Source organism: Felis catus, chromosome A2 (genome assembly GCF_018350175.1).
Source record: "Felis catus isolate Fca126 chromosome A2, F.catus_Fca126_mat1.0, whole genome shotgun sequence".
Lineage (NCBI taxonomy): Eukaryota > Metazoa > Chordata > Mammalia > Carnivora > Felidae > Felis > Felis catus.
The window spans coordinates 11,065,900-11,137,988 of NC_058369.1; the positions used below are offsets into that span (position 1 = coordinate 11,065,900).

Sequence of the window (72,089 nt, forward strand, 5' to 3'; positions counted from 1 at the left end):
CCTTATGTTTTCACTCTTATGTGGATCCTGAGAAACTTAACAGAAGACTATGGGGGAGGGAAAGAAAAAAAAAGGTTAGAGAGGGAGGGAGGCAAACCATCAGAGGGTCTTAAAAAGTGAGAATAAACTGAGGGTTGACGGAGGGGTGGGAGGGAGTGGAGGGTGGGTGATGGGTATTGAGGAGGGCACCTGTTGGGATGAGCACTGGGTGTTGTATGGAAACCAATCTGACAATAAATTTCATATTAAAAAAAAGAATGACTTACTATGGCCTTCAAGTCAAAGATGACCTCGATTATGATAAAGCAAATTTTAAATTGTCCTTTGTATTAGTATGCACTACATTTCTTTTCAAGTTGTACATCTCCCAGTCAAGTATGGAATACCAGTGGCAATGTTTAAGGGCATTTATTTGCTGGGGTGAATGATGGGTTAACCTGTTACAAGCAAAACACTTATAAATGAAAACTATAAAATATTGCTGAAAGAAATTAAAGAAGACATAAATAAATGGGATGGCATCCTGTGTTCCTGCTTTGAAATTTTAAGTTTTAAATTTAATTTTAGGATGGGCTTAAAAATTTTTCCCCAGCCCCCCCATTTGTTATTTCCATAATGACATTCAATCTGTAGATTTTTTCGGTAGTGTTGACATCTTAACAACTTTAATTCTAATTTAAATTTCTTCTAACACAGAAGCACAACTTTGCTCTCAGACTGTGCCCCACAGACCAAGACCTGTAGCATCAACACCATGAGGGAGCTTGTTAGAGAAGCAGAGTTGCTGGGGCCCCTGGAGCCCTGATAAATCAGAATTTGCATTTTAACTACAGTCCCTGGTGAATTGTGTGCACAGTGAGGTTGGAGAAGCCTCAGTGGGGAACAGGTTTTCTCACCTTTTCACCATTGACCCTTGAAACTAGAAAATTCTTTTTGTTGGGTGCTGTCCTGTGGATGAAGGTATTCAGCAGAATCCCTTCAGACATGGACAAATATCCGCAGAGCAACGACTCTGGTCGAGAACCACTTCCCAGAGTTTCAGAACAGGAAGCATCCTGACATAATTCCAATTAAGACTACATCCCTACTTGGTTTATGCCTTTGAACAGAGCAAGAAAATCCTGTGAGCCCCATTTTTACAATATGGAGCTCATGAAAGTACTACTTCATAGATTGTACTTTTGTAAAAATTAAATCATAGAATTCCTTTAGTGTGCTCAGCTAGTCTATGCTGCATAAAATATAAATATGTCTCTTATCATTAATAAACACTCATCATGAAGGAATACATGACAGTTCTTATGATCTAAATAACTTGTGATCTAAATATGAAATTCCTAATTGTTTTGGCTAAACTATCACAAAGCCAAAGAGTACAGTATTTTTCCTTTTAAAAAATGTACTTATTTAAGTTCAGTTCGTTAACACACAGTGCAGTATTAGTTTCAAGAAGAGAACCCATTGATTCATCACTTACATACAACTCTCATTGCTCCCCACAAGTGCCCTCCTTAATGCCCATCACCCATTTAGCCCATCCCGCCCCAAACACCTCTCTAGCAACCCTCAGTTTGTTCTCTTTATTTATCTCTTACAGTTTGCCTCTCTGTCCTTTTTTATCTTATTTTTCCTTCCCCTGCCCTATGTTCATGTTTTGTTCATCTTAAATTCCACATATAAGTGAAATCATATGATATCTGTCTTTTCTGACTTATTTCACTTAGCATAATACACTCTAGTCCATCCATATTGTGCAACTGGCAAGATTTCATTCCTTTTGATTGCTGAGTAATATTCCACTGTGTGTGTGTGTGTGTGTGTGTGTGTGCACTGTATGTATACATAAATCTTTATCCGTTCATCAGTTGATGGATATTTGGGTTCTTTCTAAAATTTGGCTATTGTTGATAGTGCTGCTATAAACATTGGGGTACATGTGCCCTCTGAATCAGCATTTTTGTATCCTTTGGATAAATACCTAGTTGCACAATTTCTGGATCAGAGGGTATCTCTATTTTTAATGTTTTGAGCGATCTCCATGCCGTTTTCCAGAGTGGCTGCACCAGGTTGCATTTGCATCAGCAGTGCAACGTGTTGTGATTTTGATTTCTGTTTTCCTGATGATGAGTGATGCTGAGCATCTTTTCATGTGCCTGTTAGTCATTGGGATGTCTTCTTTGGAAAAGTATCTGCTCATGTCTTTTGTCCACTCCTTCACTGCATTATTTGTTTATTGGGTGTTGAGTTTGTTAAGTTTTCTGTAGATTTTGGATACTAACCCTTTATCCAATATGTCATTTGCAAATAAATATCTTCTCTATTCTGTCAGTTGCCATTTAGTTTTCCTGATTGTTTCCCTCACTGTGCAAAAGCTTTTTATCTTGATGAGGTCCCAATAGTTCATTTTTGCTTTTGTTACCCTTCCCTCTCCAGAAAAGGGTCTAGTAAGAAGTTGCTGCGGCCAAGGTCAAAGAGGTTGCTATCTGTTTTCTCCTCTGGGATTTTGATGGTTTCCTGTCTTACATTTAGGTCTGACATCCATTTTGAGGGTGTGTGTGTGTGTGTGTGTGTGTGTGGTTAAGAACATGGTCCAGGTTCATTCTTCTGTATGCCACTGTCCAGTTTTCCCAACACCATTTGCTGAAGAGACTTTCTTTTTTCCATTGGATATTCTTTCCTGCTTTGTCAAAGATTAGCTGGCCATACATTTGTGGGTCCATTTCTGGGTTCTCTATTCTGTTCCACTGATCTATGTGTCTGTGTTTGTGCCAGGACCATACTGTCTTCATTATTACAGCTTTGTCATACAGCTTGAAGTCCAGAATTGTGATGCCTCCTGCTTCGTTTTTCTTTTTCAAGATTGCTTTGTCTATTTGGGTCTTTTCTGGTTTCATACATATTTTTAAAGTGTTTGTTCTAGCTCTGTGAAGAATTCTGGTGTTATTTTGAATTTTTTTTGAAATTTTTTTAGTGTTTATTTTTAGAGAGAGAGAGAGACAGAGTGTGAGTGGGGGAAGGTCACAGAGAGAGGGAGACACAGAATCTGAAACAGGCTCCAGGCTCTGAGCTGTCAGCACAGAGACCAACGTGGGGCTCAAACCTACAAGCTGTGAAATCATGACCTGAGCCGAAGTCAGACGCTTAACTGACTGAGCCATCCAGGTGCCCCAAATGCTGGTGTTATTTTGATAGGGATTGCATTGAATGTGTAGATTGCTTTGGGTAGTATCGGCATTTTAACAATATTTCTTTTCCAATCCATGAACATGGAATGGTTTTTCTATTTCTTTGTGTCTTCTTTGATTTCTTTCATAAACTTTCTAAAGTTTCAGCATACAGATTTTTTACCTCTTTGGTTAGTTTATTCCTATATATTTTATTTATTTATATTTTTTGGTGCAATTGTAATGGGATTGATTCCTTGATTTGTCTTTCTGCTGCTTCAATATTAGCATAAAGAACTGAAACCAATTTCTGCACATTGATTTTGTATCTTGCAACTTTGCTGAATTCATGCATCAGTTCTAGCAGTTTTCTGGGTTAGGGGAGGCTTTCAGGTTTTCCATGTCATCTGCGAAGAGTAAAAGTTTGACTTCATCCTTGCCAGTTTTGATGCCTTTTATTTCTTTGTGTTATCTGATTGCTGAGGCCGGGACTTCCAACACTATGTTGAATAACAGTGGTGAGTGGACATCCCTGTCACGTTCCTGACCTTAGGGGGGAATTCTCAGTTTTTCCCCACTGAGGATGATATTCTGTGGGTCTTTTGTGTATGGCCTTTATAATCTTGAAATATGTTCCTTCTATCCCTGCTTTCTTGTGGGTTTTTATCAAGAAGGGATGCTGTATTTTGTCAAATGTTTTTTCTGCATCTACTGAGAGGATCATGTGGTTCTTATCCTTTCTTTCATTAATGTGATGTATTACATTGGTTTGTTTGTGGGTATTGAACCACGCTTGCGGCCCAGAAATAAATCCCAAGTAATCGTGGTGAATAATTCTTTTAATGAATTGTTGGATTTGGTTTGTTAGTATCTTGTTGAACATTTTTGCCATGTTCATAAGGGAGACTGGTCTGTAATTCTCATTTTTAGTGGGGTTCCTGTTTGGTTTGGGGATCAAGGTAATGCTGGCTTCATAGAATAACTTTGGAAGTTTTCCTTCCATTTCTATTTTTGGAACTGCTTCAAAAGAATAGGTATTAACTCTTCTTTAAATGTTGGGTAGAATTCCCCTGGGAAGATATTAGGCCCTGGGAAATGTCTTTTTCACCCAGAAGCCTAGGGGGAAACATTTACAGAGCTGTTACGTTGTGTTTGGTTAAAACTGTTAAGCTGGTAGCCAAAGGGTTTCTCTGAATTTGCTGGCAGGAAAGCAAGTATTACAAGACTAAAGAAGAACCCGAAGGGAGCTGTGTTATAATAATTGATATTCTTTAACTCAGGGTTTCCCAGTCTCTGCACTATGGGCATCCTGCCCAGAGCCTGCCCTGTGGTGGGGAGCATCCTGTGCACTGTAAGGTGTTCAGAGCATCCCTGACCTCCGTGCACCCCTCTCCAGTGTGACAGGCAAAGCTGTCTGCAGACCTTGATGAGTGTACCCCAGGGAACATAATCACACCTGATTAGAATTTGACAACCTTAACATATTTTTCTAGCATTGCTATAATAGCAATTTAATCATAAAGAATATAAAAGACCATTAAAGTGTCAGTAGCATTCACTCTGTGAGAGTGACATAAATACTACTGAATACCATTGAATAAATACCCTAATTAGGTAAGCAAATAAACACAGTGATCACTTGCTCTGGGATAAGTTGAATTGGTTCTCAGGTGATGACGGGTTAATGTTCTCGGCTTCCGTTCTCTCTGACCCTCTCATCCATGGGGCACTGGGGTGTTCAACTCACCAGGCTGGGGTATTTGATAGGAAGGTCTCCTTGTGGAAGTCTGAATTCCTCCCTGGATGAAGATGATAGGGTCTAAAGTACTGTCCTCAGCCGAGGCAGCGGGGAGGCAGTGACGCATCAGTCCCCAGCCAGAATTAGGACTCAGAGCAAACAGACAAAAATCATGCCCCTTCCTGTCGAAGGTCGCACAGGCTGACAGACAGGAACCAGAAGGTATTTACAGCTCCCTATATTTACTCATTAGGCACATTTCCCTCTTGTGACTCCAACCGCTAAGCACATGATTCCCAAGTGGAAAACTGCTCTGGACATAAAGGATTTTTTTTCCTGGTAATCCCAGTTAAAGATCAAGTGAATACATAAAGAATATTTCACTCATTTTCCCATAACCTGCCCCCTCCTGCTGTGTAAATCTTCCACTATGTTATCTCAACTCTGAGTTACACTTTTCTCCAAGTCTAAGACAGAGGAACCTCCTGGACTGGGTGTGTTATCAAATCATTAACTTATCTTGGGACCCAACTCTGTTGTTTCCAGTGTCTAACAACTTTTTTTGAGAGAGAGAGAGAGAGAGAGAGAGAGAGAGCGCATGCTGGAGAGGGGAAATGAGAGGGGGAGAGAGAGAATACCAAGCAAGCTCCATTCTGAATGCAGAGCCCAACAAGGAGCTCGATCTCATGAACCATGAGATCATGACCTAAGCCAAAGTCAGGAGTCAGATGCTCAACCGACTAAACCACCCAGGTGACACAATGTCTATTCTTTTTAATAAGGGAGAGAACTGGGTTCTTCTGATAATAAACCTTGGGCATTGTACACATTGGCTTCAAGACATTTTGGCCGTCACGATTACAAATTTTTTACTTTATCAAAAGTTAAAAGCTGGCATTTGGTCCCTTCTTATAAAATGATGTTAATGATAACAGATATATTTACATCTTTTTAATGTACTACAGTGTGGGCTTAACTTTTCATAGGGATTGTTTCATTTAATTTTTGCAAACATTTTATCCCCAAGGAAGCACATTTAAGAACTCCATTCTACATTATAGAAATTGTGCATGGCGGTGTCTAGTCATCTGTCTAAATTAATATCTGAGTATGTGGTTGCTTTGAGTTCGATTCTGTCCGTATGTTTCTAGTTCTCCAACTGGGGCAGTGGTTCCCAGCCAGAAATGAATTTTCCCTGAGGATGTCTGGCAATGTCTGAAGGGATGTTGCTAAACACACACAACCCCAGGAAAGCGCCCAAAAATATTATCCTGCCACAAATGTCAACCACAAAAGGTGAGAAACCCATCCAGACCAGCATTTCTCCAGCTTCAATGTGCCTGTGAATCCACACAGATCCCCCTCCAAATGCAGAATCTGATCACACATCCTGGGTGGCCCAGAGATTCTGCATTTCTAGCAAGCTCCTGGGTGATGCTAATGTGTGGGTCAAGGTCTGCGGACCACCCTTTGATTAGCAAGGAGGTGATCTTGTGTTAGGGATAGGCGTAGGTAGTTTTAAGTCTTCTGCACCGGATATTGTCATTGCAGGTAATTTTGAAGGAGCAGTGTTTTTGCTCATTCTTCGGGTTGTGCAAATTCTACGTTAACTGCTTTCACAAGTGACCAAAATAATATCGTTATGAAAAATACTGTGTAGTTGGCAGATGAAGGCCCTCCCAAATATCTCCACATCATAATCCCCAGTACTTTAACATGTTATTTTTATAGCAAAGAAGGATTAAGATGGCAGATTGAACAGGGCTGCTAATCAGCTGCCATTCAGATAAAAGGATTGGCTGTGATTGTCCAGGTGGGGCTAAGGTTATCACGATGGTCTCCCAAATGTTGAGGAAGGAGACAAAAGAGTTGGTGTCACAGAGACTTTGAAAATGCTACCGTGTTGGCTCTGAAAGTGGAGGAAGAGCCATGAACCAAGAACTGCAGGTGACCAGCGACAGAGACTGCAAATGGAAAGGAAACAAGATTCTCCCCAGAGCCTCTAGAAGGAACTCAACCCTGCGGACATCTTGCCATTACCCCGACGAGACTCCTTCCAACCTTCTGACTCCAGAACTGTAAGTAAGAGTGTGTATGTGTTTGTTTTAAGCAGCTAGCGTAGCGATGTTTTACAGCGGCAGGAGGAATCTCATACAAACATTGTCAGTAGAATTATATGAGGAAACCAAGTTTAAGCCTCTCAATTCTCTCATCAGCTTCCCTTGCATAAGGGCAGATGACATTAAAAATCCACAGTAAGTAGGAAGGAATTTTTAAATTGATTTGGAGACTGGAAGGGATCAAAATGGCAGAGCAGCATGGAGATCCTGAGCTTGTCTTGTCCCTGAAACGCAGCTAGATCAGCACCAAACCGTTTCGAACACAGGAAATCGATCTGAAGATTAACATAATGTTCTGCATAACTTGTGCCACAGAATTTGGCAGGTACCTGGTGCAGAAAGGTGAACTGGGGGAGAGAAAAGCCACAGGAGGGAGAGAGCTGTTTTTGCAGAGAGGGGACAGAGAGAGAAAGGAGGAGAATGCAGGAAAAGCACTCCCCTGAAAGTAGCTGGAGAGCAAGAATGAAAACACTCGCAGGGGACTGAACAAGAAATCTGTTCCCCAAAACCACTGGCAGGGAGAAAGGAAAGGGTTTCAATACCACCAGATTCTATAAACAATGGAGCACAGAGTCTGAAGTTTGGGAGCTCAGTTCCTGGCAGTGCTCTGGTAAGGAAATAGGTTGAATCCCCAGGAGCAAGGAGCAGGGTCTGAAGGGTCTGTGTGACACATGGGGAGAAGTTCCCCTGCTGGGGGGCCATTCAGTAGAGGCCATATGGCCTCCCCACAGGCAAAAGTCCCAGCGGACCATGGGGAGCAGCCGCGTTTGCCGGTATTAGGACAAAGATGCCAGAGTGCAGTGAAACCTGGCACTGGCTGTGTGTTGTGATTTACCATCATCTCTGAACCTCTGCTGCTGTGCAATCAAATGAACATTTTCTGGGGCAAGCTAACACCCACCCATTTGTCAGCAAGATCCTCCCTCAGAGATTTCACCCGGGTCCAAGCTTCAGGGGTTTCTGAGGTGTGGGGATGTGAAACACAACCACCTCTGAGATAAAACTCTAGAGGAAGGTGTTGCCCAGCAGGCGGACAGGTTGGACACAGACAGCGCAGAGGTGGGGAGTGGATGGAGACCTGAGACAAAGGAGGGGTGCTCGATCCCAGGTTAATGAGAGCATAAAGTTGGTAGGGAGCTGGGTGAACCCATTTCCACCTCCCCTGTGCAGGCACATGGATCCACTCCAGTAAGCTAAGCAACACTGCCTACTGGAGATAGAAGCCATTACACCAAGCCCCACCAAATGGTGCCCTCCAAGCACATCCCATAGAAGACCAGAACAAGTCACTCCACTGCTTAGAGTATAGACTGTAGAGGGCTCCTTAGTTTCACTTCTAGGGGAAATTGGACATAACTTCACGTGAGTTTCATTCTGTTTGCTGGTTCATTTTTTGGTTCATTTCCTTTGCTTCTGTTGTTTAAATTATTTTCTCTTTCTTTCATGGATACAGAAAGAGAAAAATTTATCTTTCTTACTTATTTTTTTAACTTTTTACTCTATTTCATTTTCTTTATTTAACTATTTTTATATAAATTTCTTTAGTTTCCATTCTTTTCTTACTTTTTTCCTTCCCTTTTTTCTCTATTCAATCAAGCTAGTTTCAACAAACAGACCAAAACACACTTAACTACCTTCCTTTATGATTTTTTGTTCTGTTTTTAACTTTTTTAATTTTATTAATATTTTTCTCCCTCCAAAACAACAAAATGAAGGAATTCACCCCAAAAAAAGAACAGGAAGAAATGACAGCAAGGTGCTTGATCAATACAGATATAAGCAAGAGGTTAAAACTAGAATTTAGAACCATGATAATAAGAATGCTAGCTGCAGTTGAAATAACCATAGAATCAGTTTCTGTGGAGATACAAGAATAAAATCCAGACAGGATGAAATTAAAATGCTATAATCAAGATGCAATTTCAAACGGATGCCATGATGAAAAGGATGGATGAAGCAGAACACTGAATGAGTGATATAGAAGATAAAATTATGGAGAATAATGAATCAGAAAAAAAGGAGGGAAACAAAGGCAAAAGTTCATGATTCAAGACTTAGAGAACTCAGTGACTTATTGCAAAGGAATACCATCTGAATCATAGGAGTCCCAAAAGATGAAGAGAGAGAAAAGGGAGCAGAAGATTTATGTGAGTAAATTATAATGGAAAACTTCCCTAATCTGGGGGAGAACACAGACATTAAAATCCAAGAAGCACAGTGAACTCCCATTAGATTCCACAAAAACTGAACATCAACAAGGCATATCATAGTCAAATTCAAAAAATACATAGACATGGAAAGAATCATGAAAGCATCAAGGTAAAAAAAAAAATCCTTAACCTATAAGGGAAGACAGATCAGGTTCACAGTAGACCTATCCACATAGACATAGCAGTTCAGAAAGGAGGCAGTAAATATGCAATATGCTGAATCAGAAAATTATGCAGCCAAAAAATTATTTATCCAGTCAGGCAACCATTCAAAATAGGAGAGATAAAAACTTTCCCAGAAAAACAAAAACTAACGGAGTTCATGGCCACTAAAACAGCACTGCAGGAAATTTTAAAGGGAACTCTTGAGTGAATAAAAGACAAAAGAAAACAAAAGGATTAAAAGCAACAAAGTCTAGAAAAGACCAGAAAACCTCACTAGAAAAACACCAACTCTACAGGCAAGAGAATGGCACTAAAATCACATCTTTCAGTACTCACTCTAAATGTCAATGGACTAAATGCTCCAATCAAAAGACACTGGGTACCAGAATGAATAAGAAACCAAGACCCATATATGCTGCTTACAAAAGACTTGTTTTAGACCCAAATACACCTGCAGATTGAAAGTAAGGAGATGGAGAACCATCTATCATGCTAATGGTCATCAAAAGAAAGCTGGAGTAGTCATACTCGTGTCATACAAACTAGATTTTAAAGTAAAGGCTGTAACAAGAGATGATGAATATCATAATTCAGGACTGTATCCACCAAGAAGATACAACAATTGTAAATATTTATGCCCCCAAAGTGGAAGAAACCACATATATAAATCAATTAATCACAAACAGAAAGAAACTCATTGATAAGAATACCATAATAGTAGGGGATTTCAACAACTCATTTAGATCAATGGATATATTATATAAGCAGAAAAATCAACAAGGAAACAATGGCTTTGAATGACACCGAATCAGATGGACTTAACATATCTATTCAGAACATTTCATCCTAAAGCAGCAGAATACACAGACAGTCTTCTCAAGTGCACATGGAACATTCTCAAGAATAGATCACATCCTTGGTCACAGAACAGCCCTCAACAAGTACAGAAAGATCAAGATCATACCTTGCATGTTTTCAGACCACAACACTATGAAGCTTGAAATCAAACACAAGAAAAAAATTGTAAAGACCATGAAAACGCTGAGATGAAAGAACATCCTAAAAAGAATGAATGGGTCAACCAAGAAATTAAAGAGGAAATAAAAAAGTACATGGAACTCAATGAAAATGAAACACAACAGGTCAAAACCTCTGAGATGGAACAAAGGCAAACATAAGAGGAAACTATATAGCAATCCATGACTTCCTAAAGAAGGAAGAAAAGTTTCAAGCACACAACCTAAACTTATACCTAAAAGAGCTGGAAAAGGAACAGCAAAAAAAGCCCAAAACCAGCAGGAAAAAAGGAAATAATATACAGTAGAAATCAATGATATCAAAATCAAAACAAAAAAAAAACACAATAGAACAGATCAATGAAACCAGGAGATGGTTCTTTGAACAAATTAACAAAATTGATACACCACTAACCAGATGGATCAAAAAGAAAAAGAAAAGGACCCAAATAAATAAAATAAAAAATGAAAGAGGGGAGATCAAAACCAACACTGCAGAAATACAAACAATAATAAGAGAATATGATAAGCAAATATATGGCAACAAATTGGACAATCTGGAAGAAATAGACAAGTTCCTAGAAACATATAAACTACCAATACTGAAACAGGAAGAAATATAAAACGTCAATAAACCCATAATCAGTATGAAGAAATTGAATCACTAATGAAAAATCTCCCAACAAACCAAACTCCAGAGCTGGATGGCTTTCCAGTGGAATGCTACCAAATATTTAAAGAAAAGTTAATGCCTATTCTTGTGAAGCTATTCCAAAAAAAACAGAAATGGGAGGAAAACTTCCAACCTCATTCTGCAAGCCCAGTATTACCTTGATTCCAAAACCAGACAAAGACCCCACTAAAAAAGAACTACAGACCAATTTCTCTGATGAATATGGATGCAAATTCTCAACAAGATACTAGCCAGCCATGTCCAAAAATACATTAAAAGAATTGTTCACCATGATCAAGTGGGATTTATTCCTCAGATGCAGGGCTGGTTCAATATCCACAAATCAACCAATGTGATACATCACATCAATAAAAGAAAGGATAAGAACCACATGATCTTCTTAATAGGTGCTGAAAATGAATTTGACAAAATACAGGATCCTTTCTTGATAAAAACCCTCAAGAAAGTGGGGATAGAAGGATCATACCTCAAGATCATAAGGGCCATATATGAAAGACCCACCGTTAATATCCTCAAAAACAGAAACCTTTCCCCCTAAAGTCAGGAATACGACAAGGATGTCCACTCTCACTACTGTTATTCAACATAGTGTTGGAAGTCTTAGCCTCAGCAGTCAGACAAAACAAAGAAATAAAAGGCATCCATATCAACAAGGAGAAGTCAAATTGTCACTCTTTGTAGACAACATGATACTCTAAGTGGAAAGCCCAAAAGACTCCACCAAAAAGCTGCTCAAACTAACACACGAATTCAGCAAAATTGCAGGATACTAAATCAATGTACAGCAGTCGGTTGCATTTCTTTTTTTAATTTTTTTTTCTGAGAGAGAGAAAGAGCATGAGCAGGGGAAGGGTAGAGAGAAAGGGAGACAGAGAATCCAAAGCAGGATCCAGGCTCTGAGCTGTCAGCACAGAGCCCAATGTGGGGCTCAAACTCGTGAACTGCAAGATCATGACCTGAGCTGAAGTTGGATGCTTAACTGACAGAGCCAGCCAGGCACCCATCTGTTACATCTCTATACACCAATAATGAAACAACAGAAAGAGAAATCAAGGAATAGATCCCATTTGCAATTACACCAAAGCCATATAATACCTAGGAATAAACCTAACCAAAAGAGGTAAAAAATATAAGGAATTAAGAAGACACCAAAAAAAAGGAAAAATATTTCATGCTTATACACTAGGAGAACAAATATTGTTAAAGTGTTAATACTACCCAAAGCAATCTACATATTCTATGCAGTTCCTATCAAAATAATACCAGCATTCTTCACAGAGCTAGAATAGACAATCCTAAATTTGTATGGAACCAGAAAAGATTCCGAACAGCCAAAGCAATCCTGAAAAAGAAAACCAAAGCTGGAGGCATCACAATCCCAGACGTCAAGCTGTATTACAAAGCTGTAACCATCAAGACACTATGGTACTGGCACAAATACAGACACATAGATCAACGGAACAGAACAGGGAACTCAGAAATGGACCTGGAAACATATGAACAACGAATACTTGACAAATAAGGAAAGAATATCCAATGGAAAAAAGATAGTCTCTTCAGCAAATGGAGTTGGGAAAACTCGACAGCAACATGCAGAAGGATCAGCCTGGACCACTTTCTTACACCATACACGACAATAAATTCAAAATGGATAAAATACTTAAACATAAGACAGGAACCTATCAAAATCCTACAGGAGAAAACAAGCAACAACCTCTTTGATCTCAGCTGCAGCAGCTTCTTACTTGACATGTCTCTGAAGGCAAAGGAAACAAAAGCAAACACAAACTATTGGGACCCCATCAAGATAAAATGCTTCTGCACAGTGAAGGAAACAATCGGCAAAACTAAAAGGCAACCAACAGAATGAGAGAAGATATTTGCAAATGACGAAGCAGATAAAGGGTTAGTACCCAAAATCTGTAAAGAACTTATAAAACTCAGCATCATAAGAACAAATATTCCAGGGAAGAAATGGGCCAAAGACATCAATAGACACTTTTCCAAAGAAGACATCCAGATGGCTAACAGACACATGAAAAGATGCTCAACATCAACCATCATCAGGGAAATACAAATCAAAACCACAATGAGATACCACCTCACACTTGTCTGAAGGACTAAAATGAACAACTTAGGCAACAACAGTTGTTACCAATGGTGCAGAGAAAGAGGAACCCTTATGCTCTGCTGATGGGAATACAAACTGATGCAGCCACTCTAGAAAATGTATAGAGGTTCCTCAAAAAATAAAAAAAGAACTACCCTACAACCCAGCAATTGCACTACTAGGAATTTACCCAAAGGATTCAAAAATACTGTTTCAAGGAGCACATACACCCAAGTTTTTATAGCAGCACTATCGACAATAGTCAAAGTATGGAAAGAGTCCAAATGTCCATCAACTCATGAATGGATAAAGAAGTGGTACATATATATGTGCGATTATTAGTTGGAATCAAAAAGAATGAGATCTTGCCATTTGTAACAACATGCATGGAACTAAAATGTATCATGCTAAGTGAAATAAGTCAGATAAATATCATTTGATTTCACTCATATGTGGAATTTAAGAAACAAAATAGATGAACATAGGGCAAGGGAAGTAAAAATAAGATAAAAACAGAGAGGGAGACAAACCATAAGAGAGTCTTAAATACAGAGAACAAACTGAGGGTTGCTGGAGGAGAGGTGGGTGGGGGTGGGCTAAATGAGTGATGGGCATTAATGAGGACAATTGTTGGGATGAGCACCGGGTGTTATATGTAAGTGATAAATCACTAAATTCTATTCCTGAAACCATTGATTTGGAATCAATGAAATGATTCCATGAAACTCACTAATATTAACTAATTTGGATTTATAGTTTAAAAATATAACAATAAATTAAAAGTAAATAAATAAATAATAAATTAAAAGTAAATAAATAAATTCAATAAAGTAGCAGAACTTTAGAAAAAAATTGAAATTCCAGCGTATAAATAGAGTTATTAAGTTCCTTCATGATCTGATTAAAGAATCACAATTTCTGATTGTAAAGAATTAAGCCTGCAATCACAGGTACTTCTTGAAAAATAGCCCTTTTATGGCTTCCTCTGAAAAATACATTTAGAGTTTCCTTTATGTATTTTTTTAATATGAAATTTATTGTCAAATTGGTTTCCATACAACACCCAGTGTTCATCCCAAAAGGTGCCCTCCTCAATACCCATCACCCACGCTCCCCTCCCTCCCACCCCCCATCAACCCTCAGTTTGTTCTCACTTTTTAAGAGTCTCTGATGGTTTGCCTCCCTCCCTTTCTTTTTCTTTTTTTTCCCTTCCCCTCCCCCATGATCTTCTGTTAAGTTTCTGAGGATCCACATAAGAGTGAAAACATATGGTATCTGTCTTTCTCTGTATGACTTATTTCACTTAGTATCACACTCTCCAGTTCCATCCACGTTGCTACAAAGGGCCAGATTTCATTCTTTCTCATTGCCAAGTAGGATTCCATTGTGTATATAAACCACAATTTCTTTATCCATTTGTCAGTTGATGGACATTTAGGCTCTTTCCATCATTTGGCTATTGTTGAGAGTGCTGCTATAAACATTGGGGTACAAGTGCCCCTATGCATCAGCACTCCTGTATCCCTTGGGTAAATTCCTAGCAGTGCTATTGCTGGGTCATAGGGTAGATCTATTTTTCATGTTTTGAGGAACCTCCACACTGTTTTCCAGAGTGATGGCACCAGTTTGCATTCCCACCGGCAGTGTAAGTGGGTTCCCATTTCTCCACATCCTCGCCAGCATCTATAGTCTCCTGGTTTGTTCATTTTAACCACTCTGACTAGCATGAGGTGATATCTCAGTGTGGTCTTGATTTGTATTTCCCTGATGAGGAGTGGCATTGAGCATCTTTTCATGTGCCTGTTGGCCATCTGGATGTCTTCTTTAGAGAAGTGCCTATTCATGTCTTCTGCCCATTTCTTCACTGGATTATTTGTTTTTCGGGTGTGGAGTTTGGTGAGTTCTTTATAGATTTTGGATACTAGCCTTTTGTCTGATATGTCATTTGCAAATATCTTTTCCCATTCCATCAGTTGCCTTTCAGTTTTGTTGATTGTTTCCTTTGTAGTGCAGAAGTTTTTATCTTGATGAGGTCCCAATATTTCATTTTTGCTTTTAATTCCCTTGCCTTTGGAGATGTGTCAAGTAATAAATTGCTGTGGCTGAGGTCAGAGAGGTTTTATCCTGCTTTCTCCTCTAGGGTTTTGATGGTTTCCTTTATGTCTTTGTTCCTCAGGCTGTAGACGAAGGGTTCGACATGGGCATGACCACAGCGTACATCACCAAGGCTGTTGCACTTGAGTGGGAGCTCTGGGTAGCAGCAAACCTAAGGTACACTCCTAGGTTCATACAGAAGAATAAGGAGACAACTGAGAAGTGAGACGCACGGGTGGAAAATGCTTTATTATTGGCCTGAGCTTATGGGATCCCATGTATGCAGGAAATTTTCTTAGAATAAGAGGAAAGGACCCCAGCCAGGGGAGCACCACCCAGCAGCACAGCTACAAAATGGAATAATATTTCCCATCTTCTCATTGCTGACATTTGGGGCTGGATAAATATATGTGTTTGGTGCTGTCCTATGGGTTACAGGTGTTTGGCAACATCCCTTCACCCATGGCCAAATATCCCCAGGGACAAAATCATGCCTGGTTGAGAACCACTGTGCCAAGACTTGACAACTGGAAGCATCGTGACAGAACTCCCATCGAGGCTTCATCCAGGACTACATTTATAAGTGTGACATGATATGTAATAAAAATATATCTATGTGGCCATCATCCCCATTTTGACACAGAGATAATAAAATTCTTCCAACTTCCTAAGTGATGAGGATCATAAAGATGTTTTCTGTCAGGTGGGCACCTGGGTGACTAAGTTGGTTAAGCATCCGACTCTTGATCTCAGTTCAGGTCATGATCTCACAGTTTGTGAGTTTGAGCTTCGCATTGGGTTCTGAACTGACAGTTGGATTTCTGTTGCTCTCTCTCTCTGTCTGCCCCTCTCCCTCTCATATGTGCATGTGCCATCTCTCTCTCTCTCTCTCTCTCTCTCTCTCTCTCTCTCTCTCTCTCTCTCAAAATAAATAAATAAACTCAAAAATATATATATCTTCTGTTAGGTTAGTGTAGTGACTTTGGCAAAGCATCTAAGGAGAGGGGCTGCTGTGGAGGACTCAACATGTGATTAGAAGACTGAAACTTTACATCCCAAACCCTGACTTCCAGGGGTGGAGGAGGCTCTGGAGACTGAGTCTAATCACCAATAGCCAATGATACAATCAGTTGTGCCTACATCATGAAGCTCTCATAAAACCCAAAAGGAGGGTTCAGAGAGTTTTCAGGTTGGTGAACACATGGAGACAGGTAGAGTGGCATGCCTGGAGAAGGAATGGAAGCTCCACACCCTCTCCCCATACCTTGCCCTGTGCATCTCTTCTATCTGTCATCATCTCTCCCCAAAGGCAGCACAGCTCATGAGGGAAATACTCAAGAGACACGTATAAACTTGAGCATGCACAAGCTTGCCTACTGAGTCCATCATTGGACCACCTAACCTCGGACCTGAGGTAGATCTCCAGTTCTTGGTAAAAAAGGGTCTAAAAATACCTACCCCTGACTCAAACACTGAACCACAGCCTTACTACTCAAAGATGGGTCCACAGGCCAGATGGGTGGCATCAGTACCTACTGAGAAATGGTTACAATTACAGGATCTCTGTACCCATCAGGACCACCCATGTCCTGCCAAATCAGAGTCCGAATTTCAACAGGATAACCAAGTGATTCATAAATACATTAATGTTGGAGAAGTTCTGGTCTAGAGTGGTGTTTCTCAACTTCTCCACTGTTGACACTGTGCTAGATAATGCTCTGTGGTGGGGGCCGTCCTGTGCATTATATGATATGGGGCACCATCCCTGTCCTCAACCCACTAGGTCCCAGTGGCACCTCCCTAGTTACGACAACCAAAACTTTCTCCCTTATCTTGTCAAGTGTTCTCTGAAGGCAAAATCACCCTTGGTTGAGAGCCACTGACCTAGCGCATGAGAACTGGAAATATCTTGGTCGATTTACAGTCAAAGCTCCTTCCTCCCTCAGTTCACAATTCTGAGTAGTTCATGCCACACTTCTGAGCCCCACTGTTACAACTGTACTTTAATAAGTGTGGACTTTTCAGGGTGCCTGGCTGGCTCAGTCAGTTACGTGTCCAACTTCAGCTCAGGTCATGATCTCACGGTTCATGGTTTCCAGCCCCACATCTGGCTCTGTACTGACAGCTCAGAGCCTGGAGTCTGCTTCGGATTCTGTGTCTCCCTCTCTGTCTGCCCTTCCCCCATTAGTGCTCTGTATCTCTTTGTCTCTCAAAAATGAATAAAAACATTAAAAATTTTTAAAAAATAAGTGTGAACTTTTCTTTAATTCTACATATGAATGAAATGATATGATATTTGTCTTTCTCTGCCTGACTTATTTTTCTCAACATATTACAGTCTAGCTCAACCCACATGGGTGGGGAGAGAAGAGAGGGAAACAAACCACAAGAAAATCTTAACTATAAAGAACAAATGAGGATTGATTGAGGCAGGTGGGTGGGGATGGGCTAGATGGGTGATGAGGATGAAGGAGAACACTTTAGGATGAGCACTGGGTGTTGTATGTAAGTGATGAATCACCGAATTCTACTCCTGAAACAAATATTACACTGTATATGAACTAACAAAAATTTAGATTAAAAAAAAAAAAGAGTGGGCTTTTGTAAAAATGAAATAAGGCAATCCACACAGAAGTCTAAGATCAGTGTATGGTACATAACATGATCTAAATATATCTTATAAGTAACGAACTTTTTCATCTGGGACACTAAATGGAAGTTCTCAATTTGTGTTACCAGCATGACTCACCTTACTGATTAGTCAAAAACATCATGAACACAAGAGTACGGTACCCATAGGCTTATAGCAAATTAACATACCTCTCTCTCTTGTTGAGAGGAGAATAGCAATTTTCTAGAGAAACCGGGAAGTCATCTCTGCCATAAGACAATACTTTGGAGGTCCATGAGACCTGATTAGGCAGGTCCCTCAGTCTTAGATTTGGAGAAAACGTTAACTCAAAATTGGGGTAAGATGTAAGGAGGTTAGACCTCTGGAAGGCCAGAAAGAGCATGGAGAAGAAATAACAAAAGTCAGATTCACCTGACTTCTAATCTGGTCTCCTGGGAACAGAGAATTAGCAGGAAAAAAAATTCTTTTCTGTCCAGACCAGTGGCCCAGAGGGAAACAAGGTGCTCCAGCGTGGGACTAACAATGGAAACAGCACCTAATGAGCAGACACAGGGAGCTGTAAATATCTCCTCTGCCGTCCTAACCATGGTGATCCTTGTGCAGGACAGGACATGGTTGTTGCTCTCGGATTCCTAAGTCTGGCTGGGGGACCAATGCTTCGCTCCTTCCTGCTGTCCTGTCTGGGAACAGAGCCTTGGTTTCCATCATCGACCATCAAGGGGGAATTTCAGTCCTCCTCTCCTCTTGTAGACCCCATCCAGGTGAGTCTGAGAGCTCAGCAGGTATTTCAGGAAAGGATCAGAAAGAATGGAACTTGAGAACCTTTTCTTGAGGTCACCTGAGAGCCTAAGCAGCCTGGCCCAGAGTCAAGAGATACCATGTTTGTTTGTTAGGTTGACTTTTAAAAATTTGAACACAATTTACTTAACACATTTTTTAAAAGAAGTGTTTGTTGGACTCAGCAATACAAGGATCACTGGTGATGCTGAGCGGTGGGAATGGAAGTCCAATTGGGTGAGACTGAAGAAGGAAAAGGGGGCAGGTGCGTAAAGAGGTTCCAGTGAAATTAGCACGTATCCACGGAGTTTTGCAGCTAACGGGAGTAGGGAAACAGAGTAGGCGGCTTGGAGGTATGAGCAGCGGGATGGGAGCATCTTACACTTTTTTTCATTTGGGGTACATTTAACTTGTTCTTTATCTCTTAGAAGGATCCAGCCTCCTGAAGGTAAATACTCCCTTGCGACAGTGGTTTTTGAGACACACATTTCAAGTATCGTCTCTCTCTTTGGTATTTACCAGAAAGAAATAATAGACTTAGTATGACTGAAGGGATATGCCAAGGAGCATTTTGGCCACAATTTTATTACCAAGGAGGCTGAATAGGTTTTAGACTTTGTTAGCCACTTACTTCCTATATGCAAATTTTTTGGCAAGTATGTTGCTTTTCTGTACTGGGAACTGAGTGTTTTTATTGTTGTTTTATTGCATTCTTTCAAAAAACAATCGCAATCTTTCACCAAGTTTGCTGTTTGCCACTTAATATTTCTGTTGTGTGTACATGTGTTTATGGGATTGAGAGAGAGTCTAGATATAGTGTGTGCTCAAATCTCTCAGTTGGTCATATTGTGTTCCCCTCATTGCTTTTAAAAATTTTTTTTCAACGTTTATTTATTTTTGGGACAGAGAGAGACAGAGCATGGACGGGGGAGGGGCAGAGAGAGAGGGAGACACAGAATCGGAAACAGGCTCCAGGCTCTGAGCCATCAGCCCAGAGCCTGACGCGGGGCTCGAACTCACGGACCGCAAGATCGTGACCTGGCTGAAGTCGGACGCTTAACTGACTGCGCCACCCAGGCGCCCCCTTTTTTTTTTTTAATTTTTTTTCAACGTTTATTCATTGCTTTTAAACATCGAAATTCTTCCACATCCTTACTAGTAAGAAGTGCTTTTCCATATATTGCTGTGTTATGTCACATCTGACTTTCCTTATTTCTGCCATTTTATATTTTGAAGTTAGATCTGTTTTTTAAAATAGAAATCACCTCCTGTCCTTATGTGCAACATGTTCTTTTGTATTTAACTAAAGATTCCCTACATCTTTTCCATCAGCATGATTGAGTCCATTTATGGTTACATACAATAAAATTATAGCTTTAGCTACTGCTTCCTCCACTGTATGTTAAAAACTATATTTTCCCATCATTTATTTCCAAGCTTTTACCCATTTCGTCCTGAATCAGAGACCCATGTGGATATGATTATTGCTCTTTTACATCTTTTCTGTAAGACATTAGTGTTGGATCATTGTTCAATTTTGTTTAATACAGTTACTAGAATCCATCATGTTTAACACGATTTTCGTTTCCCTAATGTACTTTTTTTAATACATTCTCATGTTCTTAGAACTTGTTTCTGTATGAATGCACACCTTTGTGACCAAAAGATGCAAACAAAGCAGGTGAGGCCCCTGCTCCTTTGGGTCCTAAATTATACTGGAGAAGAGAGCAAAGAAATAAGTGCTTATATGACATAGGGTCTTCAAGGATAACTCATAGAAAGAAAGGAGATAGATGGTCACGGAACGTGCATTATTTTGCACAGTACAGTCTGGGAAGGTTTCTGCATGTCAGACAAGGAACAGAGTAACGGGACTGGAGTGTTCCCACTGGATGTGGCAAAACAAAGATCAAACCCCAGAGCCCGAGATAACAAAGGAAAGAATACCACCAAGGAAAGTGAGGAAAGGGTCAGCCACATCCACTGTTGGGCCACATAAAAACAGGCATGGTCAAGTAGACAGGGAATAGGTACATTAACAACAATCAGGTCAGGGGCCCGAGGTGGACACCATGATGAGGCAAGTGGAGCCATCAGCCCGGGCTCCCTGGAGTCTGACTTAACATCAGCACCCACACTCACTACATTTTCTCTCGGCAACCAGGCTCCTATAATGGACTCGCCATTCACACTGCTTTTTTCCCACATGAGCAGGCAACGGTCTTCTGTTAAAACTACTTTTCCCGTTATACTAGTGGATTCCATTTTTTGTACTGTCCACAGGAAACATGCCTTTGACATTATGATCCAGAATGTGTGCACATGCAAATACACAAATCCACATGGATGCTCACACGTGTGTGCGCACGCGCACACACACAAACACACACACACATGCGGCTGAACAAACAGAATGACCACTCATAAATTAACGGGAAGGATCTATGCTGAACTTTTTATATATATTCACCTAATCTGTCGAGCACCTTGGAGGGTGGATACCACTGCCCCCACTATACTAGTGAGAATATTAACATTTTAGAACGATTTGCTTGTCTTCCCAAATTCAAACAGTTAACATTTTTTGGTGGATCTAAAATTCAAAGCTCATTAACTGATCCCAAAGTTGTCCAAAGTTGTGTGTGTTTACCATATAGAAAAACCTGTTACCGTTTGATCTTGATAAATCCCCGCTATTTTTGTATGCTGTGTATTTGCTTTTGTCAGTTGGGGATTTATTCCTTTTACTCATATTTCCAGTGGATGTTTATACTTTATGTGTCTTGACACGATAAATACAGCACTCTTTTCTCTTTTGGAGAAATTGGATTTTGTTGCTTTATTAGTCACACTGGGCATATGGGGGTAAACCTAGGATTGGAATGCAGCCAAAACCAGGGAAGCTTTCTTATCATCACGATCTCTCAGGGACCACCTGGGCTTATGAGATCTTTCTCCCTGCTCTTCCTTTGCTCCGTCTCCTTCTGAGTTTTTTATACTTCTCTAAATGCAGAAGAGAAGAATGGTCATATTAAAATGGAGCAGCGTGTTTTCATGTTCATGGGAACCTTACCAACTGGAAATTGGGTACTTTTCTGTATTCTTTAGGATAAGACAATTTGATATTGAGAACTTCACCTGTATCATTTCTTTCCTAAATATTGTAACTAGGGGTGAGAAGAACCCGTAGTCACCTGGCCCCAGAAGGCTGTGGTGGGCCAGTGTGGACCCTCAAAATACAGATGCCAGAATGTTAACCATCATTGGAAGTAAGAAGGAGATCTACTTTTATTTGCAGGATTCCTTAGGGAAAAAATTAATGAAGTGCAAGGAACACTAGGCAAAGGAAGGGCTCCCTGTGTCATGAAGTTTCAGCTATAGCAGGAGGCCACCTCGTTCCTCAACAGTCCCTGCCATCACCTCTCTCTTACTTGTTTCCTGACCACACTGCCTCCATTTTTATACCTAGGTACCCGAAACAAATGCCTTCCTCAGGGCCTTTGAACTGGCTTTTCTTCCCGCAGAGCCCACACTTCCCCAGATAACCTCATGTCTTCCGTGCACATATCCCAGAAGTTTCTCTTCAAATGTCACCTTGCTTTTAGGTCTTCCTGAACTCCCTGTAAAGATAATAACCCAACCATTTTCTTTTATGCCTGCTTTTCCCCCCCACACATCATTGTAATTATAGCATTTCTGCCATGTTACTAGTGCCCATTTGTGCTAATATTAATCTTTTTTTTTTCTAATTTCTAGTCACCACCACCACCACATGGCACCAGGCAATGATACCCAACTTTCAGAATTTCTTCTTCTGGGATTATCAGATGAACCAGAATTACAGCCCCTCATATTTGGGCTTTTCCTCTCCATGTACCTGATCATTGTGTTTGGAAACCTGCTCATTGTCCTAGCTGTCAGCTCTGACTCCCACCTCCACACACCCATGTACTTCTTCCTGGCCAACCTGTCCTTTGTGGACATCTGCTTCACCTCTACCGTCATCCCAAAGATGCTCTGGAACATCCAGACTCAGAGCAAAGTCATAACCTATGCAGGCTGCATCACACAGATGTACTTTTTCCTACTCTTTGTAGAATTAGACATCTTTCTCCTGACTGTGATGGCTTACGACCGCTTTGTGGCCATCTGTCACCCCCTGAACTACATGGTCATCATGAACCCCCGGCTCTGTGGAGTGCTTGTTCTGGTGTCCTGGATCATGTGTGCCCTGAATTCCTTGTTAGAAAGCTTAATGGTATTGCGGCTGTCCTTCTGTACAGTCTTGGAAATCCCCCACTTTTTCTGTGAACTCAATCAGATGATCCAACTTGCCTGTTCTGACACTTTTCTCAACAACATGGTGATGTATTCTGGAATTATGCTGCTGGCTGGTGGTCCCTTTGTTGGGATACTTTACTCGTACTCTAAGATAGTTTCCTCCATACGTGGGATCTCATCATCTCAGGGCAAGTATAAAGCATTTTCCACCTGTGCGTCTCACCTCTCGGTTGTCTCTCTATTTTATTGTACTGGCCTGGGAGTGTACCTCAGCTCTGCTGCTACCCAGAGCTCCCACTCAAGTGCCACAGCCTCAGTGGTGTATACAGTGGTCATACCCATGCTGAACCGCTTCATCTACAGCCTGAGGAACAAAGACATGAAGGGGGCTCTGATGCGGAGAAAGGGGAACACTTTTGCAGTGTTGGTGGGAATGCAAACTGGTGTAGCCACTCTGGAAAACAGGATGGAGGTTCCTCAAGAAATTAAAAACAGAACTACCCAACGATCCAGCAATTGCACTACTAGGGATTTATCCAAAGGACACAAAAATGCTGACTCGAGGGGGCACACACACCCCCATGTTTTTAGCAGCACTATCAAAAATAGCCAAATTAGGGAAGGAGACTAAATTTCCCTTGACTGATGAATGGATAAAGAAGATGTGGTGTATATATATAATGGAATATTTCTCGGTGATCAAATAAATGAAATCTTGCCATTTGCCATTTGTGGATGGAAGTAGAGTGTATTACGCTAAATAAGTCAGCCAGAGAAAGACAAGTATGTGATTTTGCTCATGTGGAATTTAAGAAACACAACAGATGCACATAGGTCAAGAGATATAAAATAAAACAAGATAAAAACAGAGAGGGAGGCAAACCAAAAAAGACTCTTAAATACAGAGAACAAACAAAGGGTTGCTTGGGGTGGGGGGGAGATGGCTTAAATGGGTGATGGGCATTAAGCAGGGCACCTGCTGTGCCCTGCTGTGATGAGCACTGGGTATTACATGTAAGTGGTGAATCATTGGGTTCTACTCCTGAACCAATACTACACCAAACGTTAACTAACATGGATTTCAATAAAAAAACAAAAAGCAAACTGGGTTCAAAATCCCTTATTACTCTTTTCAGATATTGAGGTGACTTTTTATAAGAACAGAATTTTCTGGAATAAGAACCATAAGTTGCAAGTTCATGAGAGATCTGGCTGTATTAAATTATTTATCACACACCTGCCTTAATAAAAGGTGAAATGTTAAAAAAAAAAAAAGATTGTAGACTATGTGGCTCCATTTGTGTATAATTCAAGAAGATGCACACTAAGCTTTAATTTCTCTGTTATATTATTGTGAAGATGTAATCCAACTGAGCCTCCATATCCTTATTTCTGAAGGTAATGTGGGGTAATGAGCCCTAACTCCAGACAGATGGTGTGAGGAATAAATGAAAGGCGTAGAGCACTTTGCTGGATCTGAAGAAAATATTCAAGGTTAAGCGTGTGATATGTATATGTGTGTGTTCGTTTATGTCCATCTTTCTCTCAAATAAACACATTAATATGCATACATGTAGATGCACAGAGGACTTACTAAAATCCCATCTATTATGTTGAAAGAAAATGTTAAATATGGCGGAGGGGGGTGGGGAGGATCGTAATGAAAAGAATAAACATTCAAGTCAACGTAAACTAGAAAGAATAGAATTTTGACACAAAGACTTAAAATGGAACAGGTGACCTCAATTTTAAAAAGAAATTGTCTTTTATATATACAATGGAATACTACTTGGCAATGAGAAAGAATGAAATATGGCCATTTGTAGCAACATGGATGGAACTGGAGAGTGTTATGCTAAGTGAAATAAGTCATACAGAGAAAGACAGATACCTTATGTTTTCACTCTTATGTGGATCCTGAGAAACTTAACAGAAGACCATGGGGGAGGGGAAGGGAAAAAAAAAGGTTAGAGAGGGAGGGAGGCAAACCATAAGAGACTCTTAAAAACTGAGAACAATCTGAGGGTTGATGGGGGGTGGGAGGGAGGAGAGGGTGGGTAATTGGGTATTGAGGAGGGCACCTGTTGGGATGAGCACTGGGTGTTGTATGGAAACCAATTTGACAATAAATTTCATATTAAGAATAAATAAATAATAAAAAGGAATTGTCTTTTATCTCAAATCTTCAAAGGCCTCAGAGTCAAAACCACATTTACATGTATGTAAGTGAGAAATCACTGTCCAGCAAGTAGGGCAGAATATCTCCAAACTGAAACTAAATTCTTTCCATTTAAGGTGGGATTTCAATACCAAATGCCTGTACCCAAGGGAAAGTTCACTGAATGAATTGAAAGGCTCAAATCCTGTTCCTATAAACAATATATTTCTGAACAAACTTCTGCATTCGATTCCTGATGCTGCTACAATAAATGACTACACTTGTGGCTTAAAACAAAGATTTATCCAAAGTTTCTAGGTCAGAAGCCTGAAATGGGTCTCGCTGGGCTAAAATTTAGAGATCGTCAAGGCTGGGATCTTTCTGGACACTCCAGAAGAGAATTCACTCCCTTTCCTATTTCTATTTTTTAGTGGCTTTCCTATTTTTTAGTGGCTACCTGCATTTTTTTGTCTAGTGGCCCTTCCTCCAGCCCGCAGCATTGTGTCTGAAAATGTCTCTCTGATTCCAATTCTTTTCTTCCATTTTCTGCATTTAAAATGTTTGTTTGTTTGTTTTGAGAGAGAGAGAGACAGGGAGAAAGAGACCAAGCATGAGCAGGGGAGGGCCAGAGAGAGAGGGGGAGAGAGCGAATCCCACGCATGCTCTGCTCTGTCAGCACAAAGCCAGAAATGGGGCTCAGTCCCACAAACTGTGAGATCATGACCTGAACCAAAATCAAGAGCTGCACTATTAACCTAGTGAGCCACCCAGGCACCCCCTTCCTCTTTCACATTTAAAGGACTGCTGTGATTGCTCTAATCCCATCCCGATAATCTAGGCTAATCTTTTTTTTTTTTTTTTTTTTTATCAAATTCAGTGATTAGCAGACTTATTCCACCTCCTGGCTACATTCCTCTTAGTCTGTAAACAAATGTTTTCAAAAGTTCTTTGGATTAGGATGTGGACATCTTTTGGAAGCCCTTATTCTGCCTACTCCATAGTTTTTGCTCAAATATAAATTATTTGCTGTCACTCAAGAGCCCTTAGGTAAAAGAAGTGAACACAGAATTTATCAACACCTATAGAGTTATGTGAAAAACTTTTCCTTCAAAATCACATATACAGAAGATTCCTGGTGGAGAAGACCTAAAACTGCCTACACGTGTCTCTAACACAGGAGCACAGCCTTGCTCTCAAGCTGTGCTCCACAGACCAGGACCCACAGCATCAACACCACCGGGGAGTTTATTAGAAACACAGAGTCCCTGGAGACCTGGAGACCTAATGCATCATAATTGGCATTTTAACTACAAACTCTGGCGATTTGTACACACAATACAGGTAGAGCAGTGCTGGTCTCGAGTAATATTTCTCACCTTCTCACCGTTGACATTTGGGGCTGGGTGAATATTTGTATTGGGTGCTGTCCTATGGGTTATAGGTGTTTGGCAACATCCTCTTACACATGGCCAAATATCCCCACGGGCAAACTCCTGCCTGGTTGAGAACCGCTGTGCCAGGGTTTGAGAACTGGAAGCATCGTGACCGAATTCCAGTCAAGGCTTCATCCAGCACGACAATTTATAACTGTGATATTATGATTTGTAATAAAAAAAATCATTTGGTCTACATCCCCATTTCTGGTACAGAGCTCCTAAAACTCTTCCAATTTCCTAAGTGATGGGAGTCATAAAGACGTCTTGTGTTGCGGGGGAGGGGCATCCGGGTGGCAGTCAGGAAAGGGTCCAACTCTTGATATCATCTCACGATTTGTGAGATCTTCACTGTTAGCACAGAGGCTGCTTGGGATTCTCTCTCTCTTTCTCTCTCTCTCTCCACCCCCCTCAAAATAAATCAATGTAGTTAAGGGGGAAAAGATGTCTTCTGTCAGGTTAATGAAGTGACGTTGAGAGGGGCTACTGGCCAGGAGGACCAACCGTGTTATTAGAAGACTGAAACTTCACATCCCAGCCCCTGACCTCCTGGGAAGAAGGAGGGTCTGAAGCTTGAGTCTAATCACCAATGGCCAATGATTTAATCAACTGTGTCTACATAGTGAATCTTCCATAAAACCCAAAAGGATGGTTCAGAGAGCTTTCAGGTTGGTGATTGTGAGACGTGTGGGAGATGGTTTATTTTCAGAAATACCAAGTAGGGAGGAGCCATTTTGGCAGAACAGCCTGGAAGCTGTTTGTGTGTCTCGCATCCATGAAGTACAGCCAGACCCACACTAAACCATCCTACACACCTAGAAAACCGACTGGAAGATTAACACAACAATCTGCACAATCTGAACCACAGAATTCAGCGACGCGGCACAGAGAGCTGAACTTGGGGAGCAAGAAGCCCCGAAGGTAGGGAACCCCCTTTTGCAGGCGGAAAGAGGACGGAGACTGGGGGGGGGGGGAGCATACAGGAAAAGCACCCCTCCCCAAAAGCAGCTGGAAAGAAAGTGGAAAATTGGAAACAGCCGCAGGGACGAAATTACAAAGGGAGAAAGGAGAAAGGAGAGGGTTTAAGTTCCATTCAGACTGTAAACAAGGGGAGCGCAAAGGCTGCAACTCCGCAGCTCCCTACCTGGCGGTGCGCTGGTGGGAAAGGTGAATCCCCAGGAACAGGGTCCGGGAGGTTCTCGGGCCACACGGGGAAAAGCGGTTCCACTGCCGGAATGAAAGGACATTCGGTAGAGACTGTTGAGGCCACCTGGTCCCAGCAGACCCCGGAAGGCGGCCACACTCGCTGGTGCCGGGACGAGGTCGTTGAGGGTGAAGCCTGGTGCCAGATGTGTGTTGTGATTTTTCACGGTCCCTGAAACGCTGAGGCTACACCGTCGCGCGATCTTTTTTGGGGGGGGCGGGCTGACACCTGGCCGCAGTCTCAGGGCAGCGGCACCAGCAGGGTCCGGCAAGCGTTCCCGGGTGCAGCCGACATTCGGCCATTGCTCATTCGGCCACTGCTCAGCGAGACCTTCCCGCAGAGGGGCGGAGCGGGTCAAAGCCACAGTCCTTCGGAAGTAAGGGGCCGGGGAAAACAGCCGCATCTGAGACAAAACTTGGGAGAGAGGTACTGCCTGGGGCCTGCTCACGGAGAATGGAAAAGCAGGGAGTGGACGAGAGCTGAAAACGGAGGACCGGTGCGCAATTGCTGATCCGAGGAGAACAGACTGGGTAGCTGGGTGGCGCCATTTTTCACCTCTCCTGCGCATGCGCCTGTGCACCGACAAGCCCTGAAACAATCCAACCCAGTAGGCTAGCAGCGCCATCTAGTGGAGAGCGGAGTTTTTACACCGAGCCCTGCCCGACTGGGCCAACTTTGCTCTTCAAGAACACAAACCTCACCGCCGACTTCATTTACGGATTAGAAAGAGCTACATGGACTGATTCTAGGGGAAAACGAAGCAATTTCAGTCCTACTTCAATCTGTTAGCAGGTTCATCTATCCAATTTTTTCTCTTTTTTTTCCTTTTTCTCTTTTACAATTCTTTTCTTTTTCTTGAATACAGAAAGAGAAACAACTCATTTTTATTTTCAATTTTTCTTAAAAATATCTGTCTTTAATTTTTATTACTATATTTTTTACTTTGGTGTAAATTTTTTCAACTTCTACTTTACTTCCATCTTTTTATTTTAGTCTACTTCAGTATACCCACCTTTTCAAATGTTCAAACAATTTCTTTTTTTTTCTTTTTTTCTTTTTCCTTTTTTTCTTGAATGCAGAAAGAGAAAAACTTCAGTTTTACTTTCAATTTCTTTTAAAAATATTTTTATCTAATTTTTATTACTATATTTTTTGGTTTTACGTAAATTTTTTCAAATTCTATCTCACTCCCATCATTTTATTTTAGTCTATACAATGTATTCACTTTTTCAAATTTTCAAACGATTTCTTTTTTTTTCTTTTCTTTTTTATCTTTTTTCTCTTTTTCATTTCTTTTCTTTTTTCTTAAATACAGAAAATGAAAAAATTCATATTTCTTTTTAATTTTTATTAAAAATAGTTTTCTTTAATTTTTTCTACTATATTCTCTACTTCTGTGTATATTTTTTCAAATTCTATTTTACCCACATCATCTCATTTTAATCTACTTTAGTGTATTCATGTTTTCAAATTCTCAAACGATTTCCTTTTTTTTTCTCTATTCCGTCAAACCACTTCCAACACCCAGGCCAAAACAAACCTAGGATCTAGCATCATCTATTTGTGTGTGTGTGTGTGTGTGTGTGTTTATTTTTAATTTTAATATTTTTTTAATTTTAATTTTTTTAATTTCAATTTTTCGACGTCATTAATTCCTTTTCTCCCTTCAAAATGACGAAATGAAGGAATTCACCCCAAAAGAAAGAACACAAACAAATGACAGCCAGGGATTTAACCAACACAGATGCAAGCAAGATGTCTGAACCAGAATTTAGAATCATGATAATAAGAATACTAGCTGGAGTCAAAAATAGATTAGAACCCTTTCTGCAGAGATAAAAGAAGTAAAAAATAGCCAGAATGAAATTAAAAATGCTATAACTGAGCTGCAATCATGGATGGATGCAGTGGTGGCAAGGATGGACGAGGCAGAACAGAGAATCAGAGATATACAGGGCAAACTTATAGAGAATAACGAAACAGAAAAAAAGAGGGAGATTAAGGCAAAAGAGCACGATTTAAGAATTAGAGGAATCAGTGATTCATTAAAAAGGAACAACATCAGAATCATAGGGGTTCCAGAGGAGGAAGAGAGAAATAGGGGTAGAAGGGATATGTGAGCAAATCATAGTGGAAAACTTTCCTAACCTGGGGAAAGACACAGACATCAAAATCCAGGAAGCACAGAGGACTCCCATTAGATTCAACAAAAACCGGCCATCAACAAGGCATATCATAGTCAAATTCACAAAATACTCAGGCAAGGAGAGAATCATAAAAGCAGCAAGGAAAAAAAGTCCTTAACCTACAAGGGAAGACAGATCAGGTTTGCAGCAGATCTATCCACAGAAACTTGGCAGGCCAGAAAGGAGTGGCAGGATATATTCAGTGTGCTGAGTCAGGAAAAGATGCAGCCAAGAATTCTTTATCCAGCAAGGCTGTCATTCAAAATAGAAGGAGAGATAAAAAGTATCCCAAACAAAAATTAAAGGAGTTTGTGACCACTAAACCAGTCCTGCAAGAAATTTTAAGGAGGACTTCTGAGGAGAGAAAAGATGAATATATATATAAATAAATAAATACCAAAACCAACAAAAGATTAGAAAGGACAAGAGAACACCACCAGAAACTCCAACTCTACAAGCATCAAAATGGCAATAAATTCATATCTTTCAGTACTCACTCTAAAAGTCAATAGACCCAATGCTCCAATCAAAAGACATAGTGTAACAGAATGGATAAGAAAATAAGACCCATCTATATGCTGTTTACAAGAGACCCATTTTAAACCTAAAGACACCTTCATTCAGATTGAAAATAAGGGGATGGAGCCATCTATCATGCTAATGGTTGCCAAAAGAAAGCTGGAGTAGCCGTACTTATATCAGACAATTTAAACTTTAAAATAAAGATTGTATCAAGAGATGACAGAAGGGCATTATATCATAATCAAGGGGTCTACCAACCAAGAAGACCTAACAATTGTAAACATTTATGCGCCAGATGTGGCAGCACCCAAATATATAAATCAGTTAATCACAAACAAAAAGAAACTCATTGATAGTAATACCATAATAGTAGAAGACTTCAACACCCCACTCACAGCAATGGATAGATAATCTAATCAAAAAATCAACAAGGAAACAATGGCTTTGAATAATACATTGGACCAGATGGACTCCACAGATATATTCAGAACATTTCATCCTAAAGCAGCAGAATATACATTCTTCTCCAGTGCACATGGAACATTCTCCAGAATAGACCATATACTGGGACACAAATCAGCCCTAAGTAAGTACAAAAAGATCGAGATCATATCGTGCATATTTTCAGACCACAATGCTATGAAACTTGAAATCAACCACAAGAATTTGGACAGGTAACAAATACTTGGAGACTGAAGAGCATCCTACTAAAGAATGAATCGGCTAACCAAGCAGTTAAAGAGGAAATTAGAAACTATATGGAAGTCAATGAAAATGATAACACCACAACCCAAAATCTCTGGGATGCAGCAAAGGTGGTCATAAGAGGAAATTATATAGCAATCCAGGCCTTCCTAAAGAAGGAACAAAGATCTCAGATACACAACCTAACCTTATGCATTAAGGAGCTGGAAAAAGAACAGCAAATAAAACCCAAAACCAGCAGAAGGCAGGAGATAATAAAGATTAAAGCAGAAATTAATTCTATCAAAACAAACAAAACAAAACAAAACAGTAGAACAGATCAATGAAACCAGAAGCTGGTTCTTCGAAAGAATTAACAAAATTGATAACCCCCTAGCCAGTTTGATCAAAAAGAAAAAGGAAAGGCCCCAAATAAATAAAATCAAGAATGAAAGAGGAGAAATCACAACCAACATAGCAGAAATATAAACAATAATAAGAGAATATTATGAGCAATTATATACCAATAAAATGGGCAATCTGGAAGAAATGGACAAATACCTAGAAACATATACACTACCAAAACTGAAACAGGAAGAAATAGAAAATTTGAACAGACACATAACCAGTAAAGAAATCCAAGTAATAATCAAAAATCTCCTAAAAAACAAGTCTAGGACCAGTTGGCTTTCCAGAAGAATTCTACCAAACATTTAAAGAAGAGTTAACACTTATTCTCTTGAAGCTGTTCCAAAAAATAGAAATAGAAGGAAAACTTCCCAACTCTTCCTATGAAGCCAGCATTACCTTGATTCCAAAACCAGACAAAGACCCCACTAAAAAGGAGAACTATAGACCAACTTCCCTGATGAACATGGATGCAAAAATCCTCAACAAGATACTAGCCAACTGGATCCAACAATACATTAAAAAAATTACTCACCACGACCAAATGGGATTTATCCCTGGGATGCAGGGCTGGTTCAGTATCCACAAAACAATTAACATGACTCATCATATCAATAGAAGAAAGGACAAGAACCATATGATCCTCTCAATAGATGAAGAGAAAGCATTTGACAAAATACAGCAATGTTTCTTGATAAAAAACCCTCAAGAAAGTAGGGACAGAAGGATCACACCTCAAGATCATAAAAGCCATATATGAATGACCCAACACTAATATCATCCTCAATGGGGAAAAACTGAGAGCTTTCCCCCTAAGGTCAGGAACAAGACAGAGATGTCTACTCTCGCCACTGTTATTCAACATAGTATTGGAAGTCTTAGCCTCTGCAATCAGACAATACAAAGAAATGAAAGGCATTCAAATCAGCCAGGAGGAAGTCAAGCTTTCACTCTTCGCATATGACATGATACTCTATATGAAAAACCCAAAAAATTCCACCAAAAACTGCTAGAACTGATTCATGAATTCAACAAAGTTGCAGGATATAAAATCAATGCGCAGAAACCGGTCGCATTCATATACACCAACAATGAAGCATCAGAGAGAGAAATCAAGGAATTGATCCATTTACAGTTGCACAAAAAAACCATAAAATACCTAGGAATAAATCTAACCAAAGAGGTGAAAAATCTATACACTGAAAACTATAGAAATCTTATGAAAGAAATTGAAGAAGACACGAAGAAACAGAAAAAGATTCCATACTCCTGGATAGGAAGAACAAATATTGTTAAAATGTTGATACTACCCAAAGCAATGTACATATTCAATGCAATCCCTATCAAAGTAATGCCAGCATTCTTCACAGAGCTAGAACAAATAATCCTAAAATTTGTATGGAACCAGAAAAGACCCCGAATAGCCAAAGCAATCTTGAAAAAGAAAACCAAAGCAGGAGGCATCACAATCCCAGACTTCAAGTTATACTACAAAGCTGTAATCATCAAGACAGTATGGTACTGGCACAAGAACAGATACTCAGATCAATGGAACAGAATAGAGAACCCAGAAATGGACCCACAAACGTCTGGCAAACTAATCTTTGACAAAGCAGGAAAGAGTATCCAATGGAATAAAGACAGTCTCTTCAGCAAGTGGCCCTGGGAAAACTGGACAGCAACATGCAGAAAAATGAACTTGGACCACTTTCTTACACCATACACAAAAATAAACTCAAAATGGATGAGAGATCTCAATGTAAGACAGGAAGCCATCAAAATCCTTGAGGAGAAAGCAGGCAAAAACCTCTTTGATCTTGGCTGCAGCTTCTTACTCAATGAAAGCAAGGGAAACAAAAGCAAAAAGGAACTACTGGGAACCTCATCAAAATAAAATCTTCTGCACAGCAAAGGAAATAATCAACAAAACTAAAAGGCAACTAACAGAAGGGGAGAAGATATTTGCAAATGACATATCAGATAAAGGGTTAGTATCCAAAATCTATACAGAACTTATCAAACTCAACACCCAAAAACCAAATAATCCAGTGAAGAAATGGGCAAAAGACATGAATAGACACTTCTCCAAGGAAGACATCCAGATGACCAACCAACACATGAAGAGATGCTCAACATCACTCATCATCAAGGAAATACAAATCAAAACCACACTGAGATATCAACTCACACCTGTCAGAATGGCTAACATTAACAACTCAGGCAACAACAGATGTTGGTGAGGACGCAGAGAAAGAGGATCTCTTTTGCACTGTTGGTGGGAATGCAAGCTGGTGCAGCCATTCTGGAAAACAGTATGGAGGTTCCTCAAAAAACTAAAAATAGAACTACCCTAAGACCCAGCAATTGCACCACTAGGCATTTATCCACAGGATACAGGTGTGCTGTTTCGAAGGGACACATGCACCCTCATGTTTATAGCAGCACCATCAACAGTAGCCAAAGTATGGAAACAGCCCAAATGTTCATCGATGGATGGATGGATAAAGAAGATGTGGTGTATATATACACACACACACACACACACACACACACACACACAATGAAGTATTACTCGGCAATCAAAAAGAATGAAACCTTGCCATTTGCAACTATGTGGATGGAACTGGAGGGTATTATGCTAAGTGAAATTAGTCAGAGAAAGACACAACTCATGTGACTTCACTCATATGAGGACTTTAAGAGACAAAACAGATGAACATAAGGGAAGGGAAACAAAAATAATATAAAAACAGGGAGGGGGACAAAACAGAAGAGACTCATAAATATGGAGAGCAAACTGAAGGTTGCTAGAGGGGTTGTGGGAGGGGGAATGGGCTAAATGGGTAAGGGACATTAAGAAATCTACTCCTGAAATCATTGTTGCACTATATGCTAACTAATCTGGATATAAATTTTAAAAAATAAAAAATAAAATTAAAAAAAAAGAAATGCAACCAATTTCTATGCATTTATTTTATATCCTGCTACTTTCCTGAATTCATGGATCAGTTCTAGCAGGTTTTTGATGGAATCTTTTGAGTTTTCCACATAGGGAATAGCATGTCATCTGCGAAGAGTGAAAGTTTGACTTCCTTCTTGCTGATTTGGATGCCTTTTATTCCTTTGTGTTGTCTGATTGCTAAGCTAGGACTTCCAACACTATATTGAATAACAGTAGTGAGTGTGGACATCCCTGTCATGTTCCTGAGCTTAGAGGGAAAACTCTGTTTTTCTCCATTAAGGATGATATTAGCAGTGGGTCTTTCATATATGGCCTTTATGATCTTGAGGTACAGTCCTTCTACCCCTACTTTTTTGAGGGTTTTTATCAAGAAATGATGCTGTATTTTGTCAGATTCTTTCTTTGCATCTATTGAGATCATGTGGTTCTTGTCCTTTCTTTTTTTGGTGTAATGTATCACATTGGTTGTTTTGCGAATATTGAACCAGCCCTGTATCCCAGGTATAAATCCCACTTGGTCGTGGCGAATGATTATTTTAATGTACTGTTGGATCCAGTTGGCTAGTAATTTGTTGAGAAATTTTGCATTGATGTTCATCAGGGAAAATGGTCTCCACTTCTCCTTTCTGGTGGGATCTTTGTCTGGTTTTGGAATCAAGGTAACGCTGGCTTCAATGAGTTTGGAAGTTTTCCTTCCACTTCTGTTTTTTGGAACAGCTTCAAAAGAATAGGTGTTAACTCTTCTTTAAATGTTTCATAGAATTCCCCTGGAAAGTCATCTGGCACCCTGGACTCTTGTTATTTGAGAGATTTTTGATTAATAATTCAATTTCTTTACTGGTTATGGGTCTGTTCAATTTTTCTATTTCTTCTTGTTTCAGTTTTGATAGTGCATATGTTTCTAGGAATTTGTCCATTTCTTTGAGATTACCCAATTTATTAGTGTGTAATTGCTCATAATATTCTCTTATTATTGTTTGTATTTCTGCCATGTTGGTTGTGATTTCTCCTCTTTCATTCTTGATTTTATTTATTTGGATCCTTTCCTTTTTCTTTTAATCAAACTGGCTAAGGGGTTATCAATTTTGCTAATTCTTTCAAAGAACCAGATCCTGGTTTCATTTATCTGTTCTACTGTTTTTTTTGTTTTTTGTTTTTTGGGGGTTTTTTTTGGTTTCAATAGCATTGATTTCTGCTCTGATCTTTATTATTTCCCATCTTCTGCTGGTTTTCGGTTTATTTGCTGTTCTTTTTCGAGGCCTTAGGGTGTAAGGTTAGGTTGTGTATCTGAGACTTTTCTTCTTTCTTTAGGAAGGCCTGGATTGCTATACACTTCCCTCTTATGACCATTTTGCTGCATCTCAGAGGTTTTGGGCTGTGGTGTTATCATTTTCATTGACTTCCATATACTTTTTAATTTCCTCTTTAACTTCTTGGTTAGCCCATTCATTCTTTAGTAGGATGCTCTTTAGTCTCCAAGTATTTGTTGTCTTTCCAAAAAAATTTTTGTGGTTGATTTCGAGTTGTGGTCTGAAAATATGCATGGTATGATCTCTATCTTTTTGTGCTTGTTGAAGGCTGATTTGTGAAACAGTATGTGACCTAGTCTGGAGAATGTCCCATGTGCACTCGAGAAGAATGTGTATTCTGCTGCTTTAGGATGAAATGTTTTGAATATATCTGTTAAGTCCTTCCGATCCAGTGTGGATTTTCTGTTTAGATGATCTCTCCATTGCTGTAAGTGGGGTGTTGAAGTCCCCTACTACTATGGTATTATTATCAATGAGTTTCTGTATGTTTATGAGTAATTGATTTATATATTTGGGGGCTTTCATGTTTGGAGCATAAATGTTTACAATTGTTAGATATTCTTGGTGGATAGACCCCTTAATTGTGATATAATGCCCTTCTTCATCTCTTGTTACAGTCTTTATTTTAAAGTCTAGATTGTCTGATATAAGTATGGCTACTCCAGCTTTCTTTTGGCAACCATTAGCATGATAGATGGTTCTCCGTCCCCTTACTTTCAATCTGCAGGTGTCTTTGGGTCTAAAATGGGTCTCTTGTTAACAGCATATAGATGGATCTTGTTTTCTTATCCATTCTGTTACCCTATATCTTTTGATTGGAGCATTTAGTCCATTGACTTTTAGAATGAGTCCTGAAGTATATAAATTTATTGCCATTATGTTGCCTGTAGAGTTGGAGTGTCTGGTGGTGATCTCTGGTCCTCTCTAGTCTTTGTTGCTTTTGGCCTTTTTTTGTTTTGTTTCATCTTTTCTCCTCTCAGAGAGTCCCCCTTAAAATTTCTTGCAGGGCTGGTATAGAGGTCATGAACTCCTTTGTTTTTGTTTGTCTGGGAAACTTTTATCTCTCCTTCTATTTTAAATAACAGCCTTCTGTATAAAGAATTGTTGGCTGCATAGTTTTCTGATTCAGCACATTGAATATATCCTGCCACTCCTTTCTGGCCTTCCAAGTCTGTGGATAGTTCTGCTGTGAACCGGATCTGTCTTCCCCTGTAGGTTAACGACTTTTTTTGCCTTGCTGCTTTCATGATTCTTTCCTTGTCTGTGTATTTTGTGAATTTGACTATGATATGCCTTGTTGTTGGTTGGTTTTGTTGAATCCAGTGGCAGTTCTCTGTGCTTCCTGGATTTTGATTTCTGTATCTTTCCCCGGGTTAGGGAAGTTTTCTGCTATGATTTGCTCTCATAAACCTTCTATCCCTTTTTTTCTCTCTTCATCTTCTGGCACCCCTATGATTCAGATGTTATCCCTTTTTAATGAGTCACTGAGTTCTCTCATTCTTGTAATGTGTTCTTTTGCCTTAGTGTTGCTCTTTTTTTCTGCTTTACTATTGTCCATAAGTTTGCCCTCTATATCACTGATTCGCTGCTCTGCTTTACGCATCCTTGCCAACGTGGCATCCATTCAAGATTGCATCTCATTTATAGCATTTTTTTATTTTTTATTTTTTTTTAATGTTTATTTATTTTTGAGAGACCGAGTGTAAGCAGGGGAGGGGCAGAGACAGAGAGAAAGACACAGAATCTGAAGAGGCTCCAGGTTCTGAGCTGTCAGCACAGAGCCCAACACAAGACTCGAACTCACAAGCCATGAGATCATGACCTGAGCCGAAATCAGACACTGAACCGACTGAGCCACCCAGACGCCCCTCATTTATAGCATTTTTAATTTCATCCTGACTAGCTTTTACATCTTTTATCTCAGAAGAAAGGGATTCTTTGCTTTTTTCATTCCCAGCTAGTATTCTTATTATTGCAATTCTAAATTATGGATAGACATCTTGCTTGCATCTATGTTGATTAAGTCCCTGGCTATCATTTCTTCCTGTTCTTTCTTTTGGGGTGAATTTCTTCATTTAGCCATTTTGGAGGAATAAAAATAATTAATAAAATTTAGAAAATAAATAAAAATTTAAAACAACACAAAAAATCAAATAAAGGTTGCTAGCTCCTAGGTGTGTTTTGTTCTCGTTGTTGAAAGAAGCATGATAGAATAGAGAAAAAAGAGAATGAAAAGAAAAGGGAAAAAATGTAAAACATTTGGAAATTTTTAAAAAATGAATACAGTAAAACAGAATAAAATGAAATGATGTAAGTAAAACAGGATCTTAAAAAAATTTACAAAAAAACTAAAAAATATAATAGAAAAAATTAAAGAAAATCTTTTTTATAAAAACAGAAAATAAAAATAAATTTTTTCTTTCTGTATTCAAGAATAAGAAAACAAAAGAAAAAGAAAAACATTGAATAGATGGACCAATGAACAGAGTGAAATACGATAGAAATTATATCGTTTCCCCAAGATGTCAAACTATGAAGCACTTTATAGTCTTTATAGCAGAGAGACTTGTGGTATTCCTCTAGAGCATAGTTGGTGCAGTTGGTCAGGGCTTGGTGTAACATCTCTGTTGTCCACTAGATGGTGCTGCTTAGCTTACTGGAGTGGATTGTTGTGTATGTGCATGCACAGGAGGATGGCATCACCCAGCCACCCAGTCTCTAGTATCAGAACTCTGTGCTCTTACCCACCAGCAATCAAGCATCCCTCCTTTGTCTCCAGTTTCCATCCACTCCCTGCTTCTACACTGTCCGCATCCAAGCCGTCAGCCTGCCAAGCAGCACCTCCCTCCCAAGTTTTATCTCAGATGGGGCTGTGTTTCCAAACCTCTCGCTTCTGTGTCCCCTGCAGCTTTGACCTGCTCAGACCCTCTTGGGGAGGGTCTCGCCAAGCAATGGCCAGGTGTCAGCCCACCCCCAGGAAGGTTTGTGCACCTGTGCTGCTGCAGATGCCCAGAGACTGTGGCTGGGTGCCTGCCCAGCCCAGAAAAAGTTTATGCAATCACGTAGCAGCAGCATTCCAGGGATCTTGGTAAATCACAACACACATCCAGCACCCGGCTTCACCCTTAATGTCCTTGTTCCAACACCAGCACATGTGGCTTTTCTCCGGGTCTGCTGGGACCTTTGCCTGTGGGGTGGCCACACAGCCTATACCAAATGTCCTCTCAGTTGGAGAACCACCTCTCCCCGTGTGGCCTAAGGATCCCGCGGACCTCTCTGTCTGCTCCTGGAGATTCACCCTTCCCACCAAAGCTCTACCAGGTATCAAGCTGCAGAGTTTCAGACTCTATGCTCCCCTGTTTATAGAGTTTTAATGGTATTTAAACCCTCTCTTTTCTCCTTTCTCCCTTTCCTATTAATTCCCTTACAGGTCTTTCCACTCTCTCTTTCTTTCCAGCTGCTGTCAGGGGGAATGTTTTTCCTGCACTCTCCCCCCTGTCTCTGTCCTCTCTCCACAAGCAAAAATAGCTCCCTACCCTCCCTGGCTTCTCTCTCCCCTAGTTCACCTCTCTGCACTGTGTACCTGCTGAGTTCTGTGGTTCAAGTCGTGCATATTGTTGTGTCAATCCTCAGATCAATTTTCTAGGTGTGCAGGATGGTTTGGTGTTGATATGGCTGCGTTTCAGGGACAAGAGAGACAAAAACTTCCATGCTGCTCCACCATCTTGGCCCCTCCCCTATCCATAAGTCCATTTAAATATAATACAAGAAAGTGTACAAAAGCTTTAAAGCTTTATTATATAATTGTAAAAATGTAATCAACCAGAAACCTCTTTTTCCTTATTTCCAATGATGATGTGGGCTAATAAACCTAATTCAGGCAGATGTTGTTAGGAATAAATACAGTGGTTGAAAATATTTGGTGAGTTCAAGAACACTTTAGTGGGTAGTGAGTGGATGCACATATATGTGTGTGTGTGCATCTGTACATTACTTCATACAAATACACTCTTATATAAGAATGCATAACACAAACTCAGTAATGCCATCTTTTATGTTGAAAGGAAATTTAGGTGGGATATAAATGAAACCAGAAAATGTTTGAATTAGCACAGAATTAAAAGAATGTAGAAACTTAGACACAAAATTTAAAGTAGAATGGGCTAACTTAATTTAATAGTAAATTACTTTTTCTTATCATAATGTGCAAAAGACCTCAAAGTCAGGATTCATATTTAAATATAAACTCATGGGGTTCATTGATAGAGTATGTGACTCTTTATTTTCTAAGATTTTTTTTACCAATAATTACTTTTTTACCAATAATTACAATAAATAAAATTTATCGTCAAATTGGTTTACATACAACACCCAGTGCTCATCCCAACAGGTGCCCTCCTCAATGCCCATCACCCATTTTCCCCTCTCCCCCATGCCCCATCAACCCTCAGTTTGTTCTCAGTATTTAAGAGTCTCTTATGATTTGCTTCCTTCCCTCTTTGTAACTCTTTCCCCCTTTCCCCCCACCTCCCCCCCCCCCCGCCCCTGGTCTTCTGTTAAGTTTCTCAGGATCCACAAAAGAGTGAAAACATATGGTATTTGTCTTTCTCTGCCTGACTTATTTCACTTAGCATAACACTTTCCAGTTCCATCCACGTTGCTGCACATGGCCAGATTTCATTCTTTCTCATTGCCAAGTAGGATTCCATTGTGTACATAAACCACGATTTCTTTACCCATTCATCAGTTGATGGACATTTAGGCTCTTTCCATCATTTGGCTATTGTTGAAACGCTGCTGTAAACATTGGGGTACAAGTGCCCCTACGCATCAGCACTCCTGCATCCCTTGGGTAAATTCCTAGCAGTACTATTGGTGGGTCATAAGGTAGATCTGTTTTTAATTTTTCAAGGAACGTCCACACTGTTTTCCAGAGCAGCTGCACCACTGCATTCCCACCAACAGTGCAAGAGTGATCCCATTTCTCCACATCCTCGCCAGCATCTATAGTCTCCTGATTTGTTCATTTTAGCCACTCTGACTGGCATGAGGTGATATCTCATTCGATATCAGATCAGATCCGGTTCGATATCCAGATCTGAAATTGCTGCAGCTAAGGTCAGAGAGGTTTTTCCTGCTTTCTCCTCTAGGGTTTTGATGGTTTCCTACCTCACATTCAGGTCCTTAATCCATTTTGAGTTTATTTTTGTGAATGGTGTAAGAAAGTGGTTTCGTTTCATCCTTCTGCATGTTGCTGTCCAGTTCTCCCAGCACCATTTGTTAAAGAGACTGCCTTTTTTCCATTGGATATTTTTTCCCTCTTTGTCAAAGATTAGTAACATAGTGTTGGAAGTTCTAGCATCAGCAATCAGACAACAAAGTGAAATCAAAGGCATCAAAACTGTCAAAGATGAAGTCAAGCTTTCACTTTTTGCAGATGACATGATACTATACATGGAAAATCCAATAGACTCCACCAAAAGTCTGCTAGAACTGATACATGAATTCAGCAAAGTCGCAGGATACAAAATTAATGTGCAGAAATCAGTTTCATTTTTATACACCAATAATGAAGCAACAGAAAGACAAATAAAGAAACTGATCTCATTCACAATTGCACCAAGAATCACAAAATACCTAGGAATAAACCTAACCAAAGATGTAAAACATCTGTATGCTGAAACCTATAGAAATCTTATGAAGGAAATTGAAGAAGATACAAAGAAATGGAAAAACATTCCATGCTCATGGGTTGGAAGAATAAATATTGTTAAAATGTCAATACTACCCAAAACTATCTACACATTCAATGCAATCCCAATCAAAATTGCACCAGCATTCTTCTCAAAGCTAGAACAAGCAATCCTAAAATTTGTATGGAACCACAAAAGACCCCAAATAGCCAAAGTAATATTGAAGAAGAAGATTAAAGAGGGAGGCATCACAATCCCAGACCTTAGCCTCTACTACAAAGCTTTAATCATCAGACAGTATGGTATTGTCACAAAAACAAACACATAGACCAATGTAATAGAATAGAGACTCCAGAATTGGACCTAAGATCTTATTTTTAAGCTATCTGTACACCCAAGTGTTTCTTGAACTCACAACCCCAAGTTCAAGAGTCATGCACTCACAGACTTAGCCAGGTGCCTTGAGCATGGGTCTCTTGATCTCAGGGTCATGAGTTAGAGCCCCCACATTTAGCAAGAGATAACTTTTGAAATAGATGATAGGTAGATAGATAGATAGATAGATAGAATCACATTTATATTTTTATCAATGAGGAGTTCACTTTTTCCATTCCATTTAAGCAATAGGGCAGACGCTCCAATTTGACTTTTTTTCTTCCAGTTAAGGTTGGATTTCAACACAAAATGCCCTTACCCAGGAGAAGAGAAATGAATTAACTGAGAGACTAAAACTCATTTTCCTCCAAAACAATTTTATTGGATGAATGTCTATATTACATTCCCTTTAGTGCCATTACAAATTACCGCACAAGAAGCTCACAAGAAACAAATTTATGCTTTTGCAGTTTAGAGGTTAGAAACCTGAAGTATCCATGGGCTAAAATCAAGATGTCTGTAGGGCCTGGTTCCTTCATGGATGCTCCAGGAGAGACCATCTTCTTTCCTATTGTGGTTTCTAGGGACAACAAGCATCCTTTGGCTCATTGCCCTTTCTGCATCTTGAAAGCCAGCAATGTGGTGTCCTCACATCTCTCTCTGATCCAACTACTCTGCCTTCCTCTCCAACATTTGACGGACCATGGTGATTACGTTAGTTCCACTATTAGTGGAATCTTAGTTTAAGGTCAGCTGATTAGAAGCCTTGCTCCAGGGGCAGCTGGGTGGCTCAGTCAGTTGAGTGTCCAACTTCTGCTCAGGTCATGATCTCACAGTTTGTGGGTGCAAGCCCCGCATCAGGCTCTGTGCTGATCTCTTGCTCAGAGCCTGGAGCCTGCTTCAGATTCTGTGTCCCCTTCTCTCTCTGCCCCTACCCCTGCTCACACTTTGTCTCACTCTGTTTCTCAAAAATAAATAAATGTAAAAAAAAAAAAAACTTTTAAAAAAAAAGAAGCCTTGCTCCATTTGTTACTTCAATCTCGCCCCATACTATAAAAAATAATATATTCAAAGTTTCTAGGATTTAGAATGTGGACAATATCAGGAGGCTCTCATTCTGCCTGCTAGAAAGCCTTCTCCAAAAGTATTTTATTTGATGTCACTCCAAGGCCTTTAAATAAAAGAAACAAACAGAATTTATCACAGCCCCTAGAATGACCGGATATACTTGTCATTCCAAATTCTATGCAAACACAACTTGCTTTGTGAAGAAGACCTACAACCACCTGCCCCTTGCTCTATCCCAGGACCGCAGCCTTGCTACTCAAAGAGTGGTCCACGGACCAGGACCTACAGTATCAATATCATTCAGGAGCTTGTTAGACACACCATATCTTGAGCCCACCAGCACCTGCAAAATCAGAATCTGCATTTAAACCAGGATCCTAGGTGATTCATATGCACCTTGAGGTTGCAGAAGCGCTGGGCTAGAGTAGGTTTTCACACATTCTCAATTTGGCCTTTGAGGCAGGATGATTATTTGTGTTGGGAGCTGTCCTGCTCACCACAGGTGTTTAGTAGCATCCCTCAGACATTGTCAAATACCCCCAGGGGGAAAGACTCATCTCTGGGTGGGAACCATGGGCACAGAGTTTGAAAAATGGAGCACCCTGACAGAATCCAATCAACAGCTACCCCTTTCTGAAACCATAACCTTGAGAAGATCGCTAAATTCTTCAAGCCCCATTTCTCCATGGGGAATGGAGTTCACAACAGTATTCCTCACAGAATGAACTTTTATAAAGATTAAACCAGGCAATTCCTAGAAGCTGCTAAACTCAGATAATAGTGCATAAAAACATCTAAATATATCTCTTACAATAAACAAACATTTTATAATGGCATTTTAAATACTGGCTCTGAACTTGTGATATAAGTATGAAATCCCTAATTGTTTTTGCAAAATTGTCATGAAGCCCATGGGTGTAGTGCCCAAGGTTTTATATCAAAGGAAAAACTTAACATCTCTGTTGAAAAGGGGAAAAGTTACTTTCTAGAGATGTCAGGGGCTGTGTCTCCACCACAATCAATGCTTTGAAGAATCCAAAGGACCTAGTCAAGATCAATCTCTCAGTCTCCAACAAGAGAAAATGTTCACTCTGGATTGGGATAAGGTGCTGGGAGTTCAGATCTCTGAAAGGAAGAAGAAGTAATAGAAAAAGAGTAAGAAAGACTGGCTTCAAATGGCTTATCACCTGGTCTCCTAGGAACAGGAATTCAACAGGAATAATTTCCTTTCTGTCCACACGGGTGTCCCACAGGGGAATCACGTGCCTCAAGGTGGGAGAAACAACAGTGAAATGTGCCTAATAAGCAGACCTAAGAGGCTGTAAATACCTCCTCTGCTGCAGCCCCACAGTGTGTACAACATCAGGCTGGACAAGACCTGGTCATTTCTTTTGCAGTCCTAAGTCTGGATGGGACACCGAAGTTTGACCCATCCTTGCTCTCACATCTGGAGACAGAGCTTCATCCTCCACCATCCAACGAGATAGGTATTTTGATTTCCATGCAGAGACCTTCCTCTCAGAGACCCCATCTAGATGAGTTTTACATCCCAGTAAGTGCTGCAGGAGAAGGTCAAGAGAATGAAAGTCAAGAACGGTTTCCTGAGGTCACCTGAGAGCCAATCTAGCCTGACCAGAGCTGAGACTTTGCTGTAGTTGTTTGCTGGCTTGATTAGTAAATTGATTGATTGTTGTATTTATGATGCTATAAATAGAAGTAAATATTGAACTCAGAAATGCAAGGTTCAATGTTAACAACTAGATGATAACAGTGGAAACTTAATTAGGGGGAGATGGGAAACATAAAAGCAGGACCTAAGACCAAGGAATTTCACAATTAACCAGAGTAGAAAAGTCAAGTATTAGCTGTGGAGGGATACACTGTGAACTGGGGAGATGTCTTTTCCTATTTAAGATAGGACATATTAGACTACATTTCCATACTGATGAGAAAAATCCAGATGAAAGAATTCTCCCAAGTACGTCCTGCAAAAGGGGTACATGAAACATACATATCACTGTACCTTCTCTCTTGAGTATTCAAATGAAATTTTTTTAGGGGCACCTAGGTGGCTTAATTCGTTGAGTGACCTACTGTTCATTTTGTCTCAGATTATGATCTCAGAGTGCGTGGGATCAAGCCCCCTAGTTGGGCTCTACACTGACAACACAGAGCCTACTTGTGATTTTCACCCCCCACCTCTGCACCTCCCTCAGTTATGCTTTCCTTCCGTCTCTGTCAAAATAAACAATTAAACATTTTTTTAAAAGAAGGTTTTAAATGTATTATGTGAAAATGATATGCTAATGAGCTCCCTTCACAATTAGCTCATTACCTGTGAGCCTGAATATATTCTGGGTTAGCTAGCCGCTCACTTTCTCTATTGAAAATTGTCTGTGGAAGTCCTTGGAGTTTGTATAGTGGGGTTGGAATGGTTTTATTCCTGTTTTTTGTTTCATTTTTCCTAAAAAAGAATTGGCATTTATTTCACCCACTTAGCTACTTGCCATTTCTTTTTTATGGATGCGTAGATGTATTTGAGCAGAATGTGTGAGAGTGTATAAATTTTGAGTGGCCAAGTCTGACTTAGTCATAATATATGCCCTCCACTGTTTTTTCTCTTTTTATTCATTTATTTATTATTTTTTTGCTGAAATAATAGTTCTGTCACCTTAATAGTCTTCCCTCGTGATGAACTGCTTTCCACAAAATGAAAGTAAATATCCTTCTCATAAATCCCCCCCTTATATATATTTCTAACTAGTTTTCAGCTCTCTGTATTTCTTATTTATTTCTAAAATAGAAATTCCATCACTTGAAAGGCATTCTTCCACGTTTGACTAAGAATCACTTTTACCTTCCATAAGCATACCTGGCCCATCTATCTTCATGTGAGATGAATTTAAACCTTATGTATCACTTACTCTCCACATAAAAGACTTTTCATTTTCTGTTATTCCCAAGTCCTCAGCGATCTAATATAGAGTTGGACCCACGACAGTATCACTTAATTATTACTCTTTTAAATCCTTTGGTTCAGAAGTTGGTCTGGGGTCTTCCTTCAATTTTGTTTCGTGCAGTGGTCTTGAACCATTCTGCTTAACCGAAGTGCCTCTTTCTTTCAAAAGAAGAACTTAGAAACCTAAGTTTCTCTTTCTTTCAAAAGTCTTCATTTATTTCCAAACTTTTCTGTGTTATGCACACAAACATATTCACACACTTTCAATTCAAGTGTGTGAAAAGACACTCATGCGTATCATAAATACTCTTTATGTTCCGCACGATATTTTTTCCTAGCTCTTCTCCCCCAGTCCTTCTGAGTCAGTAGTAACTTACACGTGTTTTTCTAGTCAACCAGTGTGATGCTGATTCATTAGTTCTTTTTTCTTTTAAAGATTTTATTTTTAAGCCATCTTTACATCCAACGTGGGGCTCGAACTCACAACCCCAAGATCAAGAGTCACACATTCCACCAACTGAGCCATTCATGATTCATTATTTCAACACCTGCATGATATTTCATGGTGTGGCTGTGCCATTTACACTTTTGATGGTCTTTCATATTTTTTCTCATTAAAGTACTATTATATCAATGCTACAAAACATTTTTAAATGGTTAAAACCATGGTTTTCAACAAAAGGTGATTTTTGTCCCCCAGAGGATATTGAGAAATATTCAAAGACATTTTGGGCTGTCACAACAGGCCAGGGATGTTCTAAACATTCCACGGTGCACATGACACTCCCACCACAGAGAAAGATCTGGCCCAAAATGTCCATAGTGCAGAGACTGAGAAACCCTGAGTTAAAGAATATCTGTATTTTTTTAAAGATTTTATTTTTTAAAAGTAATCTCTACACCCAACATAGGACTTGAACTTACAACCCTGGGATCAAGAGTCGCATGCTCTACCAACTGAACCAGCCAGGCACCCAAAGACTGTCTGTATTTTTAATATTTTTGACTGTCTTCAGAGCTCCCCAAGATACTGTAACACTTCACAATTCTGAGAGCAAAATTAGAAAGTGCCCCCTTGCTACTTATTGAAAGTTTTCAACCCCACTCAATGTGACAGCCTTTTGAGTGTTTTCTCAGGGTGACGGGTGTGAAAGAGATTTCTTGTTGGTTTTTTAAACTACTAATGAACTCAAGCAAAGATTCATATATTTGATCACCATGTTCATTTCCCTATTATTATTATATGTCCACATATTATATGTTTATTTTTCTATAATTATCAGCATTTCAAATAATTGTTGTAAATCACAGTTTCTCTGTTGACTTGCATTAGCTATTTCGGGCCATAAAATAGTTTTAAATTTTGTTTAGTTAAATGTATCTATCTTCTTGCTTCTGAGGGTGTTTTCTGCCTTAATTACAATAGTTTCCCACCTGTAGATTTTATATGTAATTTTATAGATGTGCATGTAAAATGGAATGGTTACTCTTACACTGGGGGTTTACTTACTCCTTTGGATTTTTGGTGAGATGTGTGAAGTAAGGAAACACCACACTTCCTTCCACGTAGAAAGCCTTTGTGTCAGCTTTCACTCAACAATCCAGTCTTTTCCAACTACACTTAAATGCAGCTTTGTCAAGTATTAAATGCCCATATATAATGAGACCTAATTCCGCATCCATTCAACAAATACTGAAGGAGCATCTGCTGTATGCCAGAAATTTCTAAGAACTTTATATATTATACTCTTTTATTTCCAGGTCTTGTAGAGTTTTATTATTCATCTGGGTTGATTTTGTTGACTTACTGCTCCTGTAGATCATGTTTCAGTTACTGCTCAAAAATCCATTCAATTTTGGGGCACCTGGGTGGCTCAGTCGGTTAAGCGTCTGACTTCAGCTCAGGTCATGATCTCCCAGCCTGTGAGTTTGAGTCCCACATCGGGCTCTGTGCTGACAAGCTCGGAGCCTGGAGCCTGCTTCGGATTCTGTGTCTCCCTCTTTCTCTGTCTCTCCCCACTCACACTCTGTCTCTGTCTCTCAAGAATCAATAAAACATTTAAAAACATTTTTTAAAACTCCATTCAATTGTTCTTAATATGGCTGTACTGAAACTGCTCTTTTTAACCTGATTTTATTTCCTCAGTCATTCTTTGTATTTCATAGTGTCTCATTTTCTCAAATGTGTTTCTATATAAGTGCATATACACCCACATACTTTTGTAAAGAAGAAGATGAAGAGAAGTTCCTGCTCCTTTGGTAATCAACGTCATGACAGACAGGAGTGCAGCAAAATAAATGTGAGTACAAGTAATGTATTTGGATAAGTTACATAAAGATTATTCAGAGTTAGAGGATAGACTGTCATGGGGTGTGTGGGATTTCAGAGTCTGGGGAGGACTTTACGTGTTGAACAAGGAACAGAACCATGATTAGTTGTGCTCATCAGACTTGTCAAGAAAATGACTAAAACCCAAAGCCTAAGAATACCAAATACACACAAAAAAAATATGTCATATAAGACAAGTGATAAAGAGGCTTACCTCGTCGTCTGTTGGACCATATAAAAACTGATTAGCCAAATGAATATGGAATACACACGGGAAAATTAAGCCTTCTGCTCTCTGCTATCTGGTAAGAAAAATGCCCATATTTTGTGCACTGTTTCTTTATTCTCTTGTTATGTTCAATCTGTAAGGTGTTTCACACCATAGAGATGTCGCTAGTTTTGTCCAATGGACAAATTTATTTTTGCTCTTTAATTATTTTTGCAGGGTATAAATGGGATATAACCAAGATTGAATACCACCAGCGCCATTCTCTCTCTCTCTCTCTCTCTCTCTCTCTCTCTCTTTCTTTCTCTGTTTATTGAACCCAATTTTTTTTATGTTTTTTTACATACAGATCTGAAAGTGACCATTCCAAAATGGAGCCCTAAGACTACTTGTCCTTGGGAAGCTATGAATAGGAATTTCTGGGTACTACTTCTACCTTCTTTCTGGGAAAGGTAATGTGATGTGTTTGCATTTATATCCTAAACAGTGTGTTAAGGCAGGCAGGGGGAGGTGAGAAGGACAGAGAAGTAACACACACCAGGAAGAGTGTGCTGTGTTGTGTGTATGCGAAAGCGTGTGCTGTGTGTATGTGTGTGCTGTGTGTGTGTGTGTGTGTGTGTGTGTGTGCTGTGAAAGCAGTCAGAGCAGGGGTACATGGGATCCTTTATTCCAAGGCCACTGTTGTAACACACAAGCCAGACTCAATCAACAGATGATACCAAGGAGGGATGTTCAATGGACAGGACGCTGCTATAACCAAATTAATAAAGTGCAAGAGGTACATGGTGTGGTTGAGGAAGTCCCTGTGTCTTGACTTTGAGCGGTTGTGAGGTCACATGGTTCTACAAATTTCACTGCAACTATCTCTCATCTCTCTCCCTCTTGTCCATTCCACTCAACACACTGGCTTCCTTCTGAGTCTTGGTTCTTCTGAAAGAAGCACATCCTCAGGGCCTTTGCACTGGCCTTCCCCCTGCCAGGAAGCTTCCTGTCTTCCACTCTCTCTTCCTTGAAGTTTCTGTTCAAATGTCACCTTCTTAGCCGATCTTGACTGAAAACCCAACATAGCAGCCCATCCACTCTCTCCTTTTACCCACTTTCATTTTCTTCACAGCCTCTGACACCAACTCAGGATAATTCAGTTTTTAGATATGCATATATCCTATCACAATCATTGAATTGTAGGAATTCTTGCTGTTCAGCATCCTCTGCTTAATGACGTGGAAATACTGAAAACATGGTCAACACTATACACAGTCCTCAAATGCATGAAACAATTTCTTATTAAACCTGTACAAGACCTGGCCTGTAGGGGAACATCCAATGTTGGGAATGAAAACTCCTAATCCGAGAGGAAATGGGATCCCCCGAAGGGGCCCAAATCCAGTCACAAAAGATTGAAGTTACTTTCTTGATCAGAAAATATAAATTGTAGCCTTTGAACAATGTGGGGCCATGCCCATTGATGCGAAGTTTTGTCATGTTATTTTCCCCTTTGCTGGTAGTCACCTCCACCACATGGACCCAGGAAACGATACAGGAATTTCAGAATTTCTTCTTATGGGATTTTCAGAAGAACCAGAACTGCAGCCCATCCTATTTGGGCTTTTCCTCTCCATGTACCTGATCACTGTGTTTGGCAACCTGCTCATCATCCTGGCCGTCAGCTCTGACTCCCACCTCCACACCCCCATGTACTTCTTCCTGGCCAACCTGTCCTTTGTAGACATCTGCCTCACCTCCACCACCGTCCCGAAGATGCTTCTGAACATCCAGACCCACAGCAAGGTCATAACCTATGCAGGCTGCATCACACAGATGTATTTTTTCACACTCTTTGCAGGATTAGACATCTTTCTCTTGACTGTGATGGCTTATGACCGCTTTGTGGCCATCTGTTGCCCCCTGAACTACATGGTCATCATGAACCCCCGGCTCTGTGGACTGCTGGTTCTGGTGTCCTGGATCACGAGTGTCCTGCATTCCTTGTTAGAAAGCTTAATGGTGTTGCAACTGTCCTTCTGTACAGTCTTGGAAATCCCCCACTTTTTCTGTGAACTCAATCAGATGATCCAATTTGCCTGTTCTGACACCTTTCTCAATAACATGGTGATGTATTTTGGAGCTATGCTGCTGGGTGGTGGTCCCTTCATTGGGATCCTTTACTCTTACTCCAAGATTGCTTTCTGCATACAGAGAATCTCATCAGCTCAGGGCAAGTATAAAGCATTTTCCACCTGTGTGTCTCACCTCTCGGTTGTCTCTCTATTTTATTGTACTGGCCTGGGAGTGTACCTCAGCTCTGCTGCTACCCAGGGCTCCCACTCAAGTGCCACAGCCTCGGTGATGTACACGGTGGTCACGCCCATGCTGAACCCCTTCATCTACAGCCTGAGGAACAGAGGCATAAAAGAGGCTCTGATGAGATTCTCTGGGATGGCAGCTACAAAAGGGCCAATTGTCCTGGGCTGAAGAAGTGACATGATTGCAGGGCTCCAAGCCTGAGCCAAATGTTGAGATTCTTTGATCAGACTGTGGAAGTGAAATATTCCTCTTCTGTTTTTTCCTGGAATTTCTATTTTTTTCCAACCTCTCTGTACAATTTTGCAACTTGCTTGATCAAGCTTCGTGATATCTTTGATATCCAAGAAATTTTTCCTTTGTCACTTTCCTACTCACCCAATGTTATTCCTCACCTTGGATGTGAAATATTTGGCATTTCTCATTTATTTCAAAGGACTAGATGGATATGTTAAGAATAATCTCTTTTCAGGGCACCTAGGTGACTCTGTCGGTTTAGCGTTGGACTTCATCTCAGGTCGTGGTCTCATAGTTCATGAGTTCCAGCCCCACATCGGACTCTGTGCTGACAGCTCAGAGCTTGGAGCCTGCTTTCAGATTCTGTGTCTCCCTCTCTCTCTGCTCCTCCCCCACTTGTTCTCTCTCTCTCTCTCTCTCTCTCTCTCTCTCTCTCTCTCTCTTTCCCTCTCTCTCTCAAAAAAAATAAATATTTAAAAAATTTAAAGAATAATTTCTTCTCAAAATATATCATGGTGAGTATTTTTCTTTTGTTTGACTGAAAAAAAGTAATGAGTTATACTACTCCTATGGAAAGTCTACTCTTGGCCACCACAGCTAGTTATGTAAGTTTATAAGAGAGAAAGATCTGAGGCCACTGTGCTTCACTCTTGTAAACATCATTCCTTTGTATGTCACTACCTTAACTGCTCTTCCTGATGATGCAGACTTTGATGTACTAGTTGTTATAGCCAATCCTGTTCCATTACACAGTTTTGTCACCATGCCTACCATAGTCATTGGCAAAAAAAAAAAAAATGATAATAAAATACATGTCTCCAAGTGGAATCTACACAGAAAGACAAATATGGAAAAAAGAGATTGATATAATATGGCCTTAGGGTCAAACTTGACTTTAAGTATGATGAAGCAGAATATTAAATCATACATTTATTACTAGGCAAAATATTTCTTTCTCAGGCACTTCATCTACTCATTGAATTATGGAATATCAAGGTCCATTTGTAAGGTGAATTCCTTAAGATGAAAGGTGGGTGGCATGTTTGGGGTTTTATTAAATCATTTTCTGGTTTCTGTTCAAGAATTCCCAGTGCTCCATACAAATATGATTTCTTCTGTTTCTCTAAATAATGTATCTCCCACTACTTGGAATTTTGCCATAACCACTAAACGAGCAGCCAATGAGCAATATCAGTATCAACCATTAAACATCCTCCTCCTAATCACTGGGTGACTCACCAGCAAGCATGGATTCCCGTCCAGGTATGTGATTCAGAATCACAAGTTTTGTGCAAATACGCATGTCCTTCCAGCCTTTCCGTGTTATTTCAAAGGGCTTCAATTGATTCATTTTTTCTAATACAGTTACACGAAATAACCTTAAAGGACAGAATAATCATAACGCTCACTTCAACTATCAGAACAAATGCCTAGAATGAAAAGAATCCGATTATGACAAATGCCCTCAGTTCCGCCTGATTTGATTATTATATCAGTTAGCTATTGCTGCATACAAAGCATCTTTAAAAAAAAAAAAAAAGTCGCTTAAGGGGCGCCTGGGTGGCGCAGTCGGTTAAGCGTCCGACTTCAGCCAGGTCACTCGCGGTCCGTGAGTTCGAGCCCCGCGTCAGGCTCTGGGCCGATGGCTCGGAGCCTGGAGCCTGTTTCCGATTCTGTGTCTCCCTCTCTCTGACCCTCCCCCGTTCATGCTCTGTCTCTCTCTGTCCCAAAAATAAAAAAAAAAAAAGTTGAAAAGAAAAAGTCGCTTAATATAATGTCTTTATTATCGAATGGGATTGTAGAGTAGGGGGTTGTTCTGATCTCTGCTGGGCTCCTCATGAGTCTATCTTCAGGTACAAGTCTCTGCATTGATTTTCTAAGGTTCATCCATGATGTGAGTGGCTGTTGTGCTTTTCTGTCTTGAACCACTTTATGTCATTTTACTCCATATATATACATATATATATATATGCTAATATTCTAATCTACAAAAAAAAATGACACTATCAAACGTGAATTGTCTTATTTTAATCCTACTATTTCAATATTCACATGTCAACTTTTGTTTTTTCACAGTTGGTAGCGTGAGATCTCCCACCCCATTAGGTGTTAACTGTACACCAATTAGGCCCTGAGTCACACACCACTAGATGTTTAAATTCCAATTGGGTTTTTTGGAACATTAGCACGGGCATTAACTGTATATATTTAAAGTGTACAATTTTCAAAATTGAAAGAATTGTTGAAAAATCAGGGATACCTTCTGCATAGTGCTGTTTATATGGAACTCAAGAAAGTGCACAGTAAGTTTGAACTGCTTTGTTTGGTAATCGTTAGGACGTAATCCCCCTAGCCTTCATTTTCTTCTGAAGGCAATGTGGAATAATGAACATATCATCAAAGGATGTGGTGAGGAAAGATGACATGTGCAGAAATACTTTGCTGGGTCCAAAGAATGTTCAAGAATAAGGGTTGTGTGTATACAAATGTATGTGTATGTATGTACGTTTTTCTTTCAACCACTCACATACACATATGTACATGTGTAAGACCCATAACTCCATTATAACTCATTATAACCTACCTGTTGTGTTGAAAGAAAGCTTGAGAGAACTTGGAGGGTAAAGAAAAGAAGAGAATGAAGGTTTGCATTAACATGAAGTTCTAGGAATGTGGAGATGTAGACAAAAAAAAATTAGAGTAGAACAGGTGGTCTTTATTTTAACAATGAATCTCTTTTCGTATCCTAGTCCCAGAAGCGTCAAAGACAGAAACACATTTACATTTATGCAAGGAGAAATTCTCTGTACCAGCTAATAGGGCTGAATATCTCCAGACTGACTTCAGGTTTTGTTTCTTCTACTCAAGTTGGCTTTCAACACAAAATGCCCTTTTACTCAAGGAAACTAAGTGAAGGAGTTGAAAGATACAAATTCCATTTTTTCAGAGACAGTTGTATGGGATAAACGTTTTTGTCATTTTTCTATTACCAATTACCACACTAAGGGTTTAAAAGAAACCAATTTCTACTCTCCCAGGTCTGGAGGTCAATGTTGAAAATGAGTCTCATAGGGCTAAAATAAAGATGCCTCTGCAGGACACAAGAGAGCTTGAATTCCTGCCCAGTTATGTGATTCCAGGTCACCATATTTTCTCCACAAAAATGGATGTGGAGACCTACCTCTACTGGTTACCTGAATAGAATCCTCAGTGGAGAAGATTTTTTTTAATAGTCATCCAAAATGAATTTGAATAACAGAATGATCATGAATGTTGCTGCGTAGCAAACCATCCTGAGAGCAAATGGCTTGGTAGAATGTCTTTAGAATTCAGTGGAATTGTATGGTGCTGAGTTGTTCTAATCTCTGTTGATCTCCTCAAGGGACTTGAGTCAGCCGTGTGTCAGCTTGGGGAGGCTCTGCTGATCTCGCCAGGGCATTCTAGTATAATTGGAGCTAGGCTAGCTACCTGTGGCTGATCCAGGGTGGCCTTGGCTTGGACAACTTGTTTATGCTCCACATGTCCACATTTCTGGTAGCCCACCTTGTTTTATTCACTTTTTGGAGGCAGAGTTCCAAGAGAGAGCAGCAGAAATGCACAAAGACCTCTGAGGTCCCCTGTCACTTCTATCAAGTTCTGCTGCCCACACTAAATAAAAAATCCTAACCCATCCCAATTCTAAGATGGAAGAGTAGTCTCCACCTCCTGATGGTAGGTGCTGCGCACATGGCCAGAGACATGGCTACAGAGAAAGACCGGCATTTGGGGCCATCACGGCAAACAGTCTACAACTGCTGTAAATTTCAATTCAAAAGGTTTCATTTCCAGGACAGCTGGGTGGCTCAGTTGGTTAAGCATCCACTTCAGCTCAGGTCATGATCTCATGGTTTGTGAGCTCAAGCCCCACCTCTGCACTGATTGTGCAGAGCCTGCCTAGGATTCTCTCTCTTTCTCTCTCTCCCTCACTCTCTCTCTCTCTGCTCCTCCCCCATTCATACTCTCTCTGTCTCTATCTCCAAATAAATAAATAAACACTAAAAACAAAGTTTAATTTCCACTTCCACATTCATCAGTGCAATTATCTCAGAGAAGACAGTGAGAATGAATTAGGGGCATAATGAGCAGTTATGGAAATTCTACTCCTGGGGGTCAGGCTTTCCTCCAGATATAACCCCTTGCCTTTAGATCGCCATTCCTAGTCTGAGAAAAGATCAAAGAAATTAAAGGTTTTCTTTCCAGATGCCTCAGAGAGACCAGGGACCTCATGTCAAACTCATGATTAATGGAGCTAAGAACTGCTGTATCACTGATGCGATCTTCATGGTACCCTTCTGTTGATACTGTTTTCCTATTGATTGACCTTCCCATTGACATACTCACAAAGGTTTTCATTCTGATACTGTTTTTTTTTTCATGGGGAGGATTCTGCTGGGTGGCGGTGACATTTTTAAATGCAAATGGAAGACAGAGACATAGGAATATTTTTTCTTCACTTTCCAGCTTTATTGAAATTTAATTGACATATAAAATTGCAGAAGTTTCAGCATACAGCCTGGTGATTTCATATACATATCTGTTGTGAAGTGATCATCACAATAGCTTAGTGAATGCATCCATCACTTCACATGGTGACCATTTCCTTTTGTTGCAAGAACATTTACTATGTACTCTGTTAGCAACATTCAAGTATACAACATAACAGAGTTAAGCATAATGACCATATTGTACATTAAGTCCCCAGAACTTATTTATCTCATATCTGAGGGGCGATAGGCTTTCATTAGCATCTTCTCCTTTCCCCCAATGCCAGCCACTGGCAAACATGAACCTACTATCTGATTCTATGGTTCAAACTTTTATATTTCATATATAAGTGAGATTATACAGTATTTGTCTTTATTTCAGTTAGCATAATTACCTTGGGTTCCGTCCATATTTGGACAAAGGAAAGGATGCCTTCCTTTTTTATTGCTGAATTCCATTGTATAGATATGCCGTCATTCTTAATTCATATGTCGATGGATGCCACGCTGTTTCCATGTCTTGGTTATTGTGAATAATGCTGCAGTGAGTGCAAAAGTACAGATATATGAGATGTTCGCCAGTGTGTGGGAATTAAACCACACACTCACGTATGGCTGGTGGATGAAAGAAGAAATCAAAAAAGAAATTTAAAAATCTTGAATCAAATGAAAATGGAAATACAGCACATCAAAACTTATGGGATGTTGCAAAAGCAGCTCTAAGAGAGAAGTTTATAACAATAAATGCCTACATTAAGACAAATAAAAAGATCTTAAGTAAATAACCTAACTTTATGATTCAAAGACCTAGAAAACAAAGCACCAACTAATTCCAAAGCAGCAGAGGAAGAGAAATAACAAATATCAGAGCATACACAAATAATATATAGACCAGAAAACCAAGAGAAAAGACTAACAAAGTGAAGAACCAATTTTTTGAAAATCTAAGCAAAATTGACATGCCTTTAGTTAGACCAGAAAAAAAAAAAACGGACATGGAGAAGACTCAAATAAATAAAATCAGCAGCAAAAGGTGAAGCCTTATAATCAATACCATAGAATATGGAAGAATCCTAGGAGACCACAATGAACAATCTCACTCCGACAAATTGGACAACCTAGAAGAAATAGATAAATCCCTAGAAACATACACACTACCACCACCAAACATACCACACTACCACTAAATCAGGAGGAAATGGGAAATATGAACAGATCAAAAATGAGTAAGGGTATTAAATCTGTCATCAAAAATCTCCCAGCAAAGAAAAGCCCAGGACCAGAGAGCTTCATAGGTGAGTTCTACTAATTATGTAAAGAAGAATGAATTACTATTCTTCTCAAACCCTTCTAGAAACTTAGAGAGGAGGGCACATTCTCAACCTTATTTTCCAAAGTCAGCATGACCCTGACACCAAGTCCTGAAAAGGTCAGTACAAAAAAAAAAAAAAAAAAAGTAAAGAAAACTATAGACCGATATCCCTGATGAACACAGACACAAAATTTTTCAAAAAATATTAGAAAGCTGAATCAAACAGCACATTGAAAGGATTGTATTTCATGATCAAATGGGATTATCTAAATAACGTAAAATTGTCTTTATTTACGTATGATACAAATTGAATATAGAAAATCCTGCAGACTCAACCCTTAAGAGCGCCTTCACTGAGATGAGCACCAAGTTACGTATAGAATTGTTGAATCACTATGTTATACTGAGCTATATTGTTCTGTATGATGATTTTATGTCCTGTACCAATAAAACTTTACTGAACTGAAAATTACACATGTGGCAGACCTTTTGCAGAGATGGCCCCAATTCACCACTTATCTCTGTATCCATGTACTTTGCAATGTGACTGCGAAGCTCCTCCCATTGAGAGGTGGAGCCGATTTCTCCACTTTCGAATCTGGACTGAATTCAGTACTTTATTTGCCTTGGCTAAGAGTGTATGGTGAAAATGACAGTGTGCCTCAAGGGTCCTTGGTGTGTTTCTGCTGCGCTTTTGGAACCCTGTCTCTGCCATGGAAACAAGTCCAAGCTAGCCTGCTGTAAGAAGAGAAATCACGTGGAGCAGAGCCCTGTTGCTCTAAGGATGGTCAACCTAGCCTAGCTTATCACCAGCAAGCTCCCAGATGTGGGAATGCAGCCAAGATTAACAGAGCTCCTCCAGCTGACCCACAGCTGACCACCACCTCATGAGGAGACCAACAGAGACCAAAAGACTTCCCCAACACAGACCCCCATGTGATGGATGGAGCTAGAATGTATTATGCTGACTGAAATAAGTCAGAGAAAGAGAAATATCATTTGATTTCACTCATATGTGGAATTTAAGAAACAAAACAGATGAACATAATGCGGGGGTGGGGGGGTGGAGAGAATAAAGGAAACAAACCAAGCAAGACTCTTATGATAGAGAACAAACAGAGGGTTGATGAAGGAAGGGGGCGGGGGGGGGGGGGTATGGGCTAGATGGGTGATGGGTTAAGGAGAGCATTTGTGATGAGTATTGGGTGTTGTACATAAGTGATAAATCACTGAATTCTACCTCTGAAACCAAGAGTGCACAACCTTTTAACTAACTAACATATAAGTTTAAAAAAATTTTAAAGCATTATCTTAAATCATATAGGTTTGTCATAGCTTGTTATGCAGCAATAGCTTATTGATACAATAATCAAAGTAAACAGAGCTGAGAATATTAATAACCTGCTGCTTCTTATGTTTGACATTTGTTCTGATATTCAAAGGAAGCATTCATAATGACCTGGTTATTCACATTTATTTCAGATAAGTGTACTAAAAAGTGACCACCACTCAGGTTCTTTTCCAGGTAACTGGTAGAGATTGGAAAGACCTGTCTGTTTTTGCAGGGATAACTTGCGGGACTTTCTGTCACAAATCTCAATTCCCAGAGCATTACTGGGCAGGAATTCAAGTTCTTGTCTGAGTAATCCTTTGATCATGAGGATTGAAAAGAGTTTAGAGCATAAAAAAGGTAAATAAATTAATGGCAGTGTAAATGCACGTATTGTTCACTCACTCACACTATAATTTTATGACAGAATTTTTAAAGATGAGATATTAAGGTGAGGGCAATGGAAGAAATAATATCATCATCCAATTAAATAATATAAAATCTGCCACTAAAATCTTCACTCCAGTGAATAAAACACTTTAAATATGGACACCAAATATCCCACACTTCAATGAGTAGATGTACATCATCGAAAACATATTTTCCACCACGAAATATGACGTGACTCAAAATTTTACTTTATCATATTTCAGGTCTTCTCTGACACTAAACCCAAGTCAAGTCACTCGGTTTATTCAAATTCATGTCTTTGTAGATTACATGTGGAACATGTTTTTCATAATCAATTTTTGCCTTACTATTCTATATCAGGGGTACTGTGGATGCTGAGCTGATAAGAGAGAGAACAGGATCCTAAGGATGACAAAACAAACTAGTGACAAAACAAACTAGTATGTTAAAGTCTACATTACCAGGAGGAGCATTTAAGGCGGTAAGGTAGAAAGGAATGGCAGACACAGAGTGAAAAAACTGTGGTCTCAGAATTTCTCTACCATAAAATTATATAAAGGGCCTCAGTTGCCAAATGTAGTTTATTCCATAAAACTAGTACAGTTCGTCACTATATGAGGCAAATGGGAATCTCCAAATTTCTCCTGATTCAAGGCTGGGACTAAATTAGGAAATTAAGAAAACCAGAAAGGAAAAATTGTTAGCTATCAGAAGGAGCAGGATGTTAAACAAAAGGACTTGTTTAAATTCAATAAAGCAGTTGAACTTTAGAAAAATTGAAATTCCAGGATATGAATAGAAGGATTAAGTTCTTCCATGATCCGATTAAAGGATCACAATCTCTGGCTGTTAAGCTTTGAGCCAGCAATCACAGGTACTTCTGGGAAAATGGCCCTTTTATGACTTCCCTCTGAAAAGTAAATTTAGAGCCTCCTTTATGTCTCTGTTCCTCAGGCTGTAGATGAAGGGGTTCAGCATGGGCGTGACCACCGCGTACATCACCGAGGCTGTGGCACTTGAGAGTGAGCTCTGGGTAGCAGTAGAGCTGAGGTGCACTCCTAGGCTGGTACAATAAAATAAGGAGACAACCGAGAGGTGAGATGTACAGGTGGAAAATGCCTTATACCTGCCCAGAGCTGATGAGATCCCACGTATGGAGGAAACTATCTTAGAATAAGAGTACAGGATCCCAGCCAGGGGAGCACCACCCAACAGCACAGCTGCAAAATATACCACCAAGTTATTAAGAAAGGTGTCAGAACAGGCAAGTTGGATCATCTGATTGACTTCACAGAAAAAGTGGGGGATATACACGTGTGTACAGAAGGACAGCTGCAACACCATTAAGGTTTCTAACAAGGAATGCAGGATGTTCATGATCCAGGACACCAGAACCAGCAGTCCACAGAGCCGGGGGTTCATGATGACCGTGTAGTGCAGGGGGTGACAGATGGCCACAAAGCGGTCATAAGCCATCACAGTCAAGAGGAAGTTGTCTAAACCTACAAAGAGTATGAAAAAGTACATCTGCATGATGCAGCTTTCGTAAGTTATTATTTTTCTCTGTGTGTGTATATTCACCAGCATCTTCGGGACGGTGGTGGAAGTGACACAGATGTCTACAAAGGACAGGTTGGCAAGGAAGAAGTACATGGGCGTGTGGAGGTGGGAGTCAGAGTTTACAGCCAGGATGATGAGCAGATTCCCAAGTATGGTGACCAAGTACATGGACAGGAACAGCCCAAAGAGGAAGGGTTGCAACTCTGGTTCCTCTGAAAATCCCAGAAGAAGAAATTCTGAATTTCGTGTATCATTGCCTAGTTCCATGTAGTCGATGTGACTATCAAAATAAGAGAAAAAGAGGATGACACAACCATGCATTACTAACCTGGCTGATACTAACCTGGCTGGTACATTTCTGCACTCAAGAAATTAATTTTTATACTTGTGGATGGAACTAGACAAGAATATTAATATCTAGGGGAAAAAAAGGAAACTATCTCAACATAAAGCCATTTGTGAAAACCCCACAGCAAACATGATACTCAAAGGTGATACAGTGAACATTTTCCTGTATCATCTGAAACAAGGGAAGGATGCCCGCTTTCACAACTTCTACTCAACATAACACTGGAAGTTCTAGCCAGAGTAATTAAAGAAAGAAGAGGTATCCAAACTGTAAAGTAAGAAATAAATTTTTGTATGTAGATGATGTGATCGTATATGTAGAAAATCCTGAAGATGCCACCAAAAAAATTGTATCACCAATAAATTAATTCAGCCAAGTAACTGGATACAAAGCCAACCCGGAAAAAATCAGTTGCATTTTTACATATGAAGAATGAATGATCTGAAAAGGAAATAAAACAATTCCCTTTATGTGACCTCCAAAAGAAGAAGACTGTCACCTCACACCAGTCAGAATGGCTAGTATAATGAGACAAGACACAAATGTTGGTGAGGATGTGGAGAAGAGGGAACACTCATCCACATTGGTGGGAATGCAAACTGGTGCGGCCACTGTGGTAAACAGTATGGAGGCTCCTCAAAAAATTAAAAATAGAAATACTACATGATCAAGTAATTCCATTACTGAGTATTTACCCAAAGAAAACAAAAACATTAATTTGAAAATATATGTGCACCCCATGTTTACTGCAGCATTTTTTATAATAGCCAAGATATGAAAGCAACTCATGTGTCCACTGATACATGAATGGCTAACATAGATTAGTATATAGCTAAGTAGATAAAATATATATTGGTATATATCTAAGTAGATAAAGTATATATTAGTGTGTGTGTATATATATACGTGTGTGTGTGTATCTATTAATATATATATCGGTATATATCTAAGTAGATGAAGTATATATTGGTATATATTTGTGTATATATATTGGTATATATCTAAATAGATAAAGTATATATTGGTGATATATATATTGTGTGTATATATATAATGAAATATCACTCAGCCATAAAAAGAATGAGACCTTTCCATATGCAACAACATAAGTGAATCTAGAGGATGCTACACTAAGTGAAACAAGTTAGACAAAGACAAATATCATATGATCTCACTTATAGGTATAATGTAAAAACAAGAACAGACAGACAGATACTTAAATACAGAAAACAAACTGGTACTTGCCAGAGGGTAGGTGGGGTGGGAGCGGGGGTAGATACAGGGTATTAAGAGGTACAAATGAGATCTTGCCATTGGTAACACCATGCATGGACCCAGAGAGTATAATGTTAAGTGAAATAAGTCAGTCAGAGAAAGACAAATACCATATGATTTTACTCATCGATGGAATTTAACAAACAGAACAAATGAACAAAGGAAAAACAGACTTTTAACTATAGAAAAAAAAGTGATGGTTTCCAGAGGGGAGGTGGGTGGGAGGATGGGTAAAATAGGGGAAGGGGATTAAGAGTACATTCATCATGATGAGCACTGAGTAATGTATACAATTGTTGCAGCACTATATTGTACACCTGAAACTAATATAACAATGCATGTAAATTATACTGAAATTAAAAAATCAATTTTAAAAAATACAAAAATCACCCAACATCCTTTAAACTACCAAAAAAAAAAAAATCCCAAAATATAATGAACTAAAAAAAATAAAATCTACCACAAAACTGTCTTCATTCAGGTAAGAAACTGAGAAAGAAGAAGTTATACATTAACTAAGAGAATTTAAAACACTTTTATGGCCAAATTATCTCCATATAATTCAACAGAGAAAAATAAACTGTAAAAATAATTTGAAATGCTGACAGCCATAGCAAATGAGCATATAATATGTGGGCATATAATTACAATGGGCAAATCAAAATGGCCACCAAGTATATGAATTTTGTTCAAACTCACTGACAGTTTACGACAAAAACAAGAAATCTCTTCCACATCCATCTTCCTGTCAAAAAAGTTAAATCTTCCTGTCAAAAAATTAAAGAGCTGCCACACCAGTTGGGATTGGGACTGTTGCCAAACCAGTTGGGATTGGAAATGTTAAACAGGCAGCAACACAGTACTCTTTAATTTTCATAGCGGAAATGTGACGTGCTGTAACATTTGAGATAAATTATCTGAAGACAGCTCTAAGTATTAAAAATATAGATATGTGTTATTTAACTCAGGATTTCTTGATCTCAGCACTGTTGACGTTCTGGCCCAGATCATTCTCTGGTGGAGTTTGTCCTGGGCATTGTAGGATGTTTACAGCATCTCTGGTCTCTAGTGACACCTCCCCAGTCTGACAGCCTAAAATGTCTCTGGACATTGCTCAATGTCCCCTGGAGGACAGAATTGCCCCCAGTGGAGAACCAGCATTTTAACTCAAACTCAAAATATTTTTGTAAAATTTATATAATGGCAATTTAATGAAAAAGAATATGAAAAGTCCTGAAAAGCATGAATGACACGGACACACCCTGAAATATTAGGCAATCCCTGAAATAATGAATTAGCATTATACTAGCTGATGGAGGCAAGTCTGTAAAGTTGAGGGAGACAAGCTATTTAAAGTAGACAAGCTATTTAGAAAAAGACAGCACCAGACCCTAAAGGCCATTTACAATGTGCGTAAGATTCTGTTCATGAATTTGTATAAAAGTGTGTGAATATTTATGTGTGCATAATATAGAAGTTTAAGTTTCAAAAGAAACTCAGAGCTTACGGAACAAAGCCTAGCAGGGAGGGTGATAATAGGTTAGCCATGGACCTCCTTCACACAACTGTACGAAACACCCTGACAGTCTAAAACTATAGAGAGGTATAAAATAATATTAATGTAGTGACATCTTGTGGATCAGTAATTCAAGATTAAGGTGCTAAATACTTGGAAATAAGGGCACCTGGCTGGCTCAGTCAGTAGAGCATGAAACTCTTGATCTTGGGCTTAGGAGTTCGAGCCCCACATTGGGCATAGAGATTACTTTTAAACAACATAAAAACTTGGGGGAGGGCATCTGGGTGGCTCAGTCAAACATACAACTCTTCATCTCAGCTCAGGTCGTGATCTCATGGTTTGTGAGTTCGAGCCCCAAGTCAGGTTCCATGCTGACAGCACAGAGCCTGCTTGGGATTCTCTCTCTCTCTCTCTCTCTCTCTCTCTCTCTCTGTCTCTCTCTCTCTCTCTCTCTCTCTCTCTTTCTCCCTCTCTCTCTGCCCCTCCCCCTCTCCAAATAAATAAATAAATAAATAAATAACAAAAACCTGGAAATAAAAGAATATAACAAATACAACAAAAAGCCTTTTTTAGGGGCGCCTGGGTGGCGCAGTCGGTTAAGCGTCCGACTTCAGCCAGGTCACGATCTCACGGTCCGTGAGTTCGAGCCCCGCGTCAGGCTCTGTGCTGACAGCTCAGAGCCTAGAGCCTGTTTCAGATTCTGTGTCTCCCTCTCTCTCTGCCCCTCCCCTGTTCATGCTCTGTCTCTCTCTGTCTCAAAAATAAATAAACGTTAAAAAAAAATTTTTTTTAAGTGGGTATGAAGCATTATTTAAAATTATGATTTTATCTTATATACAGATATATATATTAATTCATATTTGTGAAAGAAAAAAAGAGGAACTTTAGTCAAATGACAAAGAAGAATGCCTTCCAAACCATGGTTGAAGGTGATGTGACTTTGAGAAATAGATCTAATTACAAAAGCCCAAAAGGTACAATAAGGAATAACAGAAATGTGGAGACTGGTTGGAAATATGTATAAAAAGTGACTTATTAATTCAAACGATGCAGAAGAACTCTCTACACTTAAAATAGTAAAAGGTGGGAAGAAAATATACACAAAGAACCGAACATCAAACCATGAAGCTGGTGGGGAAACTCAATTCTTATATTTGAAAAAAATGCAGTCAAAAACAGGAATATAAACACTCCAAACCCACCAAACAAAAGCACAGAACTGGCCCAGACAATTTTCTTTGTTTTTTTTTATGTTTATTTTTGAGAGAGAGAGAGACAGAGCATGAACAGGAGAGGAGCAGAGAGACAGGGAGACACAGAGTCCGAAGAAGGCTCCAGGCTCCAAGCCTCCAGCACAGAGTCCCACGCGGAGCTCAAACTCAAACCGTGAGATCATGACCCAGGCCAAAGTTGGATGCTCAACCGACTGAGCCACCCAGGCACCCCTGGCCCAGACAATTTTCAATAGAGAAAGCCAATGTTTACAAAACCCACAAATATACTCACCCTCACCAGTAAGGAAGTAATCGCAATGTAGAGCTTTTTTTTTAGTATTTCCTTTTTCACCTATTAATTTTTTTTAAATGCTTATTTATTTTGAGAGAGTGGGAGAGACAGAGTGTGAACAAAGGAGGGGTGGAGAAAGAGGGAGACACAGAATCCAAAGCAGGCTCCAGGCTCCGAGCTATCAGCACAGAGCCTGACACGGGGCTCGAACCCACAAACCATGAGATCATAGCCTGAGGTGAAGTCAGACGCTTAACTGACTGAGCCACCCAGGCGCCCCTTAAATTTTTTTTCAATTGATTAGAATATGCAACATGAAAAAGGACACCATGAAATGTATGTCTCATGATCCATTGGTCTGGATCTTTCTCATCAATATGGACACATACTCAAATTTTCCCTGGCTTACTGCATATCCCTCGTAGCTAATGCCCTATTTCTCTATTCCCCTTAAATGCAAAGATTCTTGGACTTGTGTTCCACTTCTACTGGGACCATCTTATTCCACCCATTACCACTCTTCCATTGCCACTAGTTAATTCTCAACCATCTCCCCACATTGCCGATTTCAATGTTTCCTTTCTTTTTTGGATCATAAATAAATACATTAATTAGTGAATCAAGCAAGCCAACAACCACAGTGATGTCCCAGTGCTGGGTTAGGTTGCGTTGGCTCTCAAGTAGCTTCAGGTAAATGTTCTCATCCTTCTATTCTCTCTGGCCCTTTCCTGCAGTACCTACTGGGTTTTTGGACTCACCTTCATGGGGGTCTCTGGGAGCAAGGTCTCTGTGGGAAAGTCCAAATTCCTCCCTCAATAGTTGATGGTGGAGACTGAAGCTCTGTTCTCAAACAATACAGCAGGAGTCTCTTAGCCACACTTAGGACTCCAATAGAAATAACCGTGTTCATTCAGCCCAAGGTTGCACATGTTGAGGGACAACAGCAGAAGAGAGATTTTTTACTCCCATCCCTGAGGCATCATCCCCAATGGGACATTGCTCTGCACGGATAGGAATTTTTTCCCTGTAGTTTCCCTGTTCCCAGGAGACCAGCTTACAAGTCAGGTGAATCTGGTTATTATTCTTCCCTGAACTCACATGTCTCCCAGGGATCTAACCTCCTAGTACCTTACCCCAACCCTGAGTTGAAGTTTTCTCCAAATCTAAGAATAAAGAGGTTTTCTTTACTAGGTTCCTTGCGTCTCCCAAATATTGATTCGTGATGGGACACAGCACTGATACCCCCAGAGGATTACTATTACCTCTTTCAACAAGGTGAAGAACTGTGTTCCTTTGACATAGAACCACAAGTACTACTGTCTTGGGCTTTCATAACACTTGCCAAAACAGTTAAGAGTTCAATGCTTTGACAGAAATTCAGACCTGTCATTCAGTTTTAATTTATAATACATTTTGTAACTAAAAGGTATATAGTTACATATAGAGTTTCAGTTTCAAAGATGAAAAGAGTTCTGGAATGGATGGTGGGGATGGCTGCCCAACAACATGAATGTATTTAATACCGCCGAGCTGTGCACTTAAAAATGGTTAAGATTGGGGGGCGCCTGGGTGGCTCAGTCGGTTAAGCGTCCGACTTTGGCTCAGGTCATGATCTCACGGTCTGTGGTTCGAGCCCCGCGTCAGGCTCTGTGCTGACAGCTCAGAGCCTGGAGCCTGCTTCAGATCCTGTGTCTCCCTCTCACTCTGTTCCTCCCCCGCTTGTGCTCTGTCTCTGTCTCAAAAAAATAAATAAATGTCAAAATATAAAAATAAGTGGTTAAGATGGGGGTGAAATAGGTGACGGGGACTGAGGAGGGCACTTGTCATGGTGAGCACTGGGGGATGCACGGAATTGTTGAATCACTGTATTGTACACCTGAATCTAATGTAATGCTGTACATTAACTATACTGGAATAACATTAAAAATAAAATAATAAAAATATAGACAGTGAATAGAAAAAAATGGTTAAAATGGTAAATCCTGTTACATGTATTTTAGCACAATAAGAAAATCTTTAACTTAAAAATATATATATTTGAATCTTTTATGCACATTGCCTTGAGATTAGTACCTTCTGTGAATTGTCTCATTTAATTTTTTATAAAAGTCCATTTGCCGGGGTGAGTAGTCTTATGAGTCTCATTGCACATTTGCAGAATGGGGCTCAGAAGGGTGGAATGGTCTACCCAACATTGTGAACTGTTGTGAACCCAAAGGGATGGGCTTTGATCGGAACTCCTTCAACGTGTTTACAGGCCTCTTGCTCTAGCCTGGTCATTCTCATCTAGGGGGGATTTTGCCTCCCAGGATACTTGGAAGGATCTAGTGAAGTGTTTGGTTGTGAGAACTGGGCAGGTGCAATTGCCCTCCTTGTCAGTTGAGGCTAGGAATGCTGCACAGCATCTACTGTTCCCAGGACAACCTTCATCACAAAGAATTATCCACCACAAATGTCAACAGTGAGAAGGTGGAGAAACACAACACTAGACCAGCACCTCTCCGAATTTTGTACGTATGGGAATCATTTGGTTATCTTCCCCAAATGCAGATTCTGCTTGGGCAGGGCTAATATGAGCCCAGAAATTCCGCATTTATCTAGCTTCCCGTTGTTGATGCCATAGGTCCTGGTTCCATGGCCACTCTTTGAGTATCAGGGCTGTGGTCCATACAACTCAATAACAAAAAAAAAAAAAAAAGAAAGAAAGAAAGAAAGAAAGAAAGAAAGAAAGAAAGAAAGAAAGAAAGAAAGAAAGAAAGAAAGAAAGGAAACAATCTGATTTGGAAATGCACACAGGAACTGAATAGACATTTTTCCAAAAAAAAAAAAAAAACATCCAAATGGCCAATAGGTACATGAAAGGATGCTCAACGTCATTAATCGCCAGGGAAATGCATATCAAAAAGCCACAATGAGATAGCACTTCATACCTATTTGGATCACCATCATCAAAAAGACAAGAGATACCAAGTACTAGTGAGGATGTGAGAAAAGGGAACCCTTATGTACTGTTGGTAGAAATATAAATTGGTTCAGGCACTAAGGAAGACAGTATGGAGGTTCCTAAAAAATATTAAAACTAGAACTACCATATGATCCTATAATCCTGCCTCAGGGTACATATCCAAAGGAAATGAAAACAGGTTATGAAAAAGATATCCTCACTCTCATGCTTATTTATTGCAACATTATTCACAGTAACCAAGATATGGAAACAACCCAGTGTCAATGGATGAATGGATAAAGAAGATATGGTATATATGTTCAGTAGGATATTATTTAGCCCTGATAACTAAAGCAATCCAACCATCTGCAACAAAGGATGGACCTTGGGGACATTATGCTGAATAAAATAAGTTAGACAGAAAAAGACAAATACTGTATGATTTCATTTCTCCTTGGAATCTAAAAAAAAAAAAAGCTGAACTCATAGAAACAGAGAGTGGAACGGTGGTTACCAGGGGCTGGAGGGTGGAGAAGTTGGGGAGATATTGTTGAAGGGTACAAATTTGCAACTGGAAGATGAATAAGTTCTGGAGGTCTGATGCACAGCATATGGATTATAGTCAACAATATTGTATTATAAACTTCAAAGGTTCTAAGAGACTAGATCTTAATGTTCTTACCACAAAAATGTAGTGATAATCATGTAACAAGTTAGAGGTATTAGCTAATGCTGCAGTGGAAATCATATTGTAATCAACTCATTGACACCTTAAACTTATACCATGTTTTATGTTAGGTATATCTCCATAAAATTTTGTTAAAGAATAAAGTGGGAGGGGCGCCTGGGTGGCTCAGTCGGTTGAGCGTCCGACTTCGGCTCAGGTCATGAACTCACAGCTCATGAGTTCGAGCCCCGCGTCAGGCTCTGTGCTGACAGCTCGAAGCCTGGAGCCTGCTTTGGATTCTGTGTCTCCCTCTCTCTGCCCCTAACCCACTCGCATTCTGTCTCTAGCTCTCTCAAAAATAAATAAACATTTTTTAAAAAAATTTTTTTAAGAATAAAGTGGGAACTTCCTAAATACTCCCTTCAGGCATAGACTGTTTCTACCTGGATGTTAACATCATAGGGAAAATTCTTATAGTAGCTTAGTTTGTATTTTCACATGTTCAGACAAGACAACTCAGAGACCTTCTAATAAAAATAAAATATTCTACTAAAAAGATTTAACTCACAGCTGAAGAGATTGAAAGATATAGGGTGGTTGAAATCGGAATCCCCTGAGGAATTAAAATTAGGGTCTCCAAGGGATATTTGCCCATCCGTGTTTATAGTGACGCTATTTACAATAGCCAAAACATGAAAGCAACCCAAACATTCTTCGATGGATGACTGGATAAGCAAAATGTGATGCATACATACAGTAAAATATCATTCCACCTTAAAAGGAAGGAAATTCTTGTACTTGCTATAACATGGATAAACTTCAGGATATTATACTAAGTGAAATAAGGTAGTCACAAAAAATACTGTGTTTTTTTGGTAGTGGACTTGTTTTTTTGTTGTTGTTTTTTGTTTGTTTTAATTTGGGTATAGTTGGCATTAATTTCAGGTGTACATCTTAGTGATTTGACAAATTTATACGTTATGCTACATTCACCACAAGTGTAGTTATCTGTCCCAATAACATCACTATTACAAAAAGACAACCTACTGAATGATGGAAAATGTTTACGAGTGACATATCTGTTAAGGGGTTAACATCCAAAATATATAAAGGACTTATACAACACAACACCAAAAAAAAAAAAAAATCTGATTAAAAACGGTCAGAGAACCTGAACAAAAATACTGCATTATTCCATTTATATGAGATAACTAGAGCAGTCAAACTCATAGAGACTGAAGGCAGAATCGTGATTACCAGGGGCTATGGGCAGAGGGGAGAGGAGGTCTTTTTCAACGGGGACAGCATTTCAGTTTTGCACGACAAAACTGTTCTGTGGGTGGATATTGCTGATAGTTGCACAATAATGTGAATTACTTACTACCACAGAAATGTGCACTTAAAAATGGATGAGAGGGGCGCCTGGGTGGCGCAGTCGGTTAAGCGTCCCGACTTCAGCCAGGTCACGATCTCGCGGTCCGTGAGTTCGAGCCCCGCGTCGGGCTCTGGGCTGATGGCTCAGAGCCTGGAGCCTGTTTCCGATTCTGTGTCTCCCTCTCTCTCTGCCCCTCCCCCGTTCATGCTCTGTCTCTCTCTGTCCCAAAAATAAATAAACGTTGAAAAAAATTTAAAAAAAAAAAAATGGATGAGATGGAGGTGCCTGGGTGGCCCAGTCAGTTGACCTTTGGACTCTTGATTTTGGCTCAGGTCATGATCCCAGGGTCGTGTGATCAAGCCCTGCATCAGGCTCCGCGCTGAGCATGAAACCTGCTTAAGATTCTGTCTCTCTGTGCCCCTCTCCCCTCCTCACCAGTGCTTTTTCTCTCTCTAACAACAAACAACAAAAAAAAAAATGGATGAGATGGTAAATTTTATTATGAGTATTTTTTTTAAGGAGGCTTCATGCCCAGCACGGAGCCCAACACGGGGCTTGAAGTCACGACCCTGAGATAAAGACCTGAGCTGAGATCAAGAGTCAGATGCTAGAGGCGCCTGGGTGGCTCAGTCACTTAGGGTCTGACTTGGGCTCAGGTCATGATCTCATGGTCCGTGAGTTCAGGCCCTGTGTCGGGCTCTGTGCTGACAAATCAGAGCCTGGAGCCTACTTCAGATTCTGCGTCTCCCTCTCTCTCTGCCCCTCCCCTGCTCGTGCTCTGTCTCTCTCTCTCTCTCTCTCTCTCTCTCTCTCTCTCTCTCTCAAAAATAAATAAAAACAGGGGCGCCTGGGTGGCACAGTCGGTTAAGCGTCCGACTTCAGCCAGGTCACGATCTCGCGGTCCATGAGTTCGAGCCCCGCGTCGGGCTCTGTGCTGACAAATCAGAGCCTGGAGCCTACTTCAGATTCTGTGTCTCCCTCTCTCTTTGCCCCTTCCCTGCTCATTCTCTCTGTCTCTCTCTGTCTCTGTCTCTCTCTGTCTCTGTCTCTCTCTCTCTCTCTTTCTCTGTCTCCCTCAAAACTAAATAAAACATTTAAAAAAAAGTCAGATCCTCAACCAACTAAGCCACCCAGGCACCCCTTATTATGGACTTCTTATGAAAACTTAAAATAATGTTTTAAAGGAGAAGAATAGGTCAAACACAGAGCCCTTTACATGGGCAAAATATACATCTATAAATCTGGAAGAATATACAGAGAATTTTGATTGTTATAACATAGAAATCTAGAGCATTTTTTAAGTCTGTATCTCCAGATAACTTGTATATGGAATTTTAAAATTCACAAATAAAATTAGAAACTGGAGGCACTGGAAATGCAGTAAAACTTTGGATTGTGAGTAACTCATTCTGTGAGTGTTCCGCAAGACAAGCAAACACTTTTAAAAATTTTTAACTTGAGGGGCGCCTGGGTGGCTCAGTCGGTTAAGCGGCCGACTTCAGCTCAGGTCACGATCTCACGGTCGGTGAGTTTGAGCCCCGCGTCGGGCTCTGCGCTGACAGCTCAGAGCCTGGAGCCCGTTTCAGATTCTGTGTCTCCCTCTCTCTCTGACCCTCCCCTGCTCATGCTCTGTCTCTCTCTGTCTCAAAAATAAACGTTAAAAAAAAAAATTTTTAACTTGAGGGGCGCCTGGGTGGCTCAGTCGGTTAAGCGGCCGACTTCAGCCAGGTCACGATCTCGCGGTCCGTGAGTTCGAGCCCCGCGTCAGGCTCTGGGCTGACGGCTCGGAGCCTGGAGCCTGTTTCCGATTCTGTGTCTCCCTCTCTCTCTGCCCCTCCCCCGTTCATGCTCTGTCTCTCTCTGTCCCAAAAATAAAAAATTAAAAAAAGTTGAAAAAAAATTAAAAAAAAAATTTTTTTAACTTGATAAACAAGCGATGTCTTGCAATATGAGTAGTAGTACATGATGCTGAATGTCACATGATCACAACTGAGCCAATGGTTCTTGAAATTCACTTTGAAATACAAGTGCTTTGGATTACAAGCATGGTTCCAGAACCAATTAGGCTCGCAAACCAAGGTTTTACTGTATGCTTTTTAAAAATATATTTAAAGAGTATATTGTTAAATTTTTATTTAAATCCCAATTGGCCTAGCGGCGCCTGGGTGGCCCAGTCAGTTGAGCACCCAACTTCGGCTCAGGTCACGATCTCAGGGTCCATGAGTTCGAGCCCCACGTCAGGCTCTGTACTGACAGCTCGGA

The 72,089-nt window shown here is 39.9% G+C and overlaps 3 protein-coding genes across 3 annotated transcripts; 2 read left to right on the forward strand and 1 right to left on the reverse strand.

The window, feature by feature from the left end:
• Window positions 1–22,492: 22,492 nt before the first annotated feature.
• On the forward strand, window positions 22,493–38,934 carry LOC101086457 (olfactory receptor 7A17-like). The gene is made up of 2 exons (XM_045042186.1): window positions 22,493–23,468; window positions 38,777–38,934. The coding sequence occupies exons 1-2, from the start codon at window positions 22,493–22,495 to the stop codon at window positions 38,932–38,934; spliced, it is 1,134 nt and encodes a 377-aa protein (XP_044898121.1).
• Window positions 38,935–50,033: 11,099 nt separating this feature from the next.
• Window positions 50,034–51,292, forward strand: LOC101086704 (olfactory receptor 7A17-like). The gene has a single exon (XM_003981995.4). It carries the CDS (start codon window positions 50,037–50,039, stop codon window positions 50,988–50,990), a length of 954 nt encoding a protein of 317 aa, XP_003982044.4. The 5' UTR covers window positions 50,034–50,036; the 3' UTR covers window positions 50,991–51,292.
• An 8,237-nt stretch (window positions 51,293–59,529) lies between these two features.
• Window positions 59,530–60,495, reverse strand: LOC101086955 (olfactory receptor-like protein OLF4). Its single transcript, XM_003981996.2, has one exon. The coding sequence runs from the start codon at window positions 60,457–60,459 to the stop codon at window positions 59,530–59,532; it is 930 nt and encodes a 309-aa protein (XP_003982045.2). The 5' UTR covers window positions 60,460–60,495.
• Window positions 60,496–72,089: the final 11,594 nt, after the last annotated feature.

Excerpts from the sequence above, each read along its gene's own strand:
- LOC101086457 (XM_045042186.1), top strand. The coding sequence starts at position 22,493 with ATGGCACCAGGCAATGATACCCAACTTTCAGAATTTCTTCTTCTGGGA. Across the intron at positions 23,469-38,776 it reads AGCCACTCTGGAAAACAGGA|CTTTGACCTGCTCAGACCCT; the intron begins TGGAGGTTCCTC and ends TGTCCCCTGCAG.
- LOC101086704 (XM_003981995.4), top strand. The coding sequence starts at position 50,037 with ATGGACCCAGGAAACGATACAGGAATTTCAGAATTTCTTCTTATGGGA.
- LOC101086955 (XM_003981996.2), bottom strand. The coding sequence starts at position 60,459 with ATGGAACTAGGCAATGATACACGAAATTCAGAATTTCTTCTTCTGGGA.